The sequence below is a fragment of the Canis lupus genome, chromosome 12 (assembly GCF_003254725.2).
Source record: "Canis lupus dingo isolate Sandy chromosome 12, ASM325472v2, whole genome shotgun sequence".
NCBI classification, from domain to species: domain Eukaryota; kingdom Metazoa; phylum Chordata; class Mammalia; order Carnivora; family Canidae; genus Canis; species Canis lupus.
In genome coordinates, this window is record NC_064254.1 from 29,231,290 (window position 1) to 29,303,378 (window position 72,089).

At 34.6% G+C, this 72,089-nt stretch overlaps 1 long non-coding RNA gene across 4 annotated transcripts; it reads right to left on the minus strand.

The window, feature by feature from the left end:
- Positions 1–2,863: 2,863 nt before the first annotated feature.
- On the minus strand, positions 2,864–45,984 carry LOC112658667 (uncharacterized). 4 transcript variants are annotated; one of them, XR_007401205.1, is made up of 5 exons: positions 27,457–27,650; positions 21,009–21,104; positions 8,448–9,974; positions 7,190–7,341; positions 2,864–3,272 (listed from the first exon to the last, which is right to left on the minus strand). It is a non-coding gene; the product is annotated as an uncharacterized LOC112658667 (long non-coding RNA). The 4 variants fall into 4 exon arrangements; XR_004804346.2 differs by lacking the exon at positions 2,864–3,272 and having other exon boundaries at positions 3,279–7,341; XR_007401206.1 differs by lacking the exons at positions 2,864–3,272; positions 21,009–21,104; positions 27,457–27,650 and adding an exon at positions 45,668–45,984 and having other exon boundaries at positions 3,279–7,341.
- Between the last annotated feature and the right edge of the window lie 26,105 nt (positions 45,985–72,089).

The following is a 72,089-nucleotide window of genomic DNA, read 5'->3' on the forward strand; positions in this document are numbered from 1 at the left end:
TCCCGAGGCTCCGGGAGACATAGACCAGGATCCTTCACTCCCCTCGAGACAGGCTGAGGCAGGGAGGGCACAGCACAGTGAGGATGCTGCAGCCTCTGGGTGGCCCCGAACTGTGAAGGTCAGCGCCCCCTGCCCCGGAGCACCCAGGCCAGTGCGGACTGGGAGACTGCGGTAGTTACTGCGGGAGCTGACTCCAGGGCTGGAGACCTGGCCCCACCACTGTTGTTCCTCCTGGTGTCACATGTGTCTAGGACAGAGTGGGGCTGCCTGGGAACAGGGGCTTCACAGGATAAACAGCTCCATTGAGCCATGCACCTGGGAGGGGACAGGGCAGCTCCCCCAGGTGCACACACCTGAGATTCAGCACAGCAGACCCTCCCCCAGAAGACCAGCTGGAAAACAGGGGAAGAGCAAGTTCTTGACTGAGCAGCCCTGGAAAGCTCCAGGGAAGGTCCAGGGATTTACAGTTTATAGAACCAGAGGATACCCCTCCTTGTTCTTTCTTTTTTTTTTGTTTTGTTTTGTTTTGTTTTGTTTTGTTTTGTTTTGTTTTGTTTGTTTTTTCTTTTTCTTTTTTTCTCCCTTTTTTTCTTCCTTTTTCCAGTAAAACTCGTTTTTAGCCATTCTGCATTGAGAAAAATGACTAGAAAGAAGAACTCACCACAAAAGAAAGAATTGGAAACAGTATTCTCTACCACAGAGTTACTAAATTTGGATTACAATTCGATGTCAGAAAGCCAATTCAGAAGAACAATTATAAAGCTACTGGTGGCTCTGGAAAAAAAGTATAAAGGATTCAAGAGACTTCATGACTGCAGAATTTAGATCTAGTCAGGCCGAAATTATAAATCAATTAAATGAGATGCAATCCAAACTGGAGGTCCTAACAATGAAGGTTAATAAGGTAGAAGAAAGAGTGACTGACACAGAAGACAATTTGATGGCAAGGAAGGAAGCTGAGGAGAAAGAGAGAAAAACAATTAAAAGGCCATGAGGAAAGGTTAAGGGAAATAAATGACAGCCTCAGAAGGGAAAATCTATATTTTATTGGGGTTCCAGAGGGCGCCAAAAGGGACAGAGGTCCAGAAACTGTATTTGAACAAATCATAGCTGAGAACTTCCCTAACTTGGGGAGGGAAACAGGCATTCAGATCCAGGATATAGAGAGGTCCCCCCTAAAATCAATAAAAACCATTCAACATCTGACATCTAATAGTGAAACTTGCAAATTCCAAAGAGAAGATCCTTAAATAAATAAATATATATATAAATAAATAAGATAAAAAAAAAAACAAAAAAAAAACAACTACATCCAGCAGAAGAGAGAACTCAATGAAATAGTGACCAGAAGAACTGTGGAACAGATCAATAAAACCAGGACTTGGTTCTTTGAAAGAACTAATAAGATAGATAAACCATTAGCCAGCCTTATTTTTTTAAAAAAAAGAGTAAAGACTCTAATTAATAAAATCACAAATGCAAAAGGAGAGATCAACATCAATACAAGGAAATACAAACAATTTTTAAAACATTTTATGAGCAGCTATACACCAATAAATTAGGCAATCTAGAAGAAATGGACACATTTCTGGAAAACCACAAACTACCAAAACTGGAACAAGAAGAAATAAAAAACCTGAACAGGCCGATAAGCAGGGAAGAAATTGAAGCAGTCATCAAAAACCTCCCAAGACACAGAAGTCCAGGGCCAGATGGCTTCCCAGGGGAATTCTATCAAACGTTTAAAGAAGAAACCATACCTATTCTACTAAAGCTGTTCTAAAAGATAGAAAGGGATGGGATACTTCCAGACTTGTTCTATGAGGCCAGCATTACCTTAATTCCAAAACGAGGCAAAGACCCCACCAAAAAGGAGAATTATACACCAATATCCCTGATGAACACAGTTGCAAAAATTCTCAACAAGGTACTAGCCAATAGGACCCAACGGTATATTAAAAAGATTATTCACCATGACCAAGTGGGATTTATCCCCAGGATGCAAGGCTGGTTCAACACTGATAAGCAATCAGCATGATAGATCATATCAACAAGAGAAAAAACAAGAACCATATGATCCTCTCAATAGATGCAGAGAAAGCATTTGACAAAATACAGCATCCATTCCTGATCAAAACTCTTCAGAGTGTAGGGATAGAGGGAACATTCCTCAATATCTTAAAAGCCATCTACGAAAAGCCCACAGCAAATATCATTCTCAATGGGGAAACACTGGAAGCCTTTCCCCTAAAATCAGGAACACAGTGGACAGGGATGTCCACTCTCAGCACTGCTATTCAACATAGTACTAGAAGCCCTAGCCTCAGCAATCAGGCAACAAAAAGAAATAAAAGGCATTCAAGTTGGCAAAGAAGAAGTCAAACTCTCCCTCTTCGCAGATGACATGATACTGTACAGAGAAAACTCCAAAGACTCCACCCCAAGATTGCTAGAACTTATACAACAATTCGGCAGTTTGGCAGGATACAAAATCAATGCCCAGTAATCAGTGGCATTTCTATACACTAACAGTGAGACTGAAGAAACAAAAATTAAGGAGTTAATCCCGTTTACAATTGCACCCAAAATACCCACCATTTGCTTCAAAGTGGATGGGACTGGAAGGTATTTCAGGCTGAGTAAAGTATGTCAATTGGAGAAGGACAAACATTATATGGTCTCATTCATTGGGGGAATATGAAAAATAGTGACAGTGAATAAAGGTGAAAGGAGAGAAAATGAGTGGGAAATATCAGAGAGGGAGACAGAACATGAGAGACTCCTAACTCTGGGAAATGAACAAGGGGTAGTGGAAGGGGAGGTGGGTGGGGGGTTGCTGTTACTGGGTGACGGGCACTGACGAGGGCACTTGACGAGATGAGCACTGAATGCTATGCTTTATGTTGGCAAATTGAACTCCAATAAAAATTTCTTTTTAAATGATAAAAGAAATAAATGTAGATGTTAGTTTAAAAAAGAAATATATGGTGTCTGTCCTGGCTTTATTTTTACCTTTGAGTATTTATCCACTTATTTTTCTGTTGTCAGACTATCAGTGTATAATATTATGGTAAAATACTTTTCTACATCCTCCCCCGCCCCACAGGGATTTGATATTGTCCTGTTACTAAATAAACCAGCTTGGTTTAAATAAATTTTTTAGAATTTTTTTTTTATTTCTTTAGTTGAGGCAAAAAAGAGACAACATTGATTTTTCTTTTTCTTCTAATACTCTTGGCAGCCTCTCTCTTTTTTTCCCACCCATTGGGAACCTGGGGAAACAGCAACAACAAAGACGTTATTCCCTTTGAGTTCTAAGAGGAAAGCTCAGTGTTATCCAGTCTCCACTTACCACAAGACATTCTTCTCACTATCTTTGTTTTATTTTTTTTTTATTTTTTTTTTTTTACTTTATGATAGTCACACAGAGAGAGGGAGAGGCAGAGACACAGGCAGAGGGAGAAGCAGGCTCCATGCACCGGGAGCCCGATGTGGGATTCAATCCCGGGTCTCCAGGATCGCGCCCTGGGCCAAAGGCAGGCGCCAAACCGCTGCGCCACCCAGGGATCCCCTTCTCACTATCTTTGAATATGGAAACCTGTAAAGTACAAAATATGTTTGGCCAACCACATATATTATTTTTTATATCATTTGATTGAAAGAACTTAATGGAAAGACAAACTTCCGTGAATTAACTAACATTTTAAATAATCCAACACATCACACATAACAGCATTAGAATGTACCTAAAAACAAAGCAAAAGAAACTTTGCATAGATACAAAAACTGAAAATCAATCAACATATGATACACATATCATCAGCCACCTAGCATTAACTACACAGAACCATCAAAGATTTCTTGACAAGTAATATTTTAGATCTTTCCCTTTTTCTATGGAAATGGGGGGAAACATATGCATATTTTATTGCATTGAGCCATTTTATCTAACTACTGCATTTACCGTTCTTGTAGTTGTTTTTAATCATTAATTTTCTAAACTTCACTAAATGATAAGTTGCTTAACATCATATTTAGAGAATATCCAACTTACCTTGTAATCCTCAGTGGAATTTAATATATGTATATGTCCTAAATCTAGTTGCCCTGTATGAAGAATATATAGGAAGCTCTGGTTGTTAGAATGTTGGAAGCTAATGGCACAAGGAGTGACATTTACTAACACAAAAGAGAAAATTAACTAAGTTCAGTGACTTCTGTACAGATGGCTACTTCTCTCTCTAACAAAATGACAGAGATGCATATGTAAAACCCCTTTTCCACAGAAGAATACCATGGGTCACAGCAGAAAGATGGAATTCCTGAGTCACATGGGCAGAGCGCCAAGGAATAGGAGTCACTATGGATAGAGTGAATTTATTTCCAACATATCTGCAAAAACAATAAGGGAATGAAAATACTTATGCTTCAGATTTATTTATTTATTTTTTTAAGATTCTGTTACTTTGAGAACACAAGATGAGGGAGGGACTGAGGGAAAGAGAGAAGCAGACTTCTCCACTGAGCAGAGAGACTGACTTGGGGTTGGATCTCAGGATCCTAGGATCATGACCCCAGCTGAAGATAGTAGCCACCCAGGTACCCCACTTATGTTTCAGATTTAGATAGAACTCTGTATTCATAAATTGAGAATAAGAGTTGCATAGACTAAAAAATTTATTCAATAGATATGAAATTACAGGTTCCAAAAAGCAACCCAATAAACCCACTTTATTGCAGCCTACATGAAACGTGGAAAAATATGGAAAATATCAAGGAAAGATAATGAGGTTTAGAATCATTATGTTTCCTCTTAAAAATTCTTTAGGCAAGGTTATCTGCAATTTTCTAGTAAAATCTGGAAGAAAATAGCTAAATGATTCTTATAGTATTTATAGTTTTATACATTCGTGTATATAATCCATATACATGGGACAACTTTATATAATTTCCAATTAATACATTAATAAAATTTTATATTTACATTCCATTTTGGAGAAGTAAATGTAAATAACTTAATTCAAATATGATTCTGGGCCACCTAAAAAAATATTTCACAAGATGGTTTTTTATAAGAATTATTACTGAGTATACTAATATATACTTTGATAAAAGACATAGGAAAAAACATTAGGTCAAGTAGAGTCTGAAACATGTTAAATGATGGATGAATGAATGGAAAAAAAGGCTAAACAAAACATAATTTAGCACAATAGAAAAATCATTGCATTGATTTCATTTTTCTTTCAGAAATATTTGTTGAGTTCCCAGTGATATATTTTAAAAAATTATGGGACACCTGGGTGGCTCAGTAGTTGAGCACCTGCCTTTGGCCCAGGGCATGATCCTTTAGTCTGGGGATTGAGTCCCACATGGGGCTCCCTGCATGGAGCCTGCTTCTCTCTCTGCCTCTGTCTCTGCCTCTCTCTTTCTCTCTGTGTCTCTCATGAATAAATAAATAAAATCTTTTTTAAAAAACTAAAAATCATCCTCAGCATTTCTCTTCAAGGTAAAGTGGACATTTTAATAATGAATGTAAAAGTCATAGTTGTTCAAAGGAAACTCTGGCTTTAAAAAAGCTGTTAAAAAGAGGTACTTGAGCAACGTCTCTATTTTAAATGATTTTGGAAAAACACATTTTTTTCATATATAAAAAATACAATTGGCGTCAGAAGTTTTTACTCTTTAAAATAATATTCTGATAGATTGATGATGTTGATTGATGATTCTTTTGGTGTGTATTTGAACCATTCGTTAAAAACATGAACATGCTGTAACTTCTGTTTTTCAACAATACTGATTGATTTTTAAATGATTGGAAGTTTGCTACTAAATTCTTCCATTACTGGTAGATGTTATTGATAGCTATAATTGTAAATGTCTATTATGACATTTATAGCTAACAGGGCATTTCTTTCATATGGCTTATCTACCCTTCTCAACCATGGCATCTATTGAAACCACGTTTTTAAACCAAATGAATAGACATTATTGTTCTCACTATAATTATTATTCCAACTACGAATATATGAATATATTCTAGCACAAGCAAAGAGAGGAATCTCTTGTGTATAATGTGTATAATGTTTGTGTACATCTATGTATACTTCACAGAATTACATAAATAAACATATATCTGGTTTCTTTTTAGAAAGTGAACTTCTTGATAGGGGTAAATAACCAAAAACTTTGGTGATTACAGGACTAAAGTGTAACCCAAGTTCTTTTAGAAGTCAAATCCCTATAAGTGTATTAACTCCTTTATAGTGAAAAAGTGGGATGCTTTCAACAACCAAATATGCTAAGTACCTTTGATAAACTGATTGAGGAAATGGAATAGGAGGTCAAATAAAATGCTTCAAGGACACTGTGTCAGCCAGCCTGAAGCAATGGGATATCAGGGCAGACAGCTGGGAAACAATGGTAGCTGACAGTACCAGCTGGCATTTAACAACCAGCAAAAGAATGTTTTATACGTTTTAAGAAGCAAACAAACTGAAAGTATTAACACGGAGAGCAAATGAAAGGCATGTAGTAAATCTCTGGCCTTTAATGGAGTCTTACTGAGTAGGGAAAGATTAAAAATTACATAGCTTCAGTTTTTGCTTTTTAAACTCAGTTTAAATAAGAAACCTACAATGTGTAATTTTAGTTTTAATTTAACTTTCAGTAAGAGAAGAGTTTGTCCATAGCTTTTTAAAAAAATTGTCAAATTAGTAGTAAAAATATAAATTAAAATTTTCCCTTGTTCACTTTATATAAAAACACAGATGAATTTTCAATGGTGGTCAAATTCAATACTGTTTTATAGAAATCCATTTTGATAAAAAAAAAATCAGTGACCATCAGATGGCATCAACAACATGTTTTGATTGCTACTAAATAGTTATATCTACAGTAAGGACTCTGAAAATCCTGGGTTTTCCTATCCAGTAAGTCTTAATTTAATCTATAATATTTTAATTGGTGTGTTGTACCATTTTAACCACAAACTTACCTAATTTCTTCACTCTATGAACTTCTCTGTTTTTGTAAGCAGGTAAAGTATATATATATATTTATTTTTTTATTTTTTTAAATGTATATATCTTACATAACTTTTAATATTGCAACAATGTATATGGCCTTGCATTTTCACAATTGTAAAAAGTTTTTGTATTAGTCTATTTGAACTTGTGTATAAAAATACCACAGGCTGGAGAGCCCCGGTGGCCCAGAGGTTTAGCGCTGCCTTCAGCCTGGGATGTGATCCTGGGGTCTTGGGATCTAGTCCCACATCTGGCTTCCTGCATGGAGCCTGCTTCTCCCTCTGCCTGTGTCTCTGCCTCGATCTCTCTGTGTCTGTCATGAATAAATAAATAAAATCTTTAAAAAAAAATACCACAAACCAAGGTTTACACAACAGAAATTACAGTTCTGGAGGATAACAGAACAGAAATTACAGAAATTACAGTTCTGGAGGATAACAGAACAGAAATTACAGTCACAGTTCTGGAGGATAGACATCTAAGGCAATTTTCTGCTTGAGCTTCTTTCCCTCTCCTTCTGTGCCTCCCCCCTCTAAAATAAATAAATAAAGTAAAAAAAATAAATAAAACTGATACATGAAACTTGTATAAAACTAACTTTCTTATGTAATTGGTAAACTCCAAGGTAAAAGAAGCATCAGAGTTTATATGTAAAAGAAATTTTAGAATATTAGTTAGTTAGGGCAGCCTGGGTGGCTCAGCGGTTTAGCATCTGCGTTCCGCCCAGGGTGCAATCCTGGAGACTCCGGATCGGATGGAGTCTCACATTGGGCTCCCTGTGGGTGGCCTGCTTCTCCCTCTGCCTGTGTCTCTGCCTCTCTCTCTCTCTCTCTCTGTGTCTCTCATGAGTAAATAAATAGAATCTTAAAAAAAGAAAAAGAATATTAGTTAGATAAATCACAATAAAACTATAGACAACAGAAATATATTGTATAAGTGAATGTATTTAGTTTTCCAGCGTGAATTAAAAAACAAAGTGAAGGAAATTTAAAATAATTGCCTTTTGAAATAATGCCTAGTTTATTTAGAATCATTTAATCACTAAAACCAAAGCTTTGATCAATAAAGACTTTCACATAAATTATTTGAACAGTGACCTGGACTCTTTTTTCTATTTTGATTGTGAGGGGGAAAAAAAAGAACAAAGGTTTTATATTTTGATGGATATTTTCTGATGCCAAATTGGTTGCCTGGGGAAATAGATGGGAGTATGTTGTTTTTAACTAGAATGGATTTCTGTCTATTTTTAGGTGATTTTAGATTAATGGGAGCTTGTTCTCTATGACAGTAACCATATGAACTTTTGAGGTAAATGTGATGATCGCACGTGAGCATTTGAGCAAGTTTTACCCACTGATCATTGAGAGGTTTAGCAACTTTTGTTGGTAGCTGTTCTGATTGTTATGGATAGTGATATACCTTATGGATTTTTAGAAAACTATTAGTAAATCAGGATCCACATAACAGTGTTTGTGCTGTTAATTATATCTTCAGGGATATCAAAGTGCCAGCATTTGTTAACTATGTAGTTGAAGACATAAGCTCCATTCTGAGATGCCTACTTTGTCAGTTTTATCCAGGAACTATGATGCTATTTTCTGGTCTTTAGAAGAGAGAGAGAAAAACACATATGGTAAGTTAAAAAATAGTTATTTCTGTTCTATAGAATATCCTATAACCTATACATATCTATTATATTTAATATTAAGTCTCAATTTCTGGTATGTCAATAGTCATATGACTAAAACAGAATACTTTAATAAATAGGAATAAGTTACTTGATAATTTTGTATATAACAGTATGAATCCTGGTTCCTAAATCTAACTTTTGTTACATAATTTCACTAATTGAAACGGAAATTATCATGGCACTATCTCTACCATATCCAAGGATGTAATTGTTTCCTTACAGAGCCTTAATAAGCTGTCCCACATATTGACCTATATATATTTATTACCCCTTTAGACAGCATAGCATTGGATTTTTAAATGTCTGTTAACATCAGGTTATAAATGAGGGTTGATTAAGCCAACTGAAGTCTTTATGTTCAAATGTAATCAATAAGACTGAACCAGAAAGAAACGGTCATTTTAATAACATACTAACTGTAATAATAAATAAAATTTGAAATAGAAGTTCAAGTTTAATTGTTAAAAAGTAGCTAATCATGTTAACTTAGATAAACCTTCTATCATGTTTAAAATTGTGTTATCTATTTTGCATTAATTGTTGTCATTCCTGTTTTTGTCATCATCATTTTTAATCATCAACATCTTCATCGTCATGGTCACTATCAAATATTTTATTGTCTTTTTTTGTGTGTGTGGAATTAGCACAGAGGCACTTACTTTGTGTATAATAAGTCATGAAATTGTCCCAACCACCTTCAAGAATGCATTATTTACAGGGTATAGAACATGAAAATAATACTCATCAAAAATGAATAATCTACTAATTCAAAGAAGACCTTGTATTTAAACTGTTTTTCTTAATCCAGTATCAAATTACTTTTTACTGCATCCTATTGCAGGTAAATAGTATTGATATCTAATACTACTTGGAGTTCTAAACATATGTAATAGGTCAAAATTAAATTTAGTGTTTTCATTTCTTTATGAGATTTTTATCTTTGTCAATGACATCATCATCCTCCTTTTCAATTTGACTTCCCCTAGTCCATGCCACAATCTACTTAGTGAAATTTTGACCACACATCTTATCTGACTACACTGTCCAGAGAAAAGCTTTAAAGTCCAGGGGTACCAGGTTGGCTCTGTTGATTAAATGTCTGATTCTTGATTTTGGCTCAGGTCATGGTCTCAGGGTCATGGAATCCAGCTCCACCTTGGGCTCTGTGCTGGGCATGGAGCCTGCTTAAGATTTTCTCTCTTCCTCTCCCTCTGCACCTCTCCATCTGTGCTTGCTCACTTGTGCTCTCCCTCTCCCTAAAATAAATAAATAAATCTTAAAAAAAAAAGGAAAAGCCTTAAGGTCTAATTTTTAGTCTTTCATTCGTTGTCGAATTGTTGTGTAATCTTGGACAAATTATTTAATATTGCCAAACTTTGGTTTGCTCTCTGCTCTGTACCACTCATAGTGACCACAATTCCTTGCTCTTGCTTCTCATTGGAGACTGGATTGATAGGATGAAATTGAAGGAACTGTGAGGATATCTCTGCTTTCAGTTTCACCTTCATACCTTCTCAAGCATTTTAGCTTCCCCTTATCTAGTTAATGCTCTATGTCAACCCTATTTTAATGTTTGAGCATGAAAAAACTAACTAAAATTCAAAAGCAATATAAATTCATCATTGACTAGGTGTCTTTTGGGAGATGCAACAGTGATTGCTTCTATATAAAATATATATAAAAACAATTTATAAACAAAAAAGTTTACAAATAAAAAGGACCAGTGAAGGACAAAATTATATTTTATGATAGTACATATTAATTAAATTATTATTGTATGATATATTAATACATTATATTTATCTAATATACATTATATATTATCAATGTTAAATATTGAGAACTTAGAAGATGTAAATTCCTTAGCTGGGCTTGGATATGATACATTAAATATATACAATATTTTTAAATTTTTATTCAAATTCCAGGTAGTTAATATACAGTGTAATATCAGTTTCTAGTGTACAATATGGGGATTCAGCACTTCCATCTATCACCAAGTGCTCATCATAACAACTACACTCCTTAGTCTTCATCACCTATGTATTTTTTTAAAAGATTTTATTATATTTATTTATTTGAGAGTAGAGTGAGCACAGGGAGGAGCAGAGAGAGAGGCAAAAGCAGACTCCAGGCTGAGTGCAGAGCAGAACATTGGGCTCCATCTCACAACCCTGAGATCATGACCTAGGCTGAAATCTAGAGTTGGACACTTAACCAACCGGGCACCTCCCACCCTTTCATCTTTAAAGCTTCCCTCCACCTACTTCTCTGCTGCTAACCATTAATTTATTTTCCATAGTTAAGAATCTGTTTTTGGTTAGCATCTCTTTTTATTTTTTTTAACCTTTGCTCATTTGCTTTGTTTCTTAAATTATATCACATATGACTGAAATCAGATGGTATTTGTCTTTCTCTGACTGACTTATTTCACTTAGCATAATACTCTTTAGCTCCATCCATGTCGTTGCAAATGGTAAGATTTAATTCTTTTTGATGGCTTAGTAATAATATTCCATTGTATATATACCACATCTTTATCTATTCATCAGTCAGTGGACACCTGGGCTGTCTCCATAATTTGACTATTGTAGATAATGCTATTAAATCAGGCTGTATGTATTCCTTTGAATTAGTGTGTTTGTATCATTTTGGTAAATACTTAGTAGTACAATTGTTGTTCTATTTCTAACTTTTTGAGGAACCTCAATACTGTTTTCCACAGTGGCTACATGGGTTTGCATTCCACCAACAGTCCACTTTCTCCACATCCTCATCAACAGTTTTTGTTTCTTGTGTTACCAATTTTAGCAATTCTGACATTAAAGTTGGATAAATTTTGCAAATTGAATAAAATCATAAATTTATTTAAAATCAAAAGTAATATGAGCATTTAGGAGTGCCTGGCTGGCTCCGTCATTTCAGCGGTCCACTCCTGATTTCAGCTCAGGTCCTGATCTCAGGATTCTGAGATAGAGCCCCAAGTCAGGCTCTATGTTCAGTGGGGAGTCTGCTTGAGACTCTCTCTCCCTGTTCCTGTGCTCATCCCCCCACTCTCACGTGTTCTCCCTCTCTCTCAAATAAATAAATCCTTGAAAAAAAACAGTAATATATTTTGAGAAACTATTTCAAGACTATAATGTACATAAATCAAAATTCCAAATATTTAAAGAAATCAGAAAAATTCAAGTTAAAATATGGTAAAGGTTTAGATTTTATCAATAAGGAACTCAGGCACAAAATGTAGCTAATGACATTACTTACCTGCCATGTTCATCTTGCAAAAGAACAAAATACTTATATACTTATGCTTGCACTATTTTACCAACAGTGTCAAGGATTCCAGTTTCTCTACTTCTTTCCAACATGTATTATCTTTTTCTTTTTTTCTTTCTTTTCTTTCTTTCTTTCTTCTTTCTTTCTTTCTTTCTTTCTTTCTTTCTTTCTTTCTTTCTTTTCTTTCTTTCTTCTTTCTTCTTATCTTATATTTTCTTTTCTTAACAGTCATCTTAACAGATGTAAGGTGACATTTCATTGTGGTTTGATTTATATTAATATTGAGCATCTTTGCCATTTTTTTTTTTTTTTGCAGAATACCTATTCAAGTTTTTTGCCCATTTTTTAAATTGGGTTATGTGTTTTTTGCTATTGGGTTTAGATGTTTTTTGTGTATTTTGGATATTAATTTGGTCTTAATTTGGGCTACTATAACAGAATAGCATAGATTGGATGGTTTATAAACAACAGAAATTAATTTCTCACAGTTCTGAAGGCTAGAAATCCAGTATCCAATTGATAGGACGATCTGACTCTGGTGAACTATGGCTTGTATAGAGCCCACTTCTCATTGTAGCTTCCGATGGCAGACTGCAGAGAGGAGCAGGCTCTCTCTGGAGTCTTAAAAGTATCAAATACATTAATAAGGGCTACCCCTCATGAACTCATCTAATTCTAACTACTTCTCAAAGGCCCCACCTCCTAATACCATCATATCAGGGATAGGTTTTCAAAATATAAATTTTGTAGAGATATATTCAGTTTATAACAAATCCCTTACCAGATATATGGTTTTGAAATATTTTTTCTCACTCTGTAGGTCTCTTTTTTCACTCTGTTGATTACATTCTTTGCTGTGCAGAAACTTTTTAGTTTATTTTTTTTCAAAGACCTGAGAGACACAGAGAGAAAGAGAGAGAAAGAGAGAGGCAGAGACACAGGCAGAGGGAGAAGCAGGCTCCATGCAGGGAGCCCAATGCGGGACTCGATCCCAGGTCTCCAGGATCATGCCCTGGGAGGAATGCAGGTACTACACTGTTGAGCCACCCAAGGAGCCCAAAACTTTTTAGTTTAATGGAGTCCTGCTTGTCTAATATTTCTTTTGTTGCCTGTGCTTTTGGTGTCTCATCCAAGAAATCATTGCCAAGTCCAATGTCATGAATCTTGTCACCTGTATGTTCCTGTAAGAGTTTCACAGTTCTGGGCAGCCCACGTGGCTCAGTGGTTTAGCATCGCCTTCAGCCCAGGGTGTGATCCTGGAGACCTGGATCAAGTCCTGCATCAGGATCCCTGTATGGAGCCTGCTTCTCCCTCTGCCTGTGTCTCTGCCTCTCTCTCTCTCTCTCTCTCTCTCTGTGTCTCTCATGAATAAATAAATAAAATCTTTAAAAAATTTTTTTAAAAAGTTTCACAGTTCCCAGTCTTGAATTTAAATATTTAATTCATTTTTAAGTTGACTTTTGTGTATGATGTAAAAAATGTTTCTCATTTCTTTTGTATGTAGATATTTAGTTTTCCTACCACTTGTTAAAGAGGTGTCCTCTTGGTTCCTCTTTCAAAAATCATTTGAGTTTATTTTTAGGCTCTCTATTCTGCCCTGTTGGTCTATATATCTGTTTTTATGCCACTACCATACTGTTTTACTTACAATGGCTTTGCATTATATTTTGAAATCAGGAAATGTGATTCACCAGCTTTGTTTTTCTTTTCAAGATTGTCTTGGCTATTTGGGGTCTTTTGTGATTCCATATTAATTTTAGTTTTTTTTTATTTTAATAAAAAATGTCTTTGGAATTTAATAGGGATTGCATTGACTCTGTGGATTGATTTGGGTACTATAGACATTTTAACAAAATTAAGTCTTCCAATCCATGAATATGCAATGTCTTTTCATTTATTTTTATCTTTACTTTCTTTCATCAGTGATCTGTTGTTATCAGAGTGCAAGTATTTCATCTCCATGGTTAAATATATTGTTAAGTATTTTATTCTTTATGATTATATTGTAAATGGGATTGTTTGTTTTCCTAATTTCCTTCTCAGAGAGTTGTTAGTGTATAGAAATATAATAGATTTTTATATTTCGATATTGTATCATATAACTTTACTGTATTTGTTTATTAGTTTTAATGGCTTTTCTTCATGTGTCTATGTTTATCGTACATTGAGAAAATACACAGGATGGAACAGGCTTTACATCTTGTTCGATTATATTTTTTCAGAATTTATTTTCCTAAGAAAGGACAAGATACTCCTGTGTTTCCTAAATTGTGTTATTTTCTGAAGTTAGTTGTGTTTGACTGATTAATACAACTGGGCTTCCACCTCAGTAATCTAATTGAATTTCAGATCTGAATCATAGCAGAGTTAGTTCTAAATCAGAGCTCCTTTTATTACAATGCTAATACACAGACTAAATCTTTACAATCCCCACTTCACTGACTTTGGCTCTGTTCTACATGGATAAGCATCGTACAAACAATACATGGTGATCTGTCTGAACTGAAGACCTGCCATTGTCTGGAAATTGCTTTTTGAATATCCTGTCTATTGAACATGAAAGTTGTTTTTGAACATCAACATTGAATCTGCTGGTTACCCTTTCCTCCAGTGTATATACCTAACTTCAGCATTTCTAAAACAGGAGTTCCCTTATCATGGTTTCCTTCCTTATCCATGCATTGCTGCATCTGAATTTGCTTTGTATTTGAGCCTGAACACTCAGGTTCAATGTGTATAAAATGAGTTTCTTTCATATTTAAATTTCATATTATATTCATTTTCATACTATATAAATTTTAAAATAGCACATCAAAAGGATCAACAAAATTTTAATGTGTTTGAATTATTATTCTGATGTTTATTGAACATACTTAAAGATAATGTAGTACAGATACTCTGATAGTGTTTGAAAAAAAATTAATGGGCAAAAAGAGCAGCGTTTTCTTGAAAACCATAGCAATTTGAGAAATTCATGCTACACTATATGGTGTGAAGAATATTTATTCCTGTTGTGAGAAGCCAAATATTAAGATTAGGAAGTAGTATTTATAGTTTAGGAATGGATATTTTACTTGAATTGCTGACCTTAAACATTTTGGCCATAACCATCAAATCATATTTAATAGATGTTACTGTTGAACATATGGCATTTTATAGTGGCTTAAATTTAATCATGGTTTTGTATGTCCATAGTCATGTCAATAGTCATTTTTTCCCAAATATTCTGTGTAAAGCACCAGGCTAGGTGCTATTGGAAATAAAAACAAATAGGAGTAAATACATAAGGCCAGTTATTATCTAAGTTAACCAATAATACCATGAAAAATATAAGCTCAAAACTGAAACATGAAGTACATTGGAAAATGGGAGGAAAGAGAACTCATTTCCATCTCTAGGATCAGGAAAGGCTCTGTGCAAGACATAACATTAAAGATGCCCTGAGAACTACTAGATAGGATTTGAATATGCAGAGATCATAGAAAGACATGAGAATTTTCTTCAGTAAGAAGAGATGAGCAAAGACAAACAGTAAATATAGGGTAAACATATTGTAAACAATTCATTTTGGGCAGAAGCATGAGATAACAGTAACTATCTATAGCAAGAGAATTGGTAAAATAATGTGAGATAATTCCATGGAAAACTTAATGTGAAATTCCATAGATTATTTTTTGTCAAAGCAGTAGTCAGAGACCTTAAAGATTTTTTTTCTATTTTTTTCATTATAAGTGTACAAATGGCAGATTATTCAGATTCTTGGATATGCTCTTTCCTTTAGGATTTTTTGTTTTGTTTCATTTTGTTTTGTTTTGTTTTAACTTCTCCCTTCAGTGCTAATCTTTCTCCCTGGTCCTACTTTTTAGTTTGTTTATTCTGTGGTCCCTGAGCCAGGAGCTATCAAAGCTTATGTGCGATTCCCTGGGTGGAAATAAACATATCTCCCTCAGTTCTGGCTACAGAAAGAAGAAATTTAAAGTGAGGAAAATAAGTATAGTAAAGTAACCATTTGTTTGGTGTGTTCTTGGGGTAAGGAAGGTGAAAGAGGGAATAATCTTTCCAGTAGTACTTTTCCAGGAAACCAGGAACATGCATGTGCATTAATGAAGTTTCAGGTACATGGTTACCTAATTCCTCATTATGCAAGAGGTTTGGTTATGCAGAGATAATAGATGGGCAGTTACAACCCTGAAGTTAGGAATCTATATTGTTACAGCCTGGTAGAGACACCAGGAAATCTCGAGTTTCCTAGCAGGCAGTGAATGTGCTATCTATTATTTTAGGACCCAATTGGGACCCAATGAAGGGTCAGGAAAATTAAAGGTGATGTAGTATGAGTGAGTTCATTGTGATCAGGAGTAGAAGCAATGGAGTGAAAAGCATATAACATAATATTGCTGAAGAGAAATGCAAAGGTATTAGACAATGCATAAAAACAAGAGTGAATGAGTGACCTTATAAGAATTTATAGTCAGAATCAGGACAATTCTAGTAATTTAGCATAATAACTAAATATTGAATGCATCCAACAACTTAAAATAATGATGCAGAGGAGGACATGTAATCAAAGAAGCAATTCTCAATGTCCTTGCTTTTCTGCTTTTTTCCCCTACTCCCTGGGTAGAGAAATATTAAATTTAGATCAATTCTAAATTAAAATAAAATCCACACAGTTAAAACATATCAGCAAATAATCATGTACATTAAAGTGAGTAAATATAGTTTAAAATAATGATTGCTAAAGGATGAGATTCAGAGTGATACTACCTTAGATTTCCTTAGTATACACCAAATTTATAGTATTTACTGATTTCTAAGTTTTATTAAAATTATTTATGATGTGTATTTATTCTCATAAGAACACAAAACTGTTACAGGGATTTCTACTTGGCCTTCTCTATGTAAATTATCCTTCAGTCAAAAAGCCATTGTGTGGGCTCTGTCCAAGCTGCTAAGTATTTCATTTCAGTTGAGGTTCAGGGAAATAACAAGGAGTGGGACCATAGACTTAGTGGATGCACTGTACAATAGACTGAGGGGTCAGAATTTGGCCTCCTCAATCCTATACTCTAAAATAGGGGAACATGTGGGAATATTGGGTATACTGTAACAGATTTCAAAACATCTTTATATTGCCTTTTCTCCAGTTTATAGTTACTTTGGTGATGGCAAGTGCTTGTGTTCTTTTGACAATTAGGTTAGTAACTATTGTATTTATTTGAGATGTTTTTGCAGTATCCACCAAAGAGATCTAGCCTCCATTTCAAATGGATGGACTCTGGTGGGTCTTCAAAGTTCTTAGATATAGAAACTCTGAGGAAATGTCATTTCAGATAGCAAAACTGACCTAAGATTTTATATTCTTAATTGGCTGTTCTACCTATCAAAATTCTATAAAATGTGTATGCACAAGTACATAGACACACAATGTTATTAAGATATACCTTTACATAGAATTCTCCCTTTTAATGTATGAAATTCACTGGTTGTTAGTATAGTCACAACTTGATGATCATCACCTGTACCTAATTTTTCTTTTTAATTTTATTAAATAAATAAAATTTATTTTATTTAATAAATAAATAAATAAATAAAATTTAATAAAATTTATTATTCATGAAAGATACAGAGAAAGGCAGAGGTACAAGGCAGAGGGAAAAGCAGGTTCCATGCAGGGAGCCTAACATGGGACTCGATCCTAGGTCTCCAGGATCATGTCATGGGCTGAAAGCAGTGCTAAACCGCTGAGCCACTGGGGCTGCCCACCAGTACCTAATTTCATAACATTTTTATCATCCTCAAAAGAAACCTTATACCCATTAGCACTATCTTTTCCTCTCTTCCTTCTCTCATTCCATGGCAATCACTAATCTACTTTCTGTGACTGTGAAATTGCCTATTCTGGGCATTCTGTATAAATAGAATCTTACTGTATGTGGCCTATTGTGACTGGCTTCTTTGACTTTGCATAGTGTGAGCACAAATATACTCTTAAGCATAATTTAGTAAAGAAAACAAAAGATAATTTTTATGCCAGGATGAAAATTACTTTTTTTTTTGGAAAAAAAATGGTGGTGGGAGAGGGAGTATCCAAGATGAAAGTTGTAGGGGATCCCTGGGTGGCTCAGTGGTTTAGCAACTGCCTTCCGCCCAGGGTGTGATCCTGGAGTCTCAGGATCAAGTACCACATCAGGCTCCCTGCATGGAACCTGCTTCTCCTCTGCCTCTCTCTCTCTTTCTCTGTCTCTCATGAATAAATAAATAAAATCTTTAAAAGAAAAAAAAGAAAGTTGTAAAGTAGAAGATTCTTCAGGTAAGGAAAAAAGATACAAATCCACTAAAATTGGAAGAGGGAAAGATTTGAAATGAAATAAATTAAGCTGGTGAAATCAAAAGAACAGTATTCCCATTTCTAAAAATGCAAATTATAAATTCAAAAAATAAATATGAGTCTGAAAAATGATACTAAATGAAGAGTAAAAATTTATTTGCATAAAAGAGGTTTCAGTTGGAAAAATGTATTATATCAAGCAAATTTAAATGGGGAAAACTTTACTCATGTATTAAATTTATACTTGCATGTATGTGTTCCAGGTAAAATTAACATAAAGAGAATCATTCTTAAAAAGGCCCTTTCAAATGTTTCAAGATATTTGAAATATATCCTCAAATATTTAAAATATATCTTCATAATATTTAAAATTTTTAAATATTTCCTAATATTAAAATATGAGGGGGCTACCTGAGTGGCTCAGTTGGTTAAGTGTCTGCCTTCAGCTCAGGTCATAATCCCAGGGTCCTGGGATGGAGCTCCATGTTGGGCTCCCTGCTCAGTGGGGAGCCTGCTTTTCCCTGTCCCTCTGCTACTTCCCTAGCTTGTGCTCTCTCTCTCTGTCAAATAAATAAATAACTTTTTAAAAAAATAAATAAAATAAAATGAGTGGAAAAAACTCTCACAAATATGTAGATAATGATGATAAAATAAAGTTGGTGCCAGTCCAGGAAATAATAGAAGAGGGACTTAAAAATTCTGATGTGTTAATTTTAGGCACCAAATGCTTCATGTCAGGTCTTGATGGATATTACTATTTTAGAGGTATCAAGATTACTTTGTCTGATTATTCTAACATATACTTAGAAAAATATGTCATATTCTCCCACTATGATTTTGGCTTTATGATTTCTTGAAGCATATCAGGTAATTTTAATTTCTGTATCTACTTGCTTACATTATATAGTGAAAATTTTATCCTAAATCATTTGTTTTGCTTAATATCTACTATGCCTGATATTAATGTATCAGGTTCTTATGTTTATTATTTATACACCATAATCTATTCTTTTTATTCTCCCCATTTTTATTTCCTTGTGTTTGAGATATTTTTTCTTATAAATTATATGTAACTATTTAATAATGGAAAAATGTATTGCATACATTTCCTTTGATTACATCATTCCAAAATACTTTATAATTATAGTTTTTATTTCCTTTGATAGAAGCTGAAAAAAATATATAGCTAAATCATAGTGAGTTAGAAAATATAGGAATTCTAAAATGATAAATTTAGCAAACTCATTCCTTAAAAAAGAGATTAATTTTTGCCATTGTTTCTACAGGATCACAAAGACAACACATGAATCTTAAAATCTGAAGTATAGAAAGCTCTATTAGATTTGCATATCAGAAAATAAAAATTTTAAGAGAATATGGTACAACTCAATACTCCTTAAAAGATTTAAAACTTTGATGTAATGAATGATTTTCTTTGCTTTTTTTTTTTTTTTTTTTTGTCAACCAATAGTTTTAAATAAAGGCTTTTCAATTTCTAGGTGAGAAAATTTTCCTGTTTTTTGTTTGCTTTTTTTTTTTTTCTTTTCTTTTTTCTTTCTTTCTTTTTTTTTAAGATTTTATTTTTAGGTAGTCTCAACACCCAGTATGGGCTAGAACTCACACTCCAGAAATCAAGAGTTCCATGTTCTACTGACTGAGCCAGCCAGGCACCCTATGTTTGCTTGCTTTTGTTAACAATTTCTAGTATTACTACTTTGTTACAGGACAATTTTGTACTATTTCTTTTTTCAGGAAATGCGTGTGTGTGTGTTTGTGTGTGTGTATACACACATACATGCACATGTGACCTGTCTGTGGTCAATTTTCTTGAATGTTCTATTCACATTTGAAGGTTTCTTGCCCATTATTACAGTTTTAATTTTTGAAACATATGGCAAGAAGTATAGATTTTTGGTTTCGATATTCATTCTCCTTACTTTTTCTTTAATTAATCTTTTTAGGCCATAAAGTGATATGTGTAATCTCATTCCTTCTGTGTTCCTTCTATTTCACCTTACATCTAGATGAAGATGGTGGCTGTGTAGTTAACCATGAAGTATCATAAATGTTACAGTTCCCCTATGAATTTTAATCTTTAGGAACCTAATTTTTTAAGTAAGCTTTTTTCTTAAATCATTTTTAGGTTTACAATAAAATTGAGGAAAAATACAGATTTCCTATATACTCCCACTACTTCTTTCATTATCAACATCACTATCAGAATGAGACTTCTTACCAGGAATGGACCTGCATTGACATATCCATAATCACCCAAAATCCATAGTTTATATTAGAGTTTACTCTTGGTATTGTATATTCTATAGGTTTGGACAAATGTATAATGACATATATACATCATTATAGTATCATACAGAGTATTTTTCACTGTCCTAAAATTCCTTTGTGCTTTATCTATTCATCTCTCTTCCCACATCCCACTACCCCAAATATACCTCTGGCAACCACTGATTTTTTTTTTTTATTGTCTCCATAGTTTTTGCTTTTCTAAATGTCATATATTTGGAATCATACGGTATATGGCCTTTTCAAATTACTTTTTTTTCATTTAGTAGTACACATTTAAGGATCTTTTATGCCTTTTCATAACTTGGTAACTCATTTCTTTGTAATGCTGAATAATATTCCTTTGTCTGGATACACCAGCATTTATTTAACCACTCACCTACTGCAGGACATGTGTTGCTTCCAATTTCTAGTAATCTTGATAAAGCTGCTATAATATCCATGTGTAAGTTTTTATGCGGACATAAGTTTTCAACTTTGGGTAAAAACAAAAAAGCAAAATAGTTGGATCATATAGTAAGAGTATTTTTAGTTTTAGAAGAAACCACTAGACAGAAGAAACTGTCTTCCAAAATGACTGTACTATTTTACATTCCCACCAGCAATGTATGAGATTCCCTGCTGCTCCATATCCTTGCCAGTGTTTGGTTTGTCACTGTTTTAGATATTGGCCATACTAATAGGTATGTAGTGTTATCTTACTGTAATTTGCATTTCCCTGATAACAGAAGTTATGGAGCATGTTTTCATATGCTTATTTGCCACTTAGATATCTTCTTTGGTGAGGTGTCAGAGTCAGCCTTCCACAGCCTCTGTTTGTCCTCTGTTCTGGCTGCAGGCCCACAGGGCCCTGAGTGTCATGTTTTGTACTTCTATAAGCTGGTAGTAAATGTGCTAAATAAACTGCTGTTGGTCTTATCTGCTCAGTATTATAAGTGTGTCCGACCATCCCCATATCCCTAGATCAGGAATCCCTCCTTTATCAAAGGAGTGATTAAAATAATATGTTTGTATACTAAACTTTGAATGATAATATGTCTGTTCCTCAAACAAAAGACCGGTCCCATTACTGTCTAGTATAATGACTATGTCTCTTATAAGGCAAAGGGCAGATAGGCTTAGTTGCAGTTCATGATAAAAGCCTCAGCTTCCTAGATTCAGGGTTTATTTGCTGTAATACACAGACTCTGCTTATGTAGCATCCACTTAAGTTGCTTTACCAAACCTCTGTGGAGCTTGAGAGTCCAGGAGAATCAATGTAAAGTTAAGTTTGTGCCGCCTTCTAACTTGTGAATAATAATGTCCTTTGTGACCCAGGAGTATACATCTTCCTCCAGCATGCATGGGACTGGCAAAATAATCTGTTAACTTTGAAGTAGAATAAAATTGAATTCTTCATATTTCTTGACAACCTTGCTCTTTTTATATTTGTATTTGCTGATATACTTTTGCCCATCCCTTTGTTTTTAGCCTTTCTAAATAACTTTGTTTTGATTTGTTTGTATACCTTGTATATAGCTTGGACTTGATATTGGCTTTGTTTTGTTTTGTTTTTTTTAATTATTTTAGTGAGTATTATATCTATTTACATTGATTGATATGACTGCTATGTTTGGGCTCAGTTCTGTGATACTATTTTAGGTTGTATTTACTATATAGATTATTGTATCAGTATGACTATAGTTTGTTGACTTTTTAAATTATTTTTATATTGCTTTTATCATTATTTTCCATTCTAATTTTCTAGTGATTTCCTTAATATTTATACTTTTTATGATTTTTATAGTAATTTATTTCTTTACTCGGGCTTCTCTTTATTAAATTTAAATGCTAGCAATTTATTCCTTGTCCCACTTATTTTCTTAGCACTTTATCAGCAAGCTTCTTCAGCTTTATCTATTCTCCCTTCTCCAATGTATATGTGTTATTTCTACCTTGGTAGATCAAAAAAATGTTAACATACTATTCTTGCACTTATTTTTACTTTTACTTTAGTTTTAGCTGTATAATTAAATATATCCAATCCTCATTATGAGACCTGCAAAAGTCTCATCAGTATAATTTGGGTGAAGTTTTCTAGTAGATTTTTCTGGAAAATCTGTGTATATGATATTACCTGAATTCTTGTGTTTTTATAAGTCTAGTACAATCGTTTTGGCATCTTAGGATAGTTTACTTTATATAAAACTCTTGGCTCAAAATTTATTTCCTTGAGATTTTTTAAATCTCAAATTGTTCTATTGTCTCATTTGTCTGCTTTTTTTTTGAGCATTTGGGACCACCATAGTTTTCCTTCCATTTCAATTTCTTGATCTTTTTGCCCAGATCCAAGAAATTCTGTAAGAATATGTCTTAGTATTTGGGATCAGGATTTTCAGTTACACGATGAGTCTGTTTATTGGTAGATTCCAATGTTTTAATGTATTTCTGAAAATTTATCATGTTACATTTTAAATACTATTTCTGTTTTATTATTATTTTTTTTCTTTTTCAGAGATGTTAACTGTATGTATGTAGGAATTTCTTTGTCAATCATTTAAATCTGACAGTAATTCTCTAATTTCTTATACTTCTTTATTCCAACATTTCTGACATTTTCTTTTTTTGGTTTTTGACTGTTTTCTTTCAATACCCTTTGTTGCATTTTTAGTGGGAACCACTTTCCCTCATGCACTTTGAATTTAATTTTGTTTCAGCAAGGAGTTTCTTCTGCTTTTCATGCCCCAATTGCTTTCATGACTTTAGTCAACTCTTGTTTCATGTATTCCTATATTTTGTCTTTCTGCAAATTATTTTCATTCTGCAAATTAAGTATTGTGTTTCACATTGCTCTTCTTTTTTTCATTTTTTTTTAAGATTTTATTTATTTATTCATGACAGAGAGAGAAAGACAAAGACAGAGACACAGGCAGAGACAGGCAGGAGAAGTAGGCTCCATGCAGGGAGTCTGATGTGGAACTCGATCCTGGGACTCCAGGATCACGCCCTGGGCTGAAGGCAGGCGCTAAACTGCTGAGCCACCTAGGCTGCCCGCTCTTCCTTTTTTTTTTTAAGATTTATTTAATTATTTTAGAGAGAGAAAGAAAGATAGGGGGAGGGGCAGAGAGAGAGAGAGGGAAAGAGATTATCTCAAGCAGACTTCCTGCTGAGCATGGAGCCTGATCTCATGACCCTGAGATCATGACCTGAGCCAAAGTCAAGAGTCTGACGCTCAACCAACTGAGCCATGCATCATCCCCAATGATTGCTTTCCCGAGTATTTTTGTCAGCTGAAATGTTTGATCTGACTTTCTTCATTTAGTATCTTCCTATAGACATTGCCTAATATATTCTCTTTGTTATGAAATGTCATATATTTTCTTTGATCAACAATAGTCAGTATTGGCATGTATAAGGATGAACATCTCAACAAATAAACTAGTAATTTTGGAGAGGAAAGGATTAGTGTTTTCTGATTTTCTTTGGTTACTTTGAGATCCTTAATTTTCTTTTTTCTTTTTAAAGATTTTATTTATTTATTTATTCATGAGAGACACGGGGGTGGGAGGAGCTGGAGACATAAGCATTTGAGAGAGAGAATGAGAGAGAGAGAGAGAGAGAGGTAGAGACACAGATAGAGTGAGAAGCAGGCTCCATGCAGGGAGCCTGATGTGGGACTCCATCCCGGACTCCATCCCGGACTCCATCCCGGGACTCCAGGATCATGCCCTGGGCCAAAGGCGGACACCAAACCACTGAGCCACCCAAGAATCCCCAAGATCCCTAATTCTCATTTGTTTCTTCTTTTCATGCATTACCAGCAAGCTTCCAAACGATGCCAACTCCTCCCCGGTCATCTCCTTTTTATCCAGAAGATAATATATTTCTTAAAATTACTATTCATTCTTACAGTATTTGGTGTTTTAACCACCATATCTCAGAATTGTTTTTAACATTTTTCCACTTAGGGAAATTTTGGAGTTATTTTCATGTGTTTTCTGCATTATTGATCCCCCTGTCCTCTCCTCTTTTTTTATGAAATCTATACCAGATTCTCTGCACCAGTAATGCCCTTGAATGACTCTGCCTTGTTTCTAGTTTTTTATTACCTATGAATTGAAGGCAATAGTGATTTCAATCCTCTCTTTAATTTGTAGATATGGACAATGGTGGTTCACTTACTCTTCTTTATAATATGTATGATATTTGTAGGATGTGTGCAGTAACTGAGATTTAGACAAAAAGAATTCATTATATAATTCTATATTGTTTTCTCAAAAAATACATTAACAGAATTGATTCAATGAAGTTAAGAAAATAAACCTAATAGGAAAATAATCATGGGAGAAATTAGAGTAAATGTTTTAAAAAACTAATATGTTGTGTCCATATTTAGATGGATTTTGATATTCTGAAATTCTAAAAAAAAAAAAAAAACCATTACTGAAGTTTATTACCCATCATTGATAGTGGTGGAAATATTCTCCATGCATTTTGTACTTTTGGCTTAACACTGAAACTTAAAGATTAAAAAATTTAATATAAAAAAGGTATAAACCAATGACATAGTCATATATATATATACAAGTTTCTTAGGTTTAACAGTAGGAAATATAATCTAGAAATACTGTGTTGCAATCAATATTAGAAGAGTAAGGTTTAATTCAACAACACAGGAATATGACAAAACTAAGAAATGACATGAATGTGTCAAGCAGAAATCAGTATAAACAATTCAGTATGTGTTTAAAAGATGGTACTCACATATGAAATTTAAGAAATAAAACAGAGGCACACAGGGGGAAAAAAAAACAAAAGAGAGAGAGGCAAACAATAAAACAGACTCTTAACTATAGAGTACAACCTGAGGTTTGCTTGGGGGGATGGACTAAACAGGGGATGGATATTAGGAGGGTATTTGTTGTGATGAACACTAGGTATTGTAAATAAGTGATGAATCACCAAATCCTACACATGAAACAACAACAACAAACAAAAACAAATAAACAAAAAATATGGTAGATAAAACACAACATCTGTATCTGTCTTTAAGGCTATTAATATTCTTAAAATATTTTATTTTAGTCCCTTTGAACTGCCATAACAAAATACTGTACACTAGGTTGTTTATAAACAACAGAAATTTATTTCTCCACAGTTCTAGGAACTGGAAAGTCCAAGATCATGGTGCCAGAAGATTCAATGTTTGGTATGGCCCATTTCCTAGATGGCACCTTTTCACTGGGTACTCACTTGGTGGAAGGGACTAGGGAGCTCCATAAGGTCTCTTTTATAAGGGTACTAGTCCCATTCATAACAGTTCTACCATCATAAGCTAACCACCTTTTAAAGTCCCCTCCTCCTAATATTATCACGGTATCAGGATTTCAACATATGACTTCTGCAGGGATGCAAAAATACAGACCATAGCCACATGGAATATGGAATTTCTCAACATCAAAATTAATTAGCATCAGGGGAAAAAATTCAACCTCATATTAAAGAATGGATTAGTTTTGAGAAAGTTTGTAGCACTCTTAGAAAATCTGCTCTTACAAAATTGTTGAAGCATCATTCTAACCTCTTTTATTATCAAAATTCATAGTGGTATGATTAGAATGCTAGAGTATCAATTTCCAATTTTATAATAAATATTAAGGAAATTAAATGCATGTTTGCTCTGAAGATATACCATTACTAGTATCAAGATACCTATGAAAATGCAAAGTAATTCACAAGATTTTTTTTTTTAATTCATAAGATTTGAGTGAAAGTATTAAGATAGAATTATGCAATATCTTCTTTAAACTTCAGATCATTGCTTCTTTATTTGTGGAAAATTAAGAAACCCAGACATTATTCAATAGATTCTCTCAAGGGAAAGATCATATCTTGTTTCCAAGGTAGTCCAAAGTATAAGCAATGAACTCCGGCAATACCTACACCAGAAATCTTTCCTGATTCATAGTTGACTCCTCTGTCTGTGACAGATTAAAGTTTCCTTCTTGGTTCTGCCAAGAAAAATGTACTGGACAAGTTAAGAAAGGAAGACTATTGCAATTGCAATCAGGGAGATATACTGAGCTCTACTGAAACAAAAGAAGGAATTTTTTAGTGCTGAAGAGAGCAGTGAAAAAGTACTGAAGGAAGTTAAGAGGAAGATTGGTTAATGTCATTAGATCATCTGTGTTATGCTAATTGATGCTTATGGAATTTAGGCTCCTATTCTTCCACGGAGATCAGGGTTTTTTTTTGTTTTTTGTTTTTTGTTTGGTTTTTGATGATTACATTTCAAAGGGATGTCCTTGAGAAAGACATTCCTGTGTTGTAAAACTGGCAAGAGACTGAGAGAAGATTGATATCTAAAAGGATCAGAGAAAGAATTTACAACTGCAAATTTTCTAAAGTAAATGCTCTAAGGAAAGTGAATTCAGGAGCCTATAGTCAGAAAGAAAGCTGTGTAAAGTTTAGTCGAGCTAAAGAGAATGATATGGCCATCTTGGTCAGTTTCAATAACTTTACTATGATAACTTTTTAAAGTTACACTATGTTTTTGTTTCTTGCCTTTCCTTTTTTCCTTTTTTAAAAATTTCTTTAAAGATTTATTTATTCATCAGGGACACAGAGAGAGGAAGAGATATAGTCAGGGAGAAGCAGGCTCCTTGAGGGGAGCCCGATGTGGGACTGGATCCCAGAACTCCAGGACCACGTCCTGAGCTGAAGGCAGACGCTCAACCACTGAGCCATCCAGTCATCCCTATCTCTCTCCTTTCCACTAAACTGTGAGTTTCTTAAGAATAGGTTTTTTATTGAATTATATAGGATAGTATTTTATAATATTTTATTACCTTCTTGCTATTCATCCTCTTTAATTGTACCATCTCACATTAATGTTGGGCTGGTTTTGTGACTTGTTTTATTCTATAGAACATTAGCAATTATGACGTAAGCTAAAGGTTGAAAAGTCTTTATGAACTGGGACTTTCTTGTCTTTTTTGGAACTTTGATGCTACCAAGTAGAAAGCATGGATTATATATTATGTGCTGAATCATTATATTATTTACCTGAAACTAATATAACTGTATATTAATTACACTTGAATAAAAATAATTTTAAATACCTATTATAGTTAGCAATATAGATACGTACTAGAAAAAATATTGATATATCCAAAAAGTTAACAGTGGTTATCTCTTCGTAGTATTATGTCCACACTTTTCTGACTTTCCTTATCTATATTTTCTAGTCTTTATAAAAAAACACAATTATTATTCTGTTATTTTAATAAAATATATATAATCTTGGGGTGCTGGGTGGCTCAGTTGGTTAAACATCCAACTTTTGATTTCAGCTTAGATCATGATCTCAAGGGTCATGAGATCACTCCCATGGTAGGCTTAGTTCTGGGCAGGGAGCCTGCCTAAAATTCTCTCTCTCCCTCTTCCTCTGTCCTTCATGCCCCCACAACTCACACATGCTCTCTCTCTCTCTCTAAAATAAATAAATAAATGAAATATATATGATCTTAAAGTTTTTTGAGTAATAAAACTTCTTATCCAACTCAGTTTTTAAAACATATAATATTAAATTTAAATTATTTTGAATGCCTAGTACCTAGATTTATATTTTAAAGTACTTGGATTTTTTTTTTTTTTTTTTTTTAGTAGCATTTATAGTAGATTCAGTCAGTGTAGCGGAAGTAGCATCTAACCACTTCCATGTATGTCAGCCTGACTTCCAAGAGCCAGCATCTATACCTTTTGCATTGATCTGTCCTCAGGATGTGTTTTGAGATGTTCCCAATGTGGGAAATCCTTAATCACTGAGTGGTCAGTGAATGTATATAAATGCACCAGCTTCCATACCTCTTCATTAGTAATACTGAGGATTATATATGTAGGAGTATTCTTCATATTCCACTATGTAACCAGTCATTATCATTGCCTTTCCTTACCTGTTTTTGGTTCTTCTCCTACTCTGGCACCTCCCATAAATTGCCTGAACTGAATCCTTGATTTAGAATCTGGTCCGAAGGTATCCACACAAAAAAAATGTAATTAAAATTTTTATCAATATGAATAACTTTTGTTTGCCCTCAGATTTTTACCAAGTGGCATATATAACAAATAAAATATTTTTTTGTTAATTTGCTTCACTAACATAAAAAAAATACAAATTTGTCTCTTCTAAATATTTTTTTTTACTTCTGAATAAAATTTTCAATTGAATAAATAACTAAAATACTTTAATGAGATATTAGGAACTGTTTATTTTCAGAACTAAAGGAAAATTTTATGCATCAGTTCTATTAGAGGGCAAATTACAGACTAGAATTCCAAAAGATACTTCTAGAGTAAATGAATGTTAATACAGAAAGGGAGGAAAAATTGGCATTAATAAACAGATATTGTCAGAGACACAGTTTCTTATTTAATATATACAATAGCTCTGTAATAAGATGCAGTTGGATACTGAGGCTTAACAATGGATATGGGTTAGATCTTAGGCTATCTTGTCTTGAAACTTTACCCTTATTCTGTGATATGCTGTTCTACATAAACTAAAATTAAAATGAAACCATGTTGAGAATATTCTACTATATATTAATAAATTCATATTCTAGTTATCTAAAGATATATCTATATATGTAAACATATACATTAAAATTGGAGGAAATTATATATATATATATGAAAAATTTTAGAAACATATTGTCAAGCCCTTCTGCTTTTATATGAAGCTATGTTTCTCAAACACTACTATTTACAAGTTCCTTAAACAGAAATACCTAAAAATGTCTTCCTTCAAAGAAATTATCCTTAGATATCAAATATTTTAATTACTTCTTTTCTATATGATATAAATTGTAAATGTAAAATCATCTGGTTTTTCATGGTTGTGATATTTAGAGGTAAAATTATTATCCAGGTAACATTTTAGGTGGTTTTATAACAAAGTAGAGTTATAAAATAAGAACAGGTGCTATCAAAACATTTTATACCATTGCATGACATAAAAGCTCTATTCCATGAATAAAACTTTAGTTTTTCTTCAAATGCTAAAATACTGGAGAATTATTAGAATGATATTTTCAAAGTTTAGAAGGCACAGCATTTCACTAGAAAAATAGAGGTAAAAGTTATCAATTACTAAATGGAAAAAGAAACACAAAGGTTTTTGTTTTTTGTTTTTCTATCACCTGAGGTAATTTGCATTAGATTTCATTGACTAGCTTGAAATGGCAGTTTACATTAAAAATCTATTTAAAGGTGACATCAACATGATTACCACATTGAAGTGCAGAACTACAACTAAAATGTAATGCTGATATTTAAATTAGATTTAGATTTTATTTATTTATTTATTTATTTATTTATGAGAGAGAGAGAGTGAGTGAGTGAGAGAGGGAGAGCACAAGTCGTAGGGGAGCAGCAAGGGAGCGTAGAGGGAGAGGGAGAAGCAGTCTCTGTTCAACACAGTCGTCTGGGATCATGACCAGAGCAGAAGGCAGACACTTAACTGACTGAGCTGCCCAGGAACCCCTTAAATTGGACTTAAGAAAAAAAAAAACTCACATATATTCTACATATTATACAATTTGAGCTAAACTGTGGTGTATCCTTTCCTTACATATGGCTATCATTTTCTGCTTTAATAGAGGATTTTTAAGAGTCTTGTGATTAAGCACCTAATATGAATTCAAATTATGAAACATGATTCTTTAGAACCCCTCCTAGAAGGTAAGAACCATGTAGCTTAAGTTTGAGCACTTGATTCATCACTACAAAAAATGCTATTGTTGATTACTGTGTAATCTAAAAATATATCTATATAATTTAGCAACTCAATTCTGAGAAATTTTGATTTCTTTTGAGAATTTTTCTTTTGTTAAGAGAATTCAAAAGATAATTTTAAAGAATTATAAAGAATTTTTTTCAAAATAAGGGACAACTACTCAAGCAAACTAAATAAAACCCTAACAGAATCAACTGAATTTATAGTTTATAAAAACATAAAGCCAAATATCAGTTTGATTGGGGGCAAGGAGCATAGGTGCTATAGCACCAGCCTTATATCTTTTGTAAGTTTCACTTGACTCTAATGATTAGGACACTGAGACTCTAAATTTTCATTTAATATTTCCAATTTCTATACAACTTATGCCCCCTTTTAATAACACTCATAGCCCTCCAGTTCTCAAGATAATGTGTTTAGAAGTTAGGGCCTTGTGACAATAATGACTCTTTAAATTACATTATTTGGTCCAAAGATAGTCACTTTATTGCACAAGCAAGAGTAACCATGTGCTGTAGCCTCCAAGGTTTAATTTAAGATGATATTTTAAATCTAGGTCATTTTAACTTTATAGCTGAGAAATAGAAATCTCTTTACACAGAAGTCTTTCTCTTGATAAGTATATTTATACTCTCAGTCATAGTCTACTCGTCCTTCAGTGAGTTTATGCTAATATGGTTGAAATCACAGTTCTCCATTACAGTGTGAGTGTGCATTATATGGGGACTACTTTTTTTTTTTTCCTGTCAGTCTGTTCTGTAACAAAAAAGGGGTGAGGAATATACAACTTCTTCATTAAATTTCTTTTAAAAATTGAATGGACTAGCTTAGAATATGCACACAAACACATTCATCACACAAAGAGTGCATTCTCAAAATCATAAAAGATGATGTTTACATTTGAATAAAAGTATTCTTATTAAATGACAAATTTAATTCTGAGTTTACTCACTTGGAATTTTAATTCTGAAAGGTATCTGGTAAGTTTAATCTGAAATTAAAAAACAAAACAAAACTACTTTTACATTTATAGCTCTCATATTACAAAAATGGTGGCAGGTAGCTCAAACTACTAAAAGATTCATTTAAGATTAAATAAACTTAAAAAATAGTTTAAAAAATGAGACAAAGAAAAACATTCCAGAAAACAATAAATACCTATCAAAATTAGGTTAATATGAATAGATGTTTTCAGGTCTTTTATACTTTCTATATTTGGGGACAAAATTTTGATTATGTTTGATTAGTCAATGTGAAGAGGAAGATGAAGTCAGTTATAGATTCCATAAGGTTTATAAGACAAACAAAGATATGCTCAAGAAAATGATTATTTTCAGGATTGAGGCCCTGGCTATGTTTCTTTCAAAGGTCCTAAACATGAACAATGTCTAGCTGGCTCACTCAGAGGAACATGCGATTCTTGATCTCAGCGTTGTGAGATTGAGTCCCATGTTGGGTGTAGAGATTACTGAAAAATAAAATAAAATAAAATAAAATAAAAAGCCCTAGACATTAAAGTACTATATAATTTAATGAATGGATTTCCTCAAAATAACTCATCCAGTAAAAATAGCAATAGGGTTTATAAGGCTATTTCTTGTTGCGAAATAAATGGCTTGTCCCACTGTATCTGTCAGAGTGAGTGAACAGTTTAATAATTAGAATCATACTCAGTGATGAGAGCAAGTGCATTCTTTAAGTTATGATTCCCTATACTACTCAAGAGTTTAGTTTTTAGATTGTTCAGGGTTAACATTCATTAGAATAGTGTTCCCCCTTCTTTCATTTGCATTATTGCCCTCCACTGAAAGCTTTAATTACACAGATGTGCTGTATATCTCTTTATGTACTATATGTATACCTCTGATTTATACATAAAATAGTAAGATTTTTTTGAGGGGCCTCTCTTCCCCTAGAACAAATTTTCACCCTTTTGGGGACAGTATCACTTTCATTGTGAAATTATATATTAAAGAAATTGAATTTCCTCCTGCCAAAATTAATAATTCCTACTGCTATAATTTCTATACTATATTAGCTCTATTCCTAGATCTATATAGTCCAAGGTAAGGAGGTGAAAGTTGCTCTTTTCTATCATATGTAGGGATAATTATCCAAAACACAGTTTGGTAAAGACAACAGCTGACTAATAAAGCACTGATTTTCCTTGTACACATTTCTCTGATTTATTCTAGAAAGATATTTTAGAATATGTTAAAAAAAACCCTCCATATTCTTCTCAGCTCGCATTTGAAATATATTAACAATAGTTTTCAATATCGTGCCAATGAATTATTGGTGTACAGCTAAATATTCTGTATTACAGCAAAATGCAGAGATTTCATGCATTGTTATTAAAAGTGAAAGGCAAGGCAGAGCTTTTGTTTTATTTTGTTTTGTTTTTGCATGAAAACTGAAAATGTAACAATAGGACCCATAGAGAGGACTCAGGGCTTCTGCCAAACATTCTTGGTTCTTAAATTGTGAAACATCTGAAAGGGGAGGTTCTACTGAAGTAATTTGTTTCTTGCACAATGAATATATCCTTTAAATGAAATGGTGGGACGGTCCATTTTATACTTTCCAGGATCCCATAAAATTTTGTCTTTGGAATAAAGGACTACCACATACACACAGACTTTGTATTTATGAACATTTTATGTTTTAAATTATAAATAATTAATTTATACATTAAGTTTAGGAAAACAACACAAACCAATTTTTTTTTTCAAAATTAATTTTGTCTTAGATTTCCATTTCTGAGGATTTTATTTTTATTTTATTTTTTATTTTTTAAAGATTTTATTTATTTATTCATGAAAGACACAGAGAGAGAGAGACAGAGAGACAGAGAGAGAGGCAGAGACACAGGCAGAGAGAGAAGCAGGCTCCATGCAGGGAGCCCGACATGGGACTCAATCCTGGGTCTCCAGGATCAGGCCCTGGGCTGAAGGCGGCGCTAAACCGCTGAGCCACGGGGGCTGCCCAGGATTTTATATTTAACTGCTAAAATCCGAGTGGAGAGTCCGACCCAAACAAACCCTCAGGTTGTCTGCCTATTCTTCATGAAGGATGTGGACTAGATGACCATTTTGTTAAAAATAAATCCATTCTCCCCTAAGTTTTGAATATGTGAAGTGGTTCAGGAACTGAATTCAGAAGGAGTAATTAGAAGGAAGTAAATGGATATGTACAATAAAAGTACAAAACTTAGAAGTTCCCTGGGTAATTGCACTTGGACAATAGGTGGGGAATAAGAAAGAGGAAGAAAAAGTTTCAGTAAGATTTAGAGATGGGGGGACCTGGATGGCTCAATCTGTTGAGCATGTGACTAAATTTCAGGGCCGTGAGTTTAAGCCCCATGTTAGGCATGGGACCTACTTTAAAAAAAGATTTTGAGATGGACAAAGAAACAATATGTGATTTGGTCTACAGAAATCTCTGGCAGCTCAGTGGTCAAAAAAAAATTTGTAACTGTAATTAAACTTTAAGCTATTTAAATTTCTCCAATTTAATACATTTTTAAAGATATTTATATATTTATTCATGGGAGAAAGAGAGAAAGAGAGGGGCAGAGATACAGGCAGAGGGAGAAGCAGGCTCCATGCAGGGAGCCTGATGTGGGACTCGATCCCGTGTCTCCAGGATCAGACCCTGAGCTGAAGGCGGCACTAAACCACTGAGCCACCCGGGCTGCCCTAATAAATTTTTTTTTTTTTAAGATTTTATTAACTTATTCATGACAGACACAGAAAGAGGCAGAGACACAGGCAAAGGGAGAAGCAGGCTCCACAGGCAAGGAGCCTGAAGTGGGACTTGATCCCCGGTCTCCAGGATCACACCCTGGGCTGAAGGTGGAGCTAAACCAATCGGCGACTGGGGCTGCCCCAATTTAATAAATTTTGTCAGACATTCAAAACTATTCAGTGGCTTCGATTTTAAAACAAGTGAGATGATCTGTAAAGTGAAATAATGTAATTAAATTGAAAACTGAAAGAGAGGGGCACCTGGCTGGCTCAGTGGTTGCCTGCCTTTGGCTTAGGTCGTGATCCAGGATCCTGGGGTCAAGTCCTACAGCAGGGTCCCAGTGGGGAGTCTCTCCCTCTACCTATGTCTCTGTCTCTCTCTGTGTGTCTCCTGCATAAATAAATAAAATCTTAAAAAAAAAAAAAAAACTGAAAGAGATAAGCAAGATAAATTTAGCTCAATAGTCTCAAATATTTCCAAGCCTTGGACTAGAAGTTAATAATACATCCTAATTGGGCAGCCCAGGTGGCCCAGCAGTTTAGGACCACCTTCAGCCCGGTATGGTCCTGGAGACCCAGTATTGAGTCCCACGTGGGGCTCCCTGCATGGATCCTGCTTCTCCCTCTGCCTGTGTCTCTCTGCCTCTCTCTCTCTCTCTGTCTGTCATGAGTAAATAAATAAAATCTTAAAAAAAAAAAAAGTACATCCTAATTAGTAAAATGAGATATAGGTTAACATATGCAGTGTGTGTATTTAAAGTGCCACACATGTTACAAAATTCATCAAGAGTTCTTATTTATGTTACCTTAAAAAACACCTTAATTTTGTTCACATTTTTATGTACATCTTCATTCCAAACCACCATCAATTCTTACTGAATGGTTGCTGGAACCACCTTTCAGCTTATAGTTATTATTTTTTTTAAATCTACAACAGATCATAGCAAGCACTTTGTAAAAAAGTAATTTGATAGATTTTCATCAAATTTAGAATAAAATCTAGGCACTATGTCCTGCATATTACTACACTTGCCTACATCCCCAGCACCATCTTCTGTATACATGAAACTCTTGTCTTACTTTCAGTTCTTTAACTAGGCTGCTGTTCAAACCTACCAAGCTCATATCTGCTTCATCACTTTTGTATTTCCCTCTGGAAAGGAGGTGCTTCATTAAGAACATACTAGTTGTCTCTCATCTCTTTGGTTCCTGCCCAAATCTACATTAAAATATTTGCTGCTCATCATTTACTCTATAACCTTTTTAATTTCATTTTTTTCATACTTTATGTTTGTATGTTTCTGTATATGTTTTTAGCCTGTCTCCATTTTCAGAGATGCACAAATCTTCAATTCATCATTTTATTCTATGACAAAGCAAATTGCATGGTTAAGTTATCAATAGATATGTAATAATTAACTATTCAATTAATAAGAAAAGGTAGTCTTTATTAACTTAAATAGACAGTCAAACTCTGTAAGAATATTTTTTTTCTGGTCTTGCTATAATTTTTGGAGAAAATAAATCTAAATTTAAGTATGATAATATTTCTTTATGGAAACTTATTTTTGCATTTTTTTAAAAAGATTTTATTTATTTATTCATGAGAGACACAGAGAGAAAGAGAGGCAGAGACACAGGGAGAGGGAGAAGCAGGCTCCATGCAGGGAGCCAGACGTGGGACTCGATCCCGGGACTCCAGGATCACACCTTAGGCTGCAGGCAGCACTAAGCCACTGTGCCACCAGGGCCACCCTTATTTTTAAAATTTGAAAAAGGCAAATGTAACTAATGAGAATGTGTAAGGCAGCTGGATTGAATATCAGGAATAAAAGAAATTTGATTTTTCTCATAGCTCTAACCCTAACAAAACTGATAATATTGGTTATCTCATTTTTCATCTTATACTCTTTTTTTTTTAAAGATTTTGTTTATTTATTCATGAAAGACAGAGAGAAAGAGGCAAAGACATAGGCAGAAAGTGAAGCAGGCTCCATGCAGGGAGCCCAATGTGGGATTTGATCCCAGGACTCCACGATCATGCCCTGGGCCAAAGGCAGATGCTCAACCACTAAGCCACCCAGGTATCCCTACTCTTTTTTTTTTTTTTTTTTTTTGGCCTTTAGGCTAAGCTATATGATTTCATGAGTTATTTCTCAAGTTTGCTTTTAAGCATTCAGGTATTTTTTTCTTCTGAAACCATATCTGTGACCATCTCCAAAGCATATGCTGGGGTTCTCTTAAGTTGAAACAGTGGTAAGGAGCAGTGTCTGTTCTGCTTGTTGCATCCTTCAAATTTGGTAAGGGCACAGACTGAAACAATTGACTTTGAAAATCTGAAGAAACTATCTTATACTACTTACTCTATTTCTATTTAAGTTCTGATTTAAGGGATTTTTACCAAAAGACAGAGAAGTACCTAGATGGCTTTTTCCAAATCTAAATAGCATGTGTAGCTCATATTTTATATATGCACAGAATCATTCATATTGTTTTAATTAAATTTTGAAAATTGGAAATATTGATATGGATCTTACCTGACTGGAGTATAAACACAGGGGATTTCTGTGTTCAGTGTATCAGTCAAAATAATGTAAACCAGTCTAAGACAAGTTACTAATCTCTCTAAATGTCGTATGATGGTCAGAAAGCTCATGTTTTAAAACTGAATTGATATTTTTGGCCAATATAAATGTCTCCCAGTAAATGTGTCACATATTTTTCAAGGACCAATAGGTCTTACTTCTTCAGCAAATATAAGATGAAGCATAACATGTTGACATGATATCAATTTAATCTCATCCTGTAAGCCCATAACCCATCATTCAGTAGATTACAAGCCTGAAGCAAACATTTTTTTAAAAATCCATACCTGGGACACAACCTGTCTCAATTTATAGCTGTATCTCAGTCTAAAAAGTATATTCTTCCTATGATTTGATTACTCCTGAGAAAGAAAAGAACAATTATTTTATAATATTAAAATTAAAACTAAGAAAATTATATTTAAATATTTTAGAGTACATGGAAAATTAGGTATAAGTGTAAAGTATATGTATGCTTTTAAGTTTGTCATTGTTTTGTAAGAATTGAACAAATGAGCTTAGTACTGCTTATCACTGCTTACTGTTGTTTTTATGTGTGGCTGGATTCCCTAATAAATGTACAGTTTAATTATATTTCTATATAAATTCCTGAATAATGAACGTTTTAGCATGTTACCAACAATGTATTTTATTGTAGATTCTTAATAAGCCTAATTAAATTGTGTACCTAGATAGGCAAGGCCATTTGTAATTTTGAAAACATGTGGTTTTGGCTAAAGTTAAATTTTCTAAAGCTCAGTTTGTTGAACTGAGTTTCTACGTCACTTACTGCATAAATCAGAAAGAGAGAGAGACTATGTTATAATCATCCATAAATTTTAGTCCATAATAACACACTGTCTCTAAAATACTATTGGATAATGATCTCACATGCAATTTTGTTGTTGTTATAAGTAATTCATTGTCACCATAGATTGCATGTACTATCAATAATTTACATTTTTACCTAAGTTACAAGGACCTATCCCTGCAGTATCTGTGGCTTTTAGCATCCTTGGGACTTGGAGCAAATCAAAATCTGTTGGCTGAAAAAACTTTAGATTTAGTTAAATATAGGCTATTATCTACTCTGTGGAAAATAGGCAATAGCACAACTGACTCTGGGTACAAACATGTGTCCATATCTTTTAAGCTCCAATATCACATTGTTTACCTGGTGTTAAAGATGATCACTATTAATATAGCAACATACATAGCACAATACGTAAGTTTCTATAGTAGTTTTTATGGTAATTTCCTATAAAGGCCTTGAAGTCCATCATTGATATTTGATTCCTTTTTTTTAATCTATAAATTTTGTCCTTATTTCAAAAATGTAGAATATACAAGGGATCATTTTTTAACAATTGGTAGGAACAATGTGGAAGGGGAGGTGGAAGAGGAGGAAGAGAGACAGAATCTCAGGCAGACTCATGCTCAGTGCAGAGCTCATGGGGTGCTCAATCTCAGGAAACTGAGATAATGATATGAGCTGAAATCAAGAGTCAGGTACTTCACTAAGCCACCAGACACCCCTTCAGTCACTTATTTATGTGATCAACAACATAAATAAATAAAAATAAATTTTATTTATGCTATAAATTTTAGATTCCTTTCCAAAAATCAGGTAAGTTTAGTTTTTTTTTTTTTTTTGGTATGTATTTGACTAAAACCATAAGAAAGTATATTTAAAGAATATCTAAAGAATATGTTTTATTCTCAATGTATATCAATCATAACACAATCTGAATGACTACATGGTTAAGTAAGTTATCTGAAAGTTTTATAATAGAAAGACTGTAATCTAAAGATCTATAAAAATAAATGAAGACCAGTAAAATAAAAACAAACAAAAGCTATTTATTCAGAACTTGCTATAGCAAGGGTGATAGTCACTATCACTTGAGTTTGGTAGAGACTCAAAAGTAATGCAGAAGTGCAAGAAAACTTTATAGTAGAAAAAGGGGGAAGCTTTCAGCTATGCCTTGACTGGAGGTTGTTGACATGGACAAGTTTTAGTCAGACCAACTGTAAGTGGCGCATTATATATGATTGTTTTTCTCTAGTTGATCTGAAGTTGAACTGGAGGTAAAAATTAGGGGGGCTGACACTTATTAGTTAAGCCCTGGTTGTTTTGATCTGATGGTAGTTGTGGTTATTGTTTGTCTTCCTGGATTGGTTTCTTAGGATAATAGTCTGATTTCTTAGATTGGTTACTATAGACAGTAGGTTGGCTTCCTGAGATGTTGGCTTCCTGGGCTGGTTGCTGCAAGTTGTATTTTATTTTTATATATCATCTGGCAATTGTCTATTTGTATATTTTGTCAGATCTTGCATATTTACCTGAAATCATATTTTTTATTACAATGTATTTTTGTATAGGAAAAATATTTTTAAAATATTAAATTTTATTAAAATAATTAATATTTAATATTTTATAAAATATTTAAAAACCATTACACAAATTAATAAAATATTCCTAATATATTTATAAACATCTGATGCTTTCCCTATGAGTTTACCAATTATTACAAATAGTAGATATTTTTGTCAATAGATATAACTGAAAATGATCTAATTACAAATTTAATTTCCAAAAAGTTTATTTGGGCTTTGAGAGAGCTGAGCAGTGTTTCCATTCTTCTTCTTTTTTTTTTTTTTTTTTTTTTAAGTCTGGGATTGATCACAGGCTAATATTTATTTTTATTTTTATTTTTAATTATTATTTTTTTAATTTATTTTTTATTGGTGTTCAATTTACCAACATACAGAATAACACCCAGTGCCCGTCACCCATTCACTCCCACCCTCCGCCCTCCTCCCCTTCTACCACCCCTAGTTCGTTTCCCCGAGTTAGCAGTCTTTCCGTTCTGTCTCCCTTTCTGATATTTCCCACACATTTCTTCTCCCTTCCCTTATATTCCCTTTCACTATTATTTATATTCCCCAAATGAATGAGAACATATAATGTTTGTCCTTCTCCGACTGACTTACTTCACTCAGCATAATACCCTCCAGTTCCATCCACGTTGAAGCAAATGGTGGGTATTTGTCATTTCTAATAGCTGAGTAATATTCCATTGCATACATAAACCACATCTTCTTTATCCATTCATCTGTCATTGGACACCGAGGCTCCTTCCACAGTTTGGCTATCGTGGCCATTGCTGCTAGAAACATCGGGGTACAGGTGTCCCAGCGTTTCATTGCATCTGTATCTTTGGGCTAAATCCCCAACAGTGCAATTACTGGGTCGTAGGGCAGGTCCATTTTTAACTCATTGAGGAACCTCCACACAGTTTTCCAGAGTGGCTGCACCAGTTCACATTCCCACCAACAGTGTAAGAGTGTTCCCTTTTCTCCGCATCCTCTCCAACATTTGTGGTTTCCTGCCTTGTTAATTTTCCTCATTCTCGCTGGTGTGAGGTGGTATCTCGTTGTGGTTTTGATTTGTATTTCCCTGATGGCAAGTGATGCAGAGCATTTTCTCATGTGCTGTTGGCCATGTCTATGTCTTCCTCTGTGAGATTTCTGTTCATGTCTTTTGTCCATTTCATGATTGGATTGTTTGTTTCTTTGCTGTTGAGTTTAATAAATTCTTTATAGATCTTGGAAACTAGCCCTTTATCTGATACGTCATTTGCAAATATATTCTCCCATTCTGTAGGTTGTCTTTTAGTTTTGTTGACTGTATCCTTTGCTGTGCAAAAGCTTCTTATCTTGATGAAGTCCCAATAGTTCATTTTTGCTTTTGTTTCTTTTGCCTTCATGGATGTATCTTGCAAGAAGTTACTGTGGCCGAGTTTAAATAGGGTTTTGCCTGTGTTCTCCTCTAGGATTTTGATGGAATCTTGTCTCACATTTAGATCTTTCATCCATTTTGAGTTTATCTTTGTGTATGGTGCAAGAGAGTGGTCTAGTTTCATTCTTCTGCATGTGGATGTCCAATTTTCCCAGCACCATTTATTGAAGAGACTTTCTTCCAATGGATAGTCTTTCCTCCTTTATCGAATATTAGTTCACCATAAAGTTCAGAGTCCACTACTGGGTTCTCTATTCTGTTCCATTGATGTATTGTCTGGTTTTGTGCCAGTACCACACTGTCTTGATGACCACAGCTTTGTAGTACAACCTGAAATCTGGCATTGTGATGCCCCCAGATATGGTTTTCTTTTTTAAAATTCCCCTGGCTATTCGGGGTCTTTTCTGATTCCACACAAATCTTAAAATAATTTGTTCTAACTCTCTGAAGAAAGTCCATGGTATTTTGATAGGGATTGCATTAAACGTGTAAATTGCCCTGGGTAACATTGACATTTTCACAATATTAATTCTGCCAATCCATGAGCATGGAATATTTTTCCATCTCTTTGTGTCTTCCTCCATTTCTTTCAGAAGTGTTCGGTAGTTCTTAGGGTATAGATCCTTTACCTCTTTGGTTAGGTTTATTCCCAGGTATCTTATGCTTTTGGGTGCAGTTGTAAATGGGATTGACTCCTTAATTTCTCTTTCTTCAGTCTCATTGTTAGTGTATAGAAATGCCACTGATTTCTGGGCATTGATTTTGTATCCTGCCACGCTACCAAATTGCTGTATGAGTTCTAGCAATCTTGGGGTGGAGGCTTTTGGGTTTTCTATGTAGAGTATCATGTCATCGGTGAAGAGGGAGAGTTTGACTTCTTTGCCAATTTGAATGCCTTTTTTTCTTTTTGTTGTCTGATTGCTGAGGCTAGGACTTTTAGTACTATGCTGAATAGCAGTGGTGAGAGTGAACATCCCTGTCTTGTTCGTGATCTTAGGGGAAAGGCTCCCAGTGTTTCCCCATTGAGAATGATATTTGCTGTGGGCTTTTCCTAGATGGCTTTTAAGATGCTAAGGAGTGTTCCCTCTATCTCTACACTCTGAAGAGTTTTGATCAGGAATGGATGCTGTATTTTGCCAAATGCTTTCTCTGCATCTGTTGAGAGGATCATATGATTCTTGTTTTTTCTTTTGCTGATATGATCAATCACGTTGATTGCTTTATGAGTGTTGAACCAGCCTTGCATCCCGGGGATAAATCCCACTTGGTCATGGTGAATAATCTTCATAATGTATTGTTGGATCCTATTGGCTAGTATCTTGTTGAGAATTTTTGGATCCATGTTTGTCAGGGATATTGGTCTATAATTCTCCTTTTTGGTGGGGTGTTTGGTTTTGGAATTAAGGTGATGCTGGCCTCATAGAACGAATTTGGAAGTACTCCATCTCCTTCTATCTTTCCAAACAGCTTTAGGAGAATAGGTATGGTTTCTTCTTTAAACGTTTGATAGAATTCCCCTGGGAAGCCATCTGGCCCTGGACTCTTGTGTCTTGGGAGGTTTTTGATGACTGCTTCAATTTCCTCCCTGGTTATTGGCCTGCTCAGGTTTTCTATTTCTTCCTGTTCCAGTTTTGGTAGTTTGTGTCTTTCCAGGAATGCGCCCATTTCTTCTAGATTGCCTAATTTATTGGCGTATAGTTGTTCATAATATGTTTTTAAAATCGTTTGTATTTCCTTGGTGTTGGTAGTGATCTCTCCTTTCTCATTCATGATTTTATTAATTTGAGTCTTCTCTCTCTTCTTTTTAATAAGGCTGCCTAATGGTTTATATATCTTATTAATTCTTTCAAAGAACCAACTCCTGGTTTTGTTGATCTGTTCCACAGTTCTTCTGGTATCAATTTCGTTGAGTTCTGCTCCAATCTTTATTAACTCTCTTCTTCTGCTGGGTATAGGGTCCATCTTGCTGTTTTTTCTCTAGCTCCTTTAGGTGTAAGGTTAGCTTTTGTATTTGAGTTCTTTCCAGTTTTTGAATGGATGCTTGTATTGAGATGTATTTCCCTCCTTAGGACTGCTTTTGCTGCATCCCAAAGATTTTGAATGGTTGTATCTTCATTCTCATTAGTTTCCATGAATCTTTTTAATTCTTCCTTAATTTCCTAGTTGACCCTTTCATCTTTTAGCAGGATGGTCCTTAACCTCCACGTGTTTGAGGTCCTTCCAAACTTCTTCTTGTGATTTAGTTCTAATTTCAAGGCACTATGGTCTGAGAATATGCAGGGAACGATCCCAATCTTTTGGTATCGGTTCAGACCCGATTTGTGACCCAGTATGTGGTCTATTCTGGAGAAAGTTCCATGTGCACTTGAGAAGAATGTGTATTTAGTTGAGTTTGGATGTAAAGTTCTGTAGATATCTGTGAAATCCATCTGGTCCAGTGTATCATTTAAAGCTCTCGTTTCTTTGGAGATGTTGTGCTTAGAAGACTTATCGAGTATAGAAAGAGCTAGATTGAAGTCACCAAGTATAAGTGTATTATTATCTAAGTATTTCTTCACTTTGCTTATTAATTGATTGATATATTTGGCAGCTCCCACATTCGGGGCATATATATTGAGGATTGTTAAGTCCTCTTGTTGGATAGATCCTTTAAGTATGATATAGTGTCCCTCTTCATCTCTCACTACAGTCTTCGGAGTAAATTTTAGTTTATCTGATATGAGGATGGCTACCCCTGCTTTCTTTTGAGGACCATTTGAATGGTAAATGGTTCTCCAACCTTTTATTTTCAGGCTGTACGTGTCCTTCTCTCTAAAATGAGTCTCTTGGGATCCCTGGGTGGCGCAGCGGTTTAGCGCCTGCCTTTGGCCCAGGGCGCGATCCTGGGGACCCGGGATCGAATCCCACGTCAGGCTCCTGGTGCATGGAGCCTGCTTCTCCCTCTGCCTATGTCTCTGCCTCTCTCTCTCTCTCTGTGTGACTATCATAACAAAATTTAAAAAAAATTATTAAAAAAAAATAAAAATAAAAATAAAAAATAAAATAAAATGAGTCTCTTGTAGACAGCAAATAGATGGGTCCTGCTTTTTTATCCAGTCTGAGACCCTGCGCCTTTCGATGGGGTCATTAAGCCCGTTCACGTTCAGAGTTACTATTGACAGATATGAGTTTAGTGTCATCATGATATCTATTCAGTCCTTGTTTTTGTGGATTGTTCCACTGAACTTCTTCTTAAAGGGGAATTTTAAGAGTCCCCCTTAAAATTTCTGGCAGAGCTGGTTTGGAGGTCACATATTCTTTCAGTTCCTGCCTGTCTTGGAAGCTCTTTATCTCTCCTTCCATTTTGAATGAGAGCCTTGCTGGATAAAATATTCTTGGTTGCATGTTCTTCTCATTTGGGACCCTGAATATATCCTGCCAGCCCTTTCTGGCCTGCCAGGTCTCTGTGGAGAGGTCTGCTGTTACCCTAATACTCCTCCCCATAAAAGTCAGGGATTTCTTGTCTCTTGCTGCTTTAAGGATCTTCTCTTTATCTTTGGAATTTGCAAGCTTAACTATTAAATGTCGAGGTGTTGAACGGTTTTTATTGATTTTAGGGGGGGATCTCTCTATTTCCTGGATCTGAATGCCTGTTTCCCTTCCCAGATTAGGAAAGTTTTCAGCTAGGATTTGTTCAAATACATATTCTGGCCCTCTGTCCCTTTTGGCGCCCTGGGGAACCCCAATTAAACGTAAGTTTTTCTTCCTCAGGCTGTCGTTTATTTCCCTTAATCTATCTTCATGGTCTTTTAATTGTTTGTCTCTTTTTTCCTCAGTTTCCCTCTTTGCTATCAACTTGTTTTCTATGTCACTCACTCGTTCTTCCACCTCGTTAACCCTCGTCGTTAGGACTTCTAGTTTGGATTGAATCTCATTCAATTGATTTTTAATTTCTGCCTGATTAGCTCTAAATTCTGCAGTCATGAATTCTCTTGAGTCCTTTATACTTTTTTCTAGAGCCACCAGTAGCTGTATAATAGTGCTTCTGAATTGGCTTTCTGACATTGAATTGTAATCCAGATTTTGTAACTCTGTGTGAGAGAGGACTGTTTCTGATTCTTTCTTTTGAGGTGAGGTTTTCCTTCTAGTCATTTTGCTCAGTGTGGAGTGGCCAAATACAAGTTGTATTGGGAAAAGGAGAAGAGAGGAGAGAAAGAAGGAGAGAAAAGAGAAAAAGAAAAAAGAAAAAAGGCGAAAAAAGAAAAAAAAAAGAAGAAAAAAAGAAAAAGAAAGAAAGGAAACAAGGGGTGGGGGGAAGAAACAAATCAAAAAGCAAAAAACAAAAAACAAAAAAACAAAAACAACAACAACAACAAACCACGGGGGAGTATCTTCTGATTCTGTGTACTTTAAGTCCCTTGAGTTCCCCTGGAACTTGTCCCTCCAGCTGGTCTTCTGGGGGAGGGGCCTGTTGTGCTGATTTTCATGTGTTAGCACTTGGGGGAGCTGCTCTGCCCCTGCCTGGTGCAGGGCTCAGTGGGGGTTGTTTACCCCGTGAGGCCCCAGGAGGAACAACCGCAGTGGCGGGGCCAGCTCTGCAGCCCTGGAGTCAGCCCCCGCTGTGGCTACAGAGCTCTCGGTCTGCAGGGCCTGGAGGCTCCGGGGCGGGGCCGCTGATCTGCTCAGCTCCGGGCAGGAGCGTCCTCGCTGTCCTGGGCCCTCCCGGCCTCTGCCTGTCCCGGGGGAGGCCGGATCATGGGCTGTGTCCCGGCGCCCAGTGCTGCGGGGCCTGCGCTGTTGGATTCGCGCTCCCGCCCCGCAGCCCCCTCCGCGGAGCCGCCCCCGAGCCCCCCCGAGCTGCTCCGGGTCCGCCGTGCGCGCTGCAGCCCTTAGGGAGCTCGGGGCGCTCTCCCGGGGCGCAGGTGTCTGTTAGTGTCCCCGGAGCCCGAGGGCATCCCCGCCCTCCTGGGTCCTGCTCCACCTCCCTGCGAGCCCCTTTCCGCCCGGGAAGGTCAGGTGCAGCTCCTGCTCCTCCGGGACGGGGCTCTCCTGTCCTGGGGACACTCGCCCCGGCCTCAGCCCGGCTCCTCGCGGGGCCCCTCCCCCTTGGAGGCCTTTTGTTTCTTTATTTCTTTTTCCCCGTCTTCCTACCTGGATAGAAGCGCGAACTCTTCTCACTGTAGCATTCCAGCTGGTCTCTCTTTAAATCTCAGGCCGAATTCGTAGATATTCAGGATAATTTGAAGATTTTCTAGGTAATTTGGTGGGGACAGGTGATTTGGGGACCCTCCTCTTCAGCCATCTTGCCCCTCCTCAGTGTTTCCATTCTTAATAATAACTTAAGAAACAGTTATGCGTTCCTTGAAAAAATGGTAAAGTTTTTTTAAAAATTGTTTGATTAATGTAAATGTTTTCCAACTTTGTAAAATCAGTTGAGACATTTGAAATCTATTCATATTATTGGATTCATTCCCTCAGTCATTCCACATATCATCATCATCACCATTGTCATCATCATCATTATTATCTCATCATATATGTCAGATACATTGTGAGCAGCTGCAAAGTATTGGGCACTTAACTAAAAGCAAAGATAGAAGAATGAGAGACAGTACAAATAATACAGCTCAGATCCTGGAACCGGATTGATCTGACTAGTTACTATTTAAATGGCTTGGGCACAATTTAAACAACAACAACAACTTTATATCTCAGTTTTGCTTTCTGTGAAATGGGGATACATCAGCATGTTGCTTTCTTAATTAGATAATTTATATTAGGGAGGTTCCTGGGTGGTTCAGCTGGTTAAGCATCTGCCTTGGGCTCAAGTCATGATCTCAGGTAGAACTGTTTTGGGCTCCCTCCTCAGCAAGGAATCAGCTTCTCCCTCTCCCACTGCCCATCCCCACCCTCGTTCACTCTCTCTCTCAAATAAAATCTTTTTTAAAAAATTATATTGGGTATTATTCCTATATTTAATATTCACAAAATCCTGTAAGGAATATACCTTCATTATCTCTATTAAGAGTTAACTGCTTGATAGTTTTGAATTTTTGTTAACTATCTTGATCGAGATCACATTGTTAAGAAGTAGAACTATAAATGCTAAGTATACTTTATTACAGCAGGAGTAAAGTACAAAACTTGGGTTAATTGCTGAGTAATTCAGGACCCATGAATTAAAGGTATAGTAGCTTGATTAGAATAAAGTTTAGTAAGAGAAAATGGTCACAATATTAGGGATACTTCTTGGAGCTAAAGTATTAAAAAAACCTCAGACATATTGAAACCTAAGATTTAAGTATTTTTCAGTATCCTGGAATGCCAATGAATGTTTTCAAGCAATGACATTATATTTTTTTTTTTCAAATTTATTTATGATAGTCACACAGAGAGAGAGAGAGAGAGAGGCAGAGACATAGGCAGAGGGAGAAGCAGGCTCCATGCACCGGGAGCCCAATGTGGGATTCGATCCCGGGTCTCCAGGATCGGGCCCTGAGCCAAAGGCAGGCGCTAAACCACTGCGCCACCCAGGGATCCCTGACATTATATATTAAAGAAGTTTTACAAAGTTTGAATAATGTCAATCTTATAAAATAGATTTTGGAAGAGCCTGATGGAGATGAAACTTTCATTCCAGAAAAAAAAAAAAAAGTTGAAATGCTAATTTGAAGAAAACATTTCGTGAAAGTAAAAAATGAGAGAGAGAAAAGAAACTGAGAGATAATAAAATAAATTAATAAGATTTTCAATCTAAGTTGAGTGCATACATATATATATAGTCATGAAAAAATATACATTTTTATCTAATGAACTGAGATGATGTTATCAGTATTCAACTTTTAGAATAATTTATTTTTTTAAGTGGACATTTCTTTCAATTAATATTACATTTTCTTTATGTAGCCTGGTTTTTATAAGTATTTATTCACTTTATGTAAAGATTTACTATTCATCTCATTAAAGGCTGGTTCAACGTTCAAAAATCAATTACTGTAATCTATCACATCAGCAGTCTAAAAAAGAAAATCATATGATCACCGTATGGTTCATGTTAACCTCAAAAGGGGAGTGTTTGGATCTCCATCACTTTTCTTTAGAACATTGCTTTGCCCCTCTGCCAAAATATGCTACTGTCTGGAGAGACAGCTTGTGGATTTTAAATGAAGTTTCCCTCATTAGAAAATTTAAAAAAAAATAAGGATGATGTGAAGACAGAATTAAAAGAAATAAATCCATAGAACTTGAGCAGGATGGGTTTTGAGACAAGAAAGTATAAACACAATTGATATATTGTGCATACCAAATAATATGCTAATTATATTGAATGTTAGCACTACAAGTATAGAGAAAGACTTTCACATGAATTTTATTGTTTTAGAAACTTAAACTCAGAAAATTTGTGAAATTTATCAAAGGGGAAGCCTTGAAATTTATGGTTATGGTATTGGCAGATGATGTCTGACCTTCAAGATAGTACACCAAGAAAGGAGTCTAGCTTGGAAAAGAGAAATATTATGTATATATGTGTATATATACATATATAGAGATATAGATATATCTCTATACAATAAAGGCATTATTTTAGGTTACTTGATCATCAGATAATTGAGCAGTAACTTCATGTATTTAAGTTATCTCAGGAAAAAAGAAAGAAAAATGTTTAACTAGTGTATACCTGATAAACTTTTCTGGTTAATCCAACATACATTTATGATTACTTAGCATATCAAGGAAATCATTAGAATACTTTTGTTTAACATGGTAGGTCATAAACAGGTATTAAATTATGATCTGCTATCCATAACATTGAAATCAAGTAAGAGAATCATGAAGTATTCTGCATTTTGCACTTTAAAAATAATCATATGTATCCTTACCTAAGAGTTATTGGTTATAATTGACCATTATTAAATGAAGGTATTCTCTCATTTCCTAAGCATATTGAAATTTTATGTTCTGACATTTTGTTTTTACTTACATTTCTCACTAAGAACAAGCTCAGTCAAGGTTTTGATATAGTGAGCATACAGTTAAAGCAAAAATCATACTTTATAAGATTAAAAGGTAATTTAAAAATAAAATATCTAATAATTATTTGCCAAGGTAAATTAAGATATTACACTAAGCATGCATATTCTTGTGCTTGTAGCACTCTATCGGTGCTTATTTAAATATAACTATCTGAAGTAATTGGTGGCTATTTCTATAAAAACATGAAATGATTGTAGCTTCATAACCTTGGCAATTTATTCAAGTCAGTAGTTGCCATCAAATAAAGTTAGCTTAAGCTTTTCTTCAGCATTTGATTAGGTTTTCCACAGCTGATTCTCAGTAAAATATGAAATTTCATTACTGTAAATCTTTGGTTCAATGACTTTCATTTTATTTAAACCACTATTTTCTGTCAAAGAAATTTCACACCAAGGGAGGGACATTTCTGATTTTAGATCAGTTATTTATTTAAAATTAATTTCAAATTCTTGATTTTATTTATTTTACACTTATGTATAGATTTTTAAAAACAGCTCGTCAGTTTCCACAATAGAACTTTTTGGTATTTTGATTAGAAACTGTTTATCCCCAATCTGTAGCCTATTTATTATCTCTCTTTTTTTAATTATTTTTTTTTACATTTTTAATTTAAATTCAATTTCCTAACATATAGTATAACACCCAATGCTCATCCCATCACGTGCTTATCCCATCAAGTGCCCTCCTCAGTGCTCATCAACCAGTTACCCCATCTCCCATACACCTCCCCTTCCACAACCCTTTGTTTCCCCAGAGTTAGGAGTCTCTCATGGTTTGTCTCCCTCTCTAGTTTTTCCCACTCAGTTCCCCTCCATTCCCTTATAATCCCTTTCACTATTTCTTATGTTCCACATATGAGTGAAGCCATATAATAAATGTCTTTCTCTGATTGACTTATGTCAGTCAGCATAATACCCTCCAGTTCCATCCATGGCAAAGCAAATGGTGGGCATTTTTCTCTTCTGATGGCTGAGTAATATTCCATTGCATGTATATGCCACATCTTCTTTGTCCATTCATCTGTTGAAAGACATTGCTGCTCCTTCCACAGTTTGTCTACTGTGGACATTGCTGCTATGAACATTGGGGTGCTATGAAATGCTGAGGTGTCCCAGCATTTCACTACATCAGTATCAGTACCAGTAGTGCACTTGCTGGGTCATAGGATAGCTCTATTTTTAACTTCTTGAGGAACCTCCACACTGTTTTCCAGAGTGGCTGTACCAGTTTCAATTCCCACCAACAGTGCATGAGGGTTTTCCTTTCACCACATCCTTGTCAACATCTGTTGTTTCTGTCTTGTTATTTTTTTGCCATTCTCATTGGTGTGAGGTGGTATCTCATTGTGGTTTTGATTTGTATTTCCCTGATGGCAAGTGATGCAAAGCATTTTATCATGTGCTTGTTGGCCATGTGTATGTCTTCTTTGGACAAATTTCTCTTCATGTCTTCTGCCCATTTCATGATTGGATTGTTTTGTTTCGTGGGTGTTGAGTTGGATAAGTTCTTTATAGATCTTGGATACTAGTGATTTATCTGATATGTCATTTGCAAATATCTTCTCCCACTTTGTAGATTGTCTTTTAGTTTTTTGACTGTTTTTTTTTTTTTTTCTGTGTGTAAGCTTTTTATCTTGAGTAAGTCCCAATAGTTTATTATTGCTTTTGTTCCCTTGACTTCATAGATATATCTTGCAAAAAGTTACTGTGGCCAAGTTAAAAAAGATAGTTGCCTGTGTTCTCCTCTAGGATTTTGATGGATTCTGTCTCACATTTAGATCTTTCAACCATTTTTAGTTTATCTTTGTGTATGGTGTAAGAGAATGGTCTAGTTTCATTCTTCTGCACGTGGCTGTCCAATTTTCCCAGCACCATTTAGTGAAGAGACTGTCCTTTTTCCAGTGGATAGTCTTTCCCGCTTTGTCAAATATTACTTGACCATAGAGTTAGTGCCCATTTTTGGGTTCTTTATTCTGTTCCATTTATCTATGAGTCTGTTTTTGTACCACTACCACACTGTTTGCTGATCACAGCTTTTTAGTACAGCTTGAAATCCGGCATTGTGATGCCCCCTGCATTGGTTTTCTTTTTCAATATACCTCTGGCTATTTGGGGTCTTTTCTGATTCCACACAAATCTTAAGATGATTTATTCCAACTCTCTGAAGAAAGTCCATGGTATTTTGATAGGGGTTGCAGTGAATGTGTAAATTGCCCTGGGTAGCATAGACATTTTCACAATATTTATTCTTCCAATCCATGAGCATGAAATGTTTTTCCATCTCTTTGGGTCTTCCTCAATTTCTTTCAGAAGTGTTTTGTAGTTTTTAAGGTGTAGATCCTTACCTCTTTAGGTAGGTTTATTCCTAGGTATCTTATGCTTTTGGGTGTAATTGCAAATGAGATTGATTTCATAATTTCTTTTTCTTCAGTCTCGTTGTTAGTGTATAGAAATGCCACTGATTTCTGTCCATTGACTTTGTATCCTGCCACATTGCAGAATTGCTGTATGAGTTCTAGCAGTCTTGGGTAGAGTCTTTTGATTTTATAGAAAACAGCATACAGTATCATGCCATCTACGAAGAGGGAGAGTTTGACTTCTTCTTTGGAATTCTAATGTCTTTTATTTCTTTGTGTTGTCTGATTGCTGAGGCTAGGACTTCTAGTACTATGTTGAATAGCAGTGGTGAGAGTGGACATCCCTCTCCTGTTCCTTATCTTGGGGGAAAGGCTCCCAGTGTTTCAGCACAGAGAATGATATTCACTGTGGGCTTTTCATAAATGGCTTAAGATATTGAGGAATATTCCCTCTCTCCCTACACTTTGAAGAGTTTTAATCAGGAATGGATGCTGTATTTTATCAAATGCTTTCTCTGCATCTATTGAGAGGATAATATAGTTCTTACTTTTTCTCTTATTGATGTGATCTATCACATTGTTTTACAACTGTTAAACCATCTTGTATCCCGTGGATAAACCCCACTTGACCTTGGTGAAGTCCTCTTAATGTACTGTTGGATCTTATTGGCTAATATCTCAGTGAGAATTTTTGCATCCATGTTCATCAGGGATACTGGTCTATAATTCTCCGTTTTGGTGGGGTCTTTGTCTAGTTTTGGAATCAAGGGAAAGCTGGCCTCATAAGACAAGTTTGGAAATATTCCCTCTCTTTCTATCTTTTAAAAGAACTTTAGTAGAAAGAGTATTATTTCTTCTTTAAACATTTGGTAGAATTCCCCTGGGAAGCCATCATGCCCTGGACTTTTGCATCTTGGGAGGTTTTTGATCACTGCTTCAATTTCCTTGCTGGTTATTGGCCTGTTCAGCTTTTCTATTTCTTCCTGTTCCAGTTTTGGTAATTTGTGGGTTTCCAGAAATGCATCTATTTCTTTTAGATGATCTAATTTGTTGGCATATAATTGCTCATAATACATTTTAAAATCATATGTTTTTCCTTGGTATTGGTGGTGATCTTTCCTTTTGCATTCATGATTTTAATAATTTGAGTCTTTTCTCTTTTATTTTTAATAAGGCTGGCTACGGGTTTATTTATCTTACTAATTCTTTCAAAGAACCAACTCCTGGTTTTGTTGATCTGTTCTACAGTTCTTCTGGTCTCTATTTCGTTGAGTTCAGCTCTAATCTTTATTATCTCTTTTCTTCTGCTTGGTGTAGGCTTTATTTCCTGTTCTTTCTCCAATTTCTTTAGATGAGAGATTAGCTTGTTTATTTGTTTTTGTTTTGTTTTTTTCCCCAATTTTTTGAGAAAGGCTTGTATTGTAATGTATTTCCCTCTTAGGACTGCTTTTGCTGTATCCCAAAGATTTTGAATGGTTTTATCTTCATTCTCATTAGTTTCCATGATTTTTTTTTAATTATTCTCTAATTTCCTGGTTGACCCATTCATCTTTTAGTACGATGTTTTTTAACCTCCATGTGTTTGTTTCTTCCAAATTTCTTCTTGTGATTGAGCTCTAGTTTCAAAGCATTGTGGTCTGGAAATATGCAGGGGATGATCCCAATCCTTTGGTATCGGTTGAGACCTGATTTGTGTTCCAGTATGTGGTCTATTCTGGAGAAAGTTCCATGTGCACTTGAGAAGAATGTGTATTCATTTGCATTCGGATGGAAAATTCTGTATATATCTGTGAATCTATTTGGTCCAGTGTATCATTTAAGGCCCCTGTTTCTTTGGTGATTCTCTGGTTAGAAAATCTTTCATTTGCTGAAAGTGCCATGTTGAAGTCTCCTACTATTAGTGTATTATCTAAGTATCTCTTTACTTTAGTTATTAATTGATTGATATACATGGTGGTTCTCACATTAGGGATATAAATGGTTCTCCATCCCTTCATTTTCAAGCTGGAGGTATCCTTAGTTCTAAAATGGGTCTCTTGTAGACAGCAAATAGATGGGTCTTGCTTTTTTATCCAGTCCGATACTCAGGGTCTTTTGATGGGATCATTTAGTCCATTCATGTTCAGAGTAACTATTGAAAGATATGAATTTAGTGTCATCGTATTACCTATTTAGCCCCTGTTTTTGTGGATTGTTTCTTTGGGCACCCTCCTGCTTTTACAAGGTCTCCCTTAATATATCTTGCAGATCTAATTTGGAGGTCACATATTCTTTCATTTTCTTCCTCTCCTGGAAGCTCTTTATCTCTCCTATTCTAAATGACAGCCTTGCTGGATAAAGTATTCTTGGCTGCATGTTCTTCTCATTTAGGACCCTGAATATATCCTGCCAGCCCTTTCTGGCCTGCCAGGTCTCTGTGGAGAGGTCTGCTGTTAATCTGAGATTTCTCCCCATGTAAGTAAAGAATCTCTTGTCTCAAGCTGCTTTAAATATTTTCTCTTTATCTTTGAAATTTGCAAGTTTCACTATTAAATATTGAGGTTTTGAACGGTTTTTATTGATTTTGGGAGGGGAGAGGGTCTCTCTATCTTTTGGATCTGAATGCCTGTTTCCTTCACCATATTAGGGAATTTCTCAGCTATGATTTGTTCAACTATACTTTGTGGCCCTCTCTCTCTCAATCTCTTCTGGAATCCCTATTAGATGTATATTCTTCCTTCTCAAGCTATCATTTATTTCCTTGTGCCTTTCTCATGGGGTCTTGTTTTTCTCTTTTTTTCCTCAGCTTCCTTCCTTTCCATCAACTTGTCTTCTATGTCACTCACTCTCTCTTCCACCTCATTAACCCTAGCAGAGCATCCAGTTTGGATTGCATCTCATTTAAACTATTTTTAATTTCGGCCTGATTAGATCTCAATTCTGCAGTAACGAAGTCTCTAGAGTCCTTTATGCTTTTTCCCAGAGCCACCAGCAGCTTTATAAATTGTACTTCTGAATTGATTTTCTGACCTTGTATTTAAATCCAAATTCTGTAACTCTGTGGCAGAGTATTGCTTCCATTTCTTACTTTTGTGATGAATCCTTCCTTCTAGTCATTTTTTCCAGTGTAGAGTGGCTGTATGAGTGAGCTGAGTCAAAAATATCAACCACAACCTAAGTAAAATACACCTTAGGTGATTCCAAAGAGGTCAGAAAATAAAAGAAAAAGAACAGAACAAAATAAAACAAAAGGACCACTAAAGTGAAAAATACGTTTTAAAACAAAGTAGTAAAAATAAAAAACCAAAACCAAAAATAAAGAAGAATAAAAAAAAAGAAAAAAAAAAAAAACAGAGGAGATGGTGGTGGTGAAGAAGTGGCAGTGAAGAGAGAATGTAGTTTACCTGAGGTGTCCTAGAAGATGATCCTCTTGGTTCTAAGTATATTTTGTTCTGTGTGTTAGAAGATGCTCAATTCCAGCATTTATATACATTTATATAAACCAGCAATACTTGAATAAAGACCCAACATTGACCACAAAAACATAAACAAGATAAAAGAGGGGGAGCACAGAAAGGAAGGAAGAGGTAATATAATCTCACAGAATGAACCAACATGGTCTTCCACTTGGTTCTGGGTGTATTTTGTTGTGTCTTAGAAGAAACTGACTCCCACCATTGTAAAACAAAATGAGACAGGAAAAACAAAAAACAAAACATAAATACCCATATCTCATATATCTACCAAAATTAAATTGAATATGTTGAAGGAAATCCAGAATTGAAAAATATATCTAGACATATATTTGTAGAAATATGAAAGTCAAAAAGGAAGCAACTTAAAAATGAAGAGTTGGTACAATATTTTAGTTAAGGTGGGAAAAGAGAAAAAATATTGGAAAATTTTAGTCTGATATAAAAATGAGTCATAATGAAAAAAAAAAAAGAAAGAGAAAAGGACCCTCTAGTTCTATATACTATTTTCCCTCAGTCCTTAGGCTTTCCACTGCTGCTTGTTCAGTAAACTTGCTCATCCCTTGTTCTTCAGTAATTCTTCTGGGGCGGGAGCAGGGGGGCAGGGAGGGGGGTGTCCTGTTGTGCTGATTCTCTGGTATCTATGCCTGGTCAGAGATGCCCCGTCCCCTGCCAGGTGCTGGGTTCAGTATGAGCTGTTTATCCTTTGAGGCCTTTGTTCTCTAGTGGCCCTGCTCTTCCAGGCACAAGGTGAAATAAAAGAGGAAAAAAATGGCAATGGCCAGATTTCCAGCTCTGGAGTTGAGCTCCCTGAGAGGAAGTATCCTCAGTCTTCCAGTCCACACTGGCCTAGATGCTCCTGGGGGCAAGAGCGGGTGCACTGATCACAGCTTGCCAGGTGCCCAGTGGCAGGAGAGTTCTTGCTTTCCTGCACCCTCCCTGATTCCACCTGTCCCAGGGGGAACGGAGGATAGCTGGCTTTGTCCACTTCAGCGCCCTCAGATCCAGGGCCCTGTGCTGCTGGACCTGTGCTCCTGGGATCGCCTCTCCTGAAGGGAATGGAGGACAGCCACCTCCATCTGTTCCCCGGGCTGTAGGGTAAAGGCAACTCCAAAGCTGGCCAGCGCAACTGAGGGGTTTCTCCCGAATGCCCTGGAGTGCTATGGCACTCTAGCCCTTTACCAAGCTCTGACTGAGGTTTGAGGTGAGTTTTGCCCCAGATTCCCCTCCTCTTATAGTGACTCTGGGAATCTTGAGGCTTTGCTGCCCCTCCTGTGATTCTGCCCAATTTCCCTGCTAAGCATTTTTCTTTCTGAGAAAACTCCAGCATGGATTTTTAAATTTTCTGCTTCTCCAGGGCTGGGCTTTCGTGCCCTGGAGGCTTTTGCTACTCTGCTTAGGCCTGCTTGTCGTCGTTTCCCTCCCCCACTTTATTTCTCTTTTTATTTTTTTCACCTTCTTATCTTGTTGGAAGCAAAAACTTTTCTCTCTGTAGCATTCCGGTTGTTCTCTCTTTACATCTCAGGTCGAATTCTTAGGTGTTCAGAATGTTTTGAAAGTTATCTAGATAAGTTTGTGGGACCGGATGAGTTGAGAACCTCAACTCTTTTGCCATCTTGCCCTGGTCTCTCCCCTTTTATTTTCATTACTTTATTGCAGTACTTAGGACCCATAGTAAAACAGTAAATAGAAATGATGACAGTAGAAACTCACTTGTTGCTAAACTTTGAGGGAAAATTTAGTATCTTGTGATGCAGAATGATGGTAGTTATAGAACATTTAAGATAGTCTTCATGAGATTCAAGAAGTTCCCTTTTGTGTGTTGATTGCTGATTTCTTTTGTCATGAATTTATTTATTTAAAAATGTTTGTTGTTGTTATTGGGGTATGTGAGTGTGTGATACATTTACCTCTATTGAGCTGGTCATAGGATTTTTCTTTTCCTTTTAATCTATTAATATAATGAGTAAAATACAGTTTCTCCTGATTTCTATCACTTTAGATTAAATTTTCCAATAATTAGACAACGTATAGTGAACAAGGACTTCAAAAACCTCCATTTTTACCTCAGTCTGTACTTCTAATTGATTAAGGTCTTTCCAGTGTATCTCTTAACTCAGACAAAGATTATTTAAGCAAAGCATTCCCTGAGAGGATCCAAAACTACCCCCTCAAGCAAAATGGACTGTCATGAGCCAGCAAAATCCATGTGAATGATCCAAAGACTATCATCAACCTGACTGCCTATGATCAACTTGACTTTTTTTTTTTAAAGGAGAATATGGAATTCAGCAGATTAAAGGAATCAGAAGTTTTCTGCCTTGTTACAAGCAGTGGGAGTTGTAACATCAGTACTATTGTATGTTATTTTATACTCTCTATCCTTTTGAAAGTTTTTATTTTTATTATTTTTTTATTTAAAAAAGATTTTATTTATCTATTCATGAGAAGCAAAGAGAGAGAGAGAGAGAGAGAGAGAGAGAGGCAGAGACATAAGCAGAAGGAGAAGCAGCTTCCATGCAGGGAGCCTAATGTGGGACTCTATCCTGGGACTCGAGGATCATGCCCTGAGGCAAAGGCAGATTCTTAACCACTTATGTCAATCAAGATACAATATTTTCCCAGCTTAAAATTACAACTCTAAACAAAATACAAAAAGCAACTACATGCAGATTCTGAAAGTAAATCAAAGCCAGCATTTTTGGAGGGAAAACAGAATTTGAGAACCAATCCAGGAGTGGCACAGGAACTATGGAGATCCACAGCAGCATAGCAGAAGCTTTCAAAAGCTAAAATATAAATCACTGTACAAATTTCAGACTCACATTTAAGTGGCATAGGAACAGGACATATCCAAAGCAGTATAACAAAGACATTGAAAACAGAGTTGATATTAGAAACACCAAAAGAATTTGATAAGTTCTTTATAGATTTTGGATACTAATCCTTTATCAGATATGAGACTTACAAATATCTTCTCCCATCCTGTATGTTGTCTTTTACTTTTATTGGTGTTTCATTAGCTGTGCAGAAGCTTTTTATCTTGATAAAGACTTAATAGTTCATTTTAGCTTTTATTTCCCTTGCCGCTGGATGTGTTGCTCTGGCCTAGGTCAAAGAGATGCCTGTATTCTCTAGGATTTTGATGGTTTCCTATGGCATGTTTAGGTCTCCCATGCATTTTATTTTTTTAAGATTTTATTTTTATTTATTTATTTGAAAGAGAGAGAGAGAGTGATAAGCAGAGGAGGGAGAAGCAGGCTCCTGGCAGAACAAGGAGCCTATGTGGGGCTAGATCCCAAGACCCCAGGATCATGATCTGAGCCAAAGGCAGATGCTTAACTGCTTGAGTCATCCAGGTGCCCCTCTTCCATTTATTTTGAATGTATTTTTATGTATGGTGTAAGAAAGTGGTCCAGTTTCATTCTTTTGCATGTTGCTGTCCAGTTTCCCCAATATCATTTGTTGAAGAGACTGTCTTTTTTACTATTGGATATTCTTTTCTGCTTTGTCAAAGATTAGTTGACCATAGAACAATTTCTGGGTTTATATTCTGTTCCATTGACCTATTATTTCTGCTTTTTTTTTTTAATTTTCTATTTGCTGGTACCATACCGTCTTGATAACTACAGTGTAGTAATACAGCTAGAAATCTGGAATGTCATGTGTCCAGCTTTCCTTTGCTTTTTCTTTTTTTTTTTTTTTTTTTTTTACTTTTTTATTTATTTATGATAGTCACACAGAGAGAGAGAGAGAGAGGCAGAGACATAAGCCGAGGAAGAAGCAGGCTCCACGCACCAGGAGCCTGACGTGGGATTCGATCCCGGGTCTCCAGGATCGCGCCCTGGGCCAAAGGCAGGCGCTAAACCACTGCGCCACCCAGGGATCCCTCCTTTGCTTTTTCAAGATCACTTTGGCTATTTGGGTTCATTGAAGAGAAAGAAAGAAAGAAAGAAGAAAGAAAGAAAGAAAGAAAGAAGAAAAAGAAAGAAAGAAAGAAAGAAAGAAAGAAAGAAAGAAAGAAGAAAGAAAGAAAGAAAGAAAGAAAGAAAGAAAGAAAGAAAGAAAGAAAAAAGAAAGAAAAGAAAAGAAAAGAAAAGAACAAAGAAAAAATGAAACATCAAAAAATAACAAGTTAGAACTTATGGTCTCAATCTGGCTAAAACAAAAACATCAACATTCTTCAGAGGATTTTATACAAACTCAGAATCTAAATAACAATATGCAAATATACAGGATGCAATGAAAAATTACTCAATATACAAATAATAGGACAATATGACCAAGTCATTAAAGAAAAGATAATAGTTACACACCTCTAAATCACACTGATAAAGGAATTATCAAACAAAGATTTTAGACACCTACTGCAACTATTTTCTGTGAGATAAAAACATTAATGGGAAGATACGATGTTAGCAGAAAAGTAGAAGTGGTGAAAAAGAACTAAATAAGTATTAGAAAATTTAAAAATTTATTTATTTATTTTTAAAGATTTTATTTATTCATCATAGACACGGGGGCAGGGGCAGAGACACAGGCAGAGGGAGAAGCAGGCTGCATCCCGGGAGCCTGACGCAGGACTCATGCCGGGACTCCAGGATTGCACCCTGGGCCAAAGGCAGGCGCTAAACCACTGAGCCACCCAAGGATCCCCAGAAAATTAAAAAATTTAGTTAAAGAAACCACTGAATAGCAGAATGGAAATGACAGAGGCATCAATGAACTTAGATAGATAAAATTAGATAAATACTGAGATTTTACAGATAAAAAACATTTACTCACTTAGGAAGTGAGAAAAAAAGTGATAAACAGAGTCTTATTTCAAATATCAAATCTCTAATAGTAGTATATTAGAGACAGAAATAAAGTAGAGCACCAAAATGCTTGCAGTAACTAAACAACACACTGCTAAATGCATTTGTGAGGAAATCACAAGAGAAATGAGAAAATACTTTGAGATGAATGAAAACATACCAAAATATAAAGATACTGCAAAAGCAGTGCTTTGAGAGAAATTTATAACCTTAAAGGCTTACACTAAAAAATAAAAAAAAGATGTCAAACTAATAATATTGTTTTATACCTTCAGAAAATGGAAAAATGAAAAGAGCAAACTGTTTAGTTTCCAGAATAAGCAGAAGAAAGGACATTTTAGAAATGAATTGGAAATACATGAAATAGATAATAGTAAAATAATGGAGAAATCAGCTAACCCAAAAGTTAGTTCTTTGAAAATCAGCAAAACTAACAAACCTTTATCTAGACTGATAAAAACAGGATGGAGGGGTACTCATTGTAATTTAAGTGCCTGACACTAAGTTTTGATTACCAAGGTACACATTTCAAAGACATCCGTCTCATGTAAACATATCACAGGTCATATGGCACAGCTACTAGTAACACAATTAGGTAAAAAAACTGACTACCTCCACCCAGAAAGGTCCTCTTTTAGAGTGCCCTGGATAGGTTTAATAAGTGACCCTTACAGTAACCTTGCTTTTTCCTTCCTGGCCTTAATTCCTGCTTTTATGTTTTAAATTCAACAATAAGAGTGTATCAAGGAAACCCTGGGGACCCCACTCTCTACCATTATTTGGGTTGACACTCCCTCCTTCTCTCTGCAGGCCTCTCTGACTTGTTCTGTACCCTCCAGAAGTTGTGAGTAATAAAACTTTTTCTTTCAGAGTTCTATGATTATTGTTGCTGAAGCGTGTCTTGCAATAAAAACAAACAAACAAACAAACAAACAAAAAACCCCACAAGTGCCAGTCCAATCACAATATTGGTTGTGGTAAGGGAAATGTCTGTGGGGAGTCCTACAAGTATTATGACCCCGAGGGAGTGCCTCAGGCATTTTTAGCTGATAACATCACTATGAATAAGTTAAGACTAAACTAACACCCACCTGACATAAATAAGGAATTAAATAGACACAATCAGTTCTGAAATTAAAGGTGAAATAAAGGAATATAAATATACTATAAACAATGATATGCTAATAAACTAAATAACCTAGACAAAACTGACAGATTTATAGAAAGTCACATGCTTTCAAGCCTCAAGATTCAGGAATGTGTAATAAAGCTAAACAGACCCATAGGAAGTAATCATCATTATAATCATCATCATCATCATCATCATCAATTCCCCAAGTATATCAAACATTAGATGGCTTCATTGGTGAATGTTACCAAAAATTTAAAGAAAAATTATGAGCAATCCTTCATAAGCTCTTCCAAAAAAATGGAAGATGAGGGAAAATTTCTTAACTCGTCTTATAATAGGCTTAACCTGACACCAAAACTAGACAGACATTATAAAAAAATAAACACACACATACATACATATGTCCATGAAGTATATATAAAACTATCATTTTTAAATATAGATGCAAAAAATCCTCAAAACATTACTTTGTAAGAGGTGATGCTATATCAATTATCTATATGAAAAACAATGAAACTTGACTTGTAGTTCACGTCAAACACAAGAATCAGTTCCAGGGAATTTCAGATCTAAATGTGAAAAGTATAACAATAACATAGGGGAAAATTATCACAATTTTTTTAGAAAAATGTTCAATAGGAACTAATATTCCTAGCTTAAAGTAAATGTTTAATAAATTGTACTCTTATGTGCTCAGGAGTACTCCTTTTTCTCAGACACTATTAAGAAAGTAAAAAGTAAAGCCACAGTGTGCATGAAGATATTTGCAACAAAAACTGACACAAGTATTCATCCTGAACACGTAAATAATTCTTAGTAAATGTTCCTATCATTAAGACCCTATAGGAGTTCATGGATAAATCAATCAATCAATCAATCACTCAAGTCCAAATTTTCGTAGAACTTAGTTCAACCTGAGTTATGAACAAAACCAACTATTTATCACATCAATTAGAAAATTGTTCATTATTAGTAGAGAGTAAGTGGAGCAGGACCTTACCTGAATCCAGTAATCTTTGTTTCTTTAAAGTCTTCTATTCAGTTTCTTCAACATGGTTTTATAGTTCTTCTTTGACAATGTGTGAATGATAACGTTATTTATGCTTTCAATCTGCTTATTGAGTACCTTCTGTATGCCAGTACTGTGACAGGAAAATGAGAGACATAATGATTAAACAATACTGAGTCCTTTTTCTATTTCATGAACACATAAATACATGTATGCATATGACATGCTTAAAATTTTCAAAAAAAATTCTGTGACAAAAATGAAATACTATAATGTGTTTTGATAACCTCGTTAGCTGGCATTTTTGGGTTCCTATTTCTGATAGTCCACATTTTCTTTCCTTTTAGCTAATCTCTGAATTTGGATAGGTCTTCACCCTAACCACAGGATTCTCTAAATATTGACATTATCCCAATCTGAAGGTTAAATCCCTATAAATTTACTCTAATATAGTCCTTTTAATTCTATTTCTCTTGTCAGTGAATGACATAGTTTCTTGACATAAATTTCTCAGAGGGGAGGGAGGTCATGGAAGTTTACAAGTTCACTCAGAGACTTTGGAAAATGTTTTGTTTGTTTATTGTTTTGCTTGTAATTTTGCTTATAAAATGATACACACATTGGGCAATGCCTCTTTTATTTTTGTCAACATTATACTTGCATTGTGACTCTTAGAAGAGGGCAACTTTCTGGGGAGAGAGCTGAGGATAAAATTCACACACTGAGGGAAGATTGGGAAGATAAAAAGAATCAGGGGTACTATAATGCTATTGAGTGGCTGGATTTATCAATTTAGATATATCTTGGAATCAAGGATTCTTTCTAAGGGAAATAATATTTGTCTCCATAACCGTGTTTATGCCAGTTCAATTGAGACTTATATTTTCTTCCAGAAGCATGCAGAACAATACACATTCCAATAAAAAGTACAATAAAGTTTTTATTTTATTAAAGAGCATGAATTTCTCTGGAAGGAAAAAGTTCCTTGCAAATACAAACCTTCAAATAAACTAAATTTTTTGAAATACAGAATTCTGATGGAGAACAAAAGCAAATATTAAAATAATTTATGAAAAGATAAAAAATAGCACAGGATGATTATCTCAAACTTGAAATAGAAGAAATTTAATATGATAAATAAATCAAAATTAGTCTCCACCATTGATTTCAAAATAAAGATTTGATTTAAAGCAAAAAAAAAAGGCATTATCTATCAATGGAGATATAATTATTCATAATATAGAATTAAAATCTTTGGTAGACTGTTAAGAAAAAATTTGTTCAGAACTATTCTTCATATACAACAAGCAAAAATCTAGAGAGGAAATCTAAATTAACTAAAGTTAATAATGTTAAAAAAAGTTGAAGACATACTTAGAAGAAAATAGAGGTTGATATTATCATATATCTGAAATGAACATGCATCTATATATAAGCCAGGAAACAGTAGGAGTAAAAGGACTGGAGGGATGAATCTAGGTATGTAACGAACTTAACCTGAAAATGTGTGCTGCATCAGCTTCCATAAGTCATTTGGGAGTGATAAACATCAAGGCTGTGCTGGAAAGAAAATAATGTCAAACAAAAATATTAATATATTATTAAAATTTTAAAATTATATAAAATATCTTAAAAGACAAAGAATAGAGGGATATATTTTCAGTGCATTTAATATATCAAATACTTAAACTCTGCAAAAAATTTTTATATAAATCAGGGTATACAACATATCCTTTACCAGAAACTTCCTTTGTGCCCCTTTCTAGTAGTCAATATGCCAATTAAGATCCCAATAACTAGGGCAGCCGAGGTGGCTCAGTGGTTTAGTGCTGCCTTCAGCCCATGGCCTGATCCTGGAGACCTGGGATCGAGTCCTGCGTTGGGCTCCCTGCCTGGAGCCTGCTTCTCCCTCTGCCTGTGTCTCTGCCTCTCTCTCTTCTCTGTCTCTCATAAATAAATAAAGTCTTAAAAAAAAAAGATGATAATAGCTAAGTCAACAAAAGCTAATGATTGCCAATTAAATTGTTGTATTTCAAACAAGAATATTTTTAAATTATTTTATTTTATTTAAATTAAATTAATTAACATATATTGTATTATTGGTTTCAGAGGTAGAGGTCAGTGATTTGTCAATCTTATATAATACCAGTGCTCATTACATCACGTGCCCTCCTTAATGTCCAACACCCAGTTACCACATCCCTCCATTCCCTCTTCTCCAGCCACCCCATCTCCCTGTTCCCTCTCCTCCAGCAACCCTTAGTTTGTTTCCTATGATTTAAGAGTCTCCTATGGTTTGTCTCCCTCTCTTATTTCAAGGGGGCACCTGCACCTTAATGTTTATAGCAGCAATGTCCACAATCCCAGACTGTGGAAAGAGCCCAGATGTCCAAAAACAGATACATAGATAAAGAAGACGGAATACTACTCAGCCATCAAAAAACGAAATCTTGCCATTTGAACGTGGATGGAACTAGAGGATATTATGCTAAGTGAAAGAAGAGAAAAATAACTATGTTACTCATATGTGGAATGTAAGAAACAAAATAGAGGATCACAGGGGAAGAGAGGAAAAAATAAAACAAGTCAAAATCAGAGAGGGAGATGGAGTATTTTAAGTGCATTAGAAAATATTACAAAGCTAAGTGGAAATATGGATGTTCATTTTTTTGTTAATTTTGAGTAAGCACTTGATATTCATGGAAAACAACTGAAAGAAAATGTAGACAGATGTATACACAAACCCATAATCTTAGTATTTGTGTGTGTTATGATCAATCTATCAATTGCTGCTAACTTGGGAAATGAAGGAGTAAACCCTAGCACTGCTGCAGCCAGCTTCTCCATCCCAGGAATCCTGAGGAGGATGGACAAATCAAAAGCACAGTTCTTAGCTGAGTCTGCCAATGCTATTGTGGACCAAACTTGGATCAACTCATTGGGAGAGAAGCCAGTAACTCAAGAGTTGAGGGTTTGGAAAACAGAAAGGGAGAAATTTATTTTGGGTACCAGCGCCTGGAGAAGGTGGCAGACTCAAGACTTAACAACCTACCTTTTCACTGACAAGATGGACACCAAGAGTGTTATGACGACACATTGAGGGGAGGGGTACATGCAAGAGAGGAGTCAGAGAGCACATGATCATGACTGGGGTACAGCATCTCGTCAGCCCGTGATCATGGGCAGTGAAGGGTATGTGTGGAGTGTGGTCTTCTAGGCATTCCATCACTACCAGGGTTTTTCTGATCTAGTAGTTGGGATATTCCAATTACTGCAAAACATCTTCATCAAGAAAACATACCAAGAAATAAGTACAATGGGTTTTAGCTGCAGTGTGAGTTAAGTGGTCTCTGTTTCTGGTTTTGATGTTGCAGTCTATGGTTTAGCAAGTGGGCTCACTGACAAGGTTTATAGAATTATAGATTGATCAGTTCCTTCCTCCCTACCTTCCTTCCTGCTTGCCTGCCTGTCTGCCTGCCTGCTTTCCTCCTCTTTTCTCCTTCCTCCTTCTTCTTTTCTAACTTTCTGATATATTGTTATATTGTTGCATTAAAATATGTTAATGGGGATCCCTGGGTGGCACAGCGGTTTAGCGCCTGCCTCTGGCCCAGGGCGCGATCCTGGAGACCTGGGATCAAATCCCACGTCAGGCTCCAGGTGCATGGAGCCTGCTTCTCCCTCTGCCTGTGTCTCTGCCTCTCTCTCTCTCTCTGTGTGACTATCATAAATAAATAAAAATTAAACAAAATTTAAAAAAATTTAAAAAATGAAAGCTAAAATATGTTAATGAATCCCAAACATGACATGTACACATCCATCAATACTATGTAATCCTTAGTTCCCTTATATGAAAATTGAAAGCAGAAACACATTTATATTTGTCATATGCTAGCTTCATTACATGATGATTTTTGAATGTTTGTTTTCCTTGAAGACCTAAAAAATGTTTAAAATATTTAATAAAATAATTTCAAAATTTCCTCAATAATTTTCCACTTTAATTTACTTAGTTTGACATGTCTCTGTGAATGAGAATTTCTGGTTACTACATAGGAAAGAAAAGTTCCCATAAATTTGTACTAATCCTTATATGTAGTGAAATTGCACCAGACCACCACATGAATCCCTCTGCTGGTACAATTCTCTTTTTCAATTCTCTTGTTCTGGTGTCAAGATAATTGATGAGAAATCATATGAAAATATGATATAAATGCCTTTATGAAATATTTCTAAACTGTGACTGACTTTAGGGCTTCAATCTGTGAATTCACTACTCTATCTCCAAAACAAAAGTATTCTCCTAAGTGTGTTCTTGAATCAACTTTTATTCTAATCTACCCCAATCCCTGTGAAATGGTAAAAGTGTGCAAATTCTAATTGGAGTGTGCATGGAAATTTTTGTGATCCAGCTAAAAGTTGAATTGGGAGAATATTCAACTGAATTTAAGGGGCTATATTACGGGCCTCGTAAATCACTTTTGTGTCAAAATAAATTATCACTAGCTGTCCTATTAGAGAAATATTCATGCAGATAGACCATTTGTCCTTAATAATGTGAATTTCCATGATTTTATTTGTTGCTTAAGGCCATAGGTGTGGGTTTCCTACCTGCTTATTTTTTGGAAAAGTTAATTGACAATATACTTATCATTATATTATAACTTCTTAGAAATCATTCCTGAGGAAAGATGGAGATTGGATTCTATTATATTTATGCAGATTGTATTTATTTTTCTTTTATTTGCTATAAGCATAACGTAGAGTATCATATCATTTTTGTTAGTGTTCATAATCATAATATATTTCAATAATCTGTCCTATTAAATGGGAAGAATGTAAAAGAAGTGAATGGATATTGTTTTTTCTTACATTAGTATTTTCAGGTAGAAATTATATAATGTCAATCTCCAAAATCTAAAGTATTGATTTCAATGAGTAGTCTTGACTCTCGAATATACCCATAAAATTACCATGTAAATCAAGGTATGATTTACATACCTAATGTAAATATATATTTCATATATATTATAAATATTTTTATATGTAATTATATATTATATGTAATATATATTAATTATATGTAAATATATTTACATATTTACATATACAATTATATGTAAATATATATTTCATTATATATTATAAATATTTCATATATATATATATATTCTCATTACCCAAAAACTTACCTTAAGTCTTTTTCTAGGCAATGTACTACCTCCCCTGCCCCAGCCATTGCTAGGGAACTTTATTTTATTTTAATATCCTAGATAGATTATTACTGCCTTTTCTTAGAAGTAGAACCACGACAAACATCCTCTTTACAACTTTTTTCTTGCTTTCAACATAATGTCTGTGCAATCAAAGCTTGATAGGTGCATGTGTCAGTATTCTGCTCCTTTTTTGTTGCTGAGTAGTATTCCACAATATGAATGTATATGTATGAACAATGTGTTTACCCATTCTACTCTTAATGGTTACTGGTGCTTTTGCATATGGGTGTTGGTGGGAGTGTAAGCCAGGGAGGAGGAACCTAGGGTTGAAAATCATAGATATTTGAGTTGTTTTCAGTTTGGTGCTATTATGAATAAAGTTTCTGTGAACTTCTTGAACTAGTATTTTGTGGATATGAGTGTGTTATTGTTGTTGTTAACTTGGTAAATACCTAGGAGTGGAGTGGAATTGTTCATTATAGTATAGATGTATGTTTAATTTTATAAAAATCTATCAACCAATTATTCAAAACAATTGTAACTTTATACACTTTTGCCAGCAAGGCATGACAATTCCAGTTACTCTGCAGCTGCACAAATACTTCCTTTTAATAATTTTAACAATTGTAATGGATATATGGTAGTGTTTAATTTGCATTTTTTTCCAAAGAGTGAAGGTATTTTGCTTATTTTTACATATGATCATAGTTTTCCCAATATTTTCTGTGCAGTTTCCAAGTCTTTTGTTTCATGTTCAATTATAATTTTTTATTCTATTCTTGTTAAAGTATTTTACAACTGTCAATTCAGTAGATTGGAAATATTCCTTCAATCTTTCAAATCTTTAGGAAGTTTCTAATTCCTTTATCAATTATGGACAGAAAAATGTTAAAATTTCTAATTATAATTACAGATTTATTATTTCTTTCCCCACTTCTGTCAGTTTCTAACCTGTATTATATATTGCATGTATTTTTAGGATTTTTACATCTTCTTGATGAATCAAAATTTTTTTTATATAAAGTCTCTAGTATTCTGGTATTCAGAGAATATCTTTTTTCTTCAGGCCTCCTTTTTATTTGAATACACCACTTTGGGGTTCCTGGATAGCTTAGTGGTTGAGTGTCTGCCTTTGACTCAGGCTGTGGTCCTGGAGTCCTGGGATCAAGTCCCACATTGGGCTCACCCTGGGAAGCTTGCTTCCCCCTCTGCCTATGTCTCTGCCCCTTTCTCTGTGTCTTTCATGAATAAATAAATAAAGTCTTGAAAAAAAAATTAACACATCACTTCATGTTTCCTTATATTAGTGTTTTCTTAAAATACCTTTTTTGTTTTGTTTTTAACTTTTAACATATCTATGAGTTTATTTTTAAATTCTTTTTAAATATTTTATTTATTTATGAGAGAGAAAGAGCAGGAAGGAGAGGGAAAGAGAGAATCTGAAGCAGACTGTATGCTAAGTGCAGAGTATGACTTGGGGCTAGATCTTACCCCCACAATATCATTACCTAAGCCAAAACCAAGAGTCAGATGCTCAATTGATTGAACCACCTAGGCACTCTCATATCTTTGATTTTAACATGTAATTGTTCTAAACAGCAAATTTTGAAGTCTTATATTTTTTTATCCAATCTGACAGTCTCTTCCTTTTTTTCCTAGTGAATTTAAGCAATTCATACTTCATTAATTATTAAAAGTAGTGGATTTAATGACCTCAATATTTGTTTTATAATTGTTCCATTACTTGTTTTGTCTTACTTTTCTGCCTTTTCAGTATTAAAGTGTCCTTTCTTTGTTATTTATTTTTTCCTTTTTAAATTTTATTTTATCATCACTAATATTTTTTAACTATATATCTATGTTTAAGTTTTTATCTGTTATGATAGGAATATAATATACATTTTCAAATTATAACAAATATCTGTGACTTAATATTTCATTTATAATGTAAGAACATTGCAACAGTATGCTCCCATTTACCCTTTTTATTCTTTATGGCACATTGTTCATTTCCCTCTAAATAAGTTCTCAGTTCCAAAATATATTGTTATTTTTTTGCTTTTCATGCTAATTGTTGGTTAAATAAATTGAAAAAATTGTAAATAATGTTTTACACTTATCCACAATTCATCATTTTATAATGTTCTTTATTCCTTCCTAGATAAAGTTGACATGTATTTTTTTTTTAGCATAAAGAAAGATTTTAAAGCTATTTTTGCAATATGAAACCATTGGTGACAAATTCACTGACCTTAATTTATGATTCATTTATTTTATTTATTACTGAAGGGCATTTTATTAGCAATAGACTAATAGGTGGTTGTTGTTTTCCTCTCAGTATTTAAATATCTAATTCTATCATCCTCTAGCTTCTGTTATCCTTTGACTAACGTTATTCTTTATATTTGTTTATTAGTGCACACAAAATTAGTCACAGGACAATATCACATTCAAAAGGTAGAAAAATAGACTTCTCGATAAGAATTGCTACAGAATATCGTGGCCATGGTTTCCAGTCTAAAGAAGTCTACACCCTGGATGCAATTGTTTATACTATACTGTTTATATTATAAAATTTTCTCCAAAATTTTATCACAATACTACATGAAACATGATTTGGGTGCAGTATCTTGTTATCTAAAACACTTCCAAAAGTGGTTGAGACAATTCAAGTTCTGTTCAAGATTTGCAGTTTCTCAGTAAGCCTCATAACTTGGAGGCCTATAAAATACAAATACTACACTCCAAAATCACAAGAATGAGGCAGGGACAAGAAAATAAATAATAAGAGCCATTTTCATTCAATAAGGAGAAGAATAAGGCATATAGTAGTCACTATTCCTCAGCAATTTTGAAATTTTGCCAGACATATTTCTCCGGAGCTCAAATAATGTAGAATAGGTCTTACTAGTACCTGGTTTGGCAACCTGGAGTTGTCCATCCTCTTTTTGTTCTTAGGTCATCATCTGAGTCATCGATACTTCTTTTCTGTAAACTATGTTTTATGTTTGCAGCTGGGAGGATTTATCAATCTGATTCTTGCTTAAAGTATTTGGTGACTTTTGGTAAAATTTCCTGTTTAAAATAAATATATGCTGCAGTTTGGGTTGAAATGTGATTAAGTTTTAATTGTATTGTTCAAAATGTTTACACACTTACTAATTTTGCATTTGAGTTTGTGTGTGTGTGTGTCTGCAGTTGCTTAGAAAGGTAACTTCTACGTAAAATATATTTTTAAAATATTTTTAAAATGCTTTAAAATCACTAACTATAGTTGAATTTGTTTCTGTATCTTATGTTAGTTTTATTAACATTTTGTTTCAGAAATATGTAGACTATGTTACTAAGTAGTTAGTTTTATGATGGCTGTATTTCCTGTTAAGTTGGTTGTTTTATAGTTACAAAATTCCTCTTCTTATTTCTACTCATATTTCTTATCTTAAATATAGAATTTATATGACATCAGTGATTCTTTTAGTTAGAATTTGACTAGAATTCTTTTTTTTTTCTTAGAATTCTATTTCTATCCTTTTTCTTAGCAACACATTTGGCTATGGAGTCAGTGTTTCTTGTGAGCAGCATATAGTTTTTAAAAGTCAATTCTGATATTCTTAATTATAATTGGAATATTGTTTTATGTACATTGAATATTTACTATTATATATGGGTTTAATAATACCAGCTTACTCTTGTTTTTTGTTTATTTTCTCTTCATTGACCTTTTTTCTTTTATTAATCTGTTTTTTAATTTTTTCTTTTACTAGCTCATTAGTATAAGTCTACATTTACACTGCATAAGTAATTTAAAAAAAGAGAAAAGAGGGATCCCTGGGTGGTGCAGCAGTTTGGCGCCTGCCTTTGGCCCAGGGCGCAATCCTGGAGACCCGGGATCGAATCCCACGTCGGGCTCCCGGTGCATGGAGCGTGCTTCTCCCTCTGCCTATGTCTCTGCCTCTCTCTCTCTCTATGTGACTATCATAAATAAATAAAATAAAATAAATTAAAAAAAAATAAAAAAATAAAAAAAGAGAAAAGAGAATATACCTATACAGTCCCAGATTCTAATGAGCTTACAAACACTCTCCACAATAGTCAGTTCAATACCTGATTTACACTCTTCTAACATGTTCTTTTTAAAAGTGATAACTACATGATAACTATTTATGTGAAGTATATTTATGCCCTTTCAAAAAAAAAAAAAAAACTGGCAAGGGGATAACCATCTAAACTTTAGAGTCTTACAGCATTTTTCCATAAATGTTTATTGGCTATGTCTATGGAAAGTTAATTCTATACTTACATGGACTTTTGGATTATCTATAGTAGTGTGTGTGTGTGTGTGTGTGTGTAAATGGTTTGTATTGGATGGGATTAGAAATGTCTGGATTGACATTTCTATGTATTTCTCTAATTTACTGTAACTAAAATATGTCAAGAAGATCTACTAGGTGAACAAAAGAATTGTAGAAACTAATGGTCAGTATATATATTTAAAAATATAGGTTGCCATATTATTCTTGCCCTTGAACTCACAAAATATTTGGATGCAGTTTATGGGAGAAAATTACTTCTTACATCTGATATTAGATGCTATAGTTATGGGAATTTTCTCCCTGGATAGCTCCTTTCTCATTCAGCACCAAATTACCATTATCATAACAGCTGTGTCAGCTAGCCAGGATTCTTAAAGAAAATAAAAGTTATGCAATCTTTCACTCACTGTCATGCAAGATAAAGTACAATCTCATAATAATGCTAGAGTTCTGCATAAAAACCAATTACATAGCAGTGGCCCATCTATTGATGAAGATTGTATTGAGACCTAACAAGAAGTAGTCAAGCTTTACATTTCCAGGTTGGAATGAATGTGAACTAATGACATGATGGAAATTAAAAAGTAAATTTAAGTAGCATGGAAAGGCAAAACATACTATGCTAGAGGAATATTTTAGGAAAGTTGAAAACTATACAAAATTGCGACCTAATTAAAATTAGAAGTATGGTACAAAGATGTGCATAACACAAAATAGGTCATCTGTGTTTATCAATACTATTTATAAATGTTGATTACAAATTGGTCAGATATAATACATAATTACAATAGCTTGCAAAATAAGTCCATATTAATCATTTCACTTAGTCTTCAGAGAGAAAGAGTAATACAATTTTTTAAACCCTAAATATGCTTTATATCAAATTTAAAATCCTAATAGGATATTATTGATATGAGAGAGCTTGATTCTTGTCTCACAGAGTCTAAGAATGAATCTCGTGAACACAGGAGAGTGAGTAAAAGGACAGAAATTTATTAAGTAAAGATACAGAGAAAGCTCTCAAAAGTGAGAGGAGTCAAGACAGGGTTGCCACTGAGGGCTTGTAGAGTTGGTCTTTTATTGAAAGCCTAATCAGGGAACCTAAATCCTTTTAACATTATCTATTGACATCACCATTGAGAAAAGACTATTGATAACATCTTTAATGGCTTACTTCTTCTTTGGGGTCTGGTTATTCTTTGTTGGTCACAATTAACTGTTTTATAACAAGACACCCTCCCACTCAC